Source organism: Triticum urartu, chromosome 5A, assembly GCF_056163025.1.
Source record: "Triticum urartu cultivar PI428250 chromosome 5A, HENAU_Tu73, whole genome shotgun sequence".
Taxonomy (NCBI): Eukaryota; Viridiplantae; Streptophyta; class Magnoliopsida; order Poales; family Poaceae; genus Triticum; species Triticum urartu.
This window is the reverse complement of record NC_141877.1, coordinates 98,457,148-98,529,236: the sequence shown is the minus strand read 5'-3', so window position 1 is coordinate 98,529,236 and position 72,089 is coordinate 98,457,148.

Below are 72,089 nucleotides of genomic sequence, written 5' to 3'. Positions count from 1 at the left end.
AAGACCATTGGCATGTTCGACTTGGCCGTTTGTTTGCGGGTGATAGACAGAGGCGTAATCGAGCTTAATGCCCAAATTAGCACACCAAGTTTTCACCTCATCGGCTGTGAAGTTGGAGCCGTTATCGGTGATGATGCTGTGTGGAACAACATAACGATGCACTACGCCAGATACGAATTCTATCACTGGCCCCGCCTCGGCCGTTTTAACTGGTTTGGCCTCTATACACTTAGTGAATTTATCCACCATGACCAGCAGATACTTCCTCTTATGGCTTCCTCCTTTAAGGTGTCTGACCATATCGAGCCCCCAGACCATGAAAGGCCAAGTGATGGGGATCGTTTGTAGAGCGGTGGGGGGCATATGGCTTTGGATGGCGAGGAGCTGGCATCCGATGCAACGTTGGACCAGGTCCTGTGCATCTGCTCGGGTCGTCGGCCAGTAAAAACCTGTACGGAACGCCTTGCTAACAAGGTCCTGGGCTGCGGCGTGGTGCCCGTCGAGACCGGCATGAATTTCAGCCAAGAGCTGCCGCCACTCTTCCTCAGAGATACATCTTTGAAGAACTCCAGTAGCACTTTTCTTGTAGAGCTCTCTGTCGTGGACCTTGTAGGCCTTCGAGCGCCGAACAATGCGGCAAGCCTGATTCTGATCCTCCGGGAGTTCTCTCCTATTAAGGTAGGACAAGAAGGGTTTGGTCCATGCGGCAATGCCTGCCATGATGAGATGGGCTGACGGTGTTATTTCGGTGGCTGAGCCGCCGATGATATCGTTGTGTTTGGAGTCTGGGGTTGTGTTCGGATCGGGACAGGTGTTGCCGCTCTCCCGTTGCCACACCACGGACGTCTTAAAAAGTCTTTCCAGAAAGATGTTAGGTGGGCCAGGGTCACGCTTAGCGCCGATGCGGGCAAGGACGTCCGCCGCTTGAATACTTTCTCGAGCCACGTGATGAAACTCGAGCCCCTCGAACCGAGCTGACTTTTTTAGGATGGTGTTGCGATAAGCCGCCATCTTCGGATCTTTGGCATCAAAATCTCCATTTATTTGAGATATGGCGAGGTTTGAGTCCCCGCGCACTTCCAGGTGTTGTATGCCCATGGAGACAGCCATCCAGAGACCATGCAATAAGGCATCGTATTCGGCTGCGTTATTGAAGTCTGTGTATAATATTTGGAGCATGTACTGGACTACGTCTCCAGTGGGGGCGTTAAAACGACGCCCGCTCCTAATCCTGCCAGCATTTTGGAACCATCAAAATACATAACCCAGTTGTAATATGTGCCGTACTCTTTAGGGAGTTCGGCCTCTGTCCATTCGGCGACGAAGTCCGCCAGTACTTGGGATTTGATGGCTCGACGCGGTTTGTATGTTATGTCAAATGGAAGAAGCTCAATGGCCCATTTGGCTATCCGGCCCGTAGCATCGTGGTTGTTTATTATATCATTGAGTGGTACTTCGGAAGCCACCGTGATAGAACATTCTTGGAAGTAGTGTCGTAGCTTTCGGGATGCCATGAAGACCGCGTATGCTATCTTTTGATAATGAGGGTACCGGGATTTGCATGGTGTGAGGACGGTGGATACGTAATATACCGGCTTTTGAAGTGGGAATTTGTGTCCGTCCTGCTCTCGCTCCATGACGAGCATGGTGCTCACCACATGGTGTGTTACCATATGTATAATAACATGGGTTCGCCGACGTTCAGTGCGGCCAGGATTGGGTTGCTCGCAAGAAGGGTTTTTACTTCTTCCAATCCGGCTGTTGCCGCATCCGTCCACTCGAAGTGATCGGTGCACCGGAGGAGGCGATACAATGTCAATGCCTTTTCTCCCAATATGGAGATAAAGCGCCTTAAAGCTGCCACGCATCCTACGATCTTTTGGACCTGTTTAAGGTCCGTTGGCATAGCCAATTGTGACAAGGCTCGGATTTTGGCTGGATTTGCTTCAATTCCTCTATTGGAAATGATGAAGCCCAGCAGCTTTCCGGCAGGGATGCCGAAAACACACTTTTCCGGATTGAGCTTGATGTCATATGCATGGAGGTTGTCGAATGTGAGACGTAAATTGTCTATTAGTGAGTCGACGTGCCTAGTTTTAATGATGACGTCGTCCATGTATGCTTCAACTGTCTTGCCGATCTGTTTCAGGCATGTTTGAATCATGCATTGGTAGGTGGCCCCGGTGTTTTTGAGCCTAAAGGGCATGGTGTTGAAGCAGAATGGCCCGTATGGGGTAATAAATGCCGTTGCGGCTTGATCGGACTCCTTCATTTTGATTTGATGGTATCCGGAATATGCGTCGAGGAAGCACAGTGAGTCGTGTCCTGCGGTGGCATCGATAATGTGGTCGATTCGGGGGAGGGGGAAGGGATCCTTAGGGCAGGCCTTATTGAGGTCTTTGAAATCGACGCACAGGTGCCAGGATTTATCCTTCTTTGGCACAATCACCAAGTTTGCTAGCCAGTCCGGATGTTTTATTTCTCTAATGAATCCAGCCTCGATTAGCTTGGCTAGCTCCTCCCCCATAGCCTGACGTTTGGGTTCGGAAAAGCGCCGCAGTTTTTGTTTGACCGGTTTATGTGCCTTCAATATGGTGAGGCTGTGTTCAGCCAATCTGCGCGGGATTCCTGGCATATTAGAAGGGTGCCAGGCGAATATATCGCAGTTCTCGCGCAGAAACTCTCGTAGCGCGGTGTCGGCCGTTGGGTCTAGTTGTGCCCCGATAGATGCTGTCTTCTTAGGGTCCGTTGGATGGACTTGGAATTTGATTATTTCTTCTGCTGGTTTGAAGGAGGTGGATTTGGGTCGTTTGTCCAGGATTACATCGTCCCTATCCACTGTGGAGTGTAATGCGGTTAATTCTTCGGCCACGAGGGCTTCAGATAATGCCTCAAGGGCCAGGGATGTGGTTTTATTTTCGGCGCGGAGTGCTATGTCCGTATCACTAGAGAGTGTGATTATGCCAGTGGGCCCAGGCATCTTGAGTTTCATATACCCATAGTGAGGTATAGCCTGGAAGCGTGTAAATGCATCTCTCCCCAATAGGGCGTGATATCCACTGTTGAAAGGGGCCACTTGGAAGGTTAGTTCTTCGGTCCGATATTTCTCCGGTGTGCCTAATATCACGTCGGGCGTGATTTTTCCTGCGCATCGCGCCTCCCGACTAGGAATAATTCCCCAGAAGGTCGTGCTACTTTGCTTGATGCGGCTCCTATCTATTTCCATTTACCGAGTGTATCCTCGTAAATGAGGTTTAGTCCGCTGCCGCCATCCATGAGAACCTTGGTGAGCCGAAAGCCTTCCATGATCGGACTGAGGACCAAGGCGGTTGGTGCCCGGATTGTCCTGAATTTTGGTTCATCATCGGCATTGAAAGTTATGGCCGTGTCGTTCCAAGGGTTTGTTGTTGCGATTTGGCAGACTTTGGTGAGGTCGCGGAGTGCCCTTTTATGCTTATTGTTTGAAGCGAAAGTCTCGAAGACCGTCAGTACTCGGAGGTCGTCGTCTTCTGGGGGATATTGCTCTGGGTTATTTTTCGTAAGGATATCCTTGCCTCACTTGGCCACCTGCCGGAGTATCCAACATGCTCTAAGGTTGTGGGTTGATATAGTATCCAGTGTTGTGTGTAACTTGCATGGTCCATCGAGCCATCCCTCCATAACGGTTCCGCGTCCCGTAATGGGCTTATATTTCTTTATCATTGTGCCGGGCGTGCCACGAGGGTGCGTCCTTTTCACCTGAACGAGGGATTTGGTGGAAACCGGTGGTTCCCAGCAAGCTGCCTAAGTTTTCCAGGCGCTTTCTGTTGCGCAGTACTTGTATACTATGGTTGCCATGTCTGCAAAGCGTGATATGCAACGACGGTTGATGGTGTTGAGGATTCCTTCATCCGTGCAATTGCTGCGGAACGCTGAGATCGCGTCTTCGTCGTGGAAATCTTCAATCTTATCTTTGACAAGGAGGAATCTGGCCCAGAAGTGGTGGACCGTTTCCTGATACTGCGGTCGTATGCCCATGAGAGCGCTTATATCTAGGTGGGTGGGTGGTTTGAAATCCGAACCCTGACCCAATTTAGGATCCGGAGTTTGAAGAACTTCCGGACTTAGTAGTTCGGGCTCTAGGATGTCAACTGATTTTTTGGGCTTGTCGTTCGATTCTATGTTCGGAGGACAAGACATGTCTTTCTGCAGGTAGGTGTCCGGCTCTTCAAGGTCATAGATCCGAACGTAGTTCGTCCTCAATATAGAGGAAGAGTTCTCATCTTGCTCTTCTACTACTGCTATTTGATGGGTGCTTGGCGGAGTTTTAATTTCTCTCTGTTCGGGTTTAAGCCCAATCCAATCATAGTCTGTGGCGACCCCCAGGGCGGCGATGCGATCTAGGAGCTCGTTTAAAGATGACAGCTCCACCGGATCCATCTGCTTGGAGTACTTGGAGTCAACATGGAGGGGATTTTTGATGACCCAAGAAGTCATCGTCGGCATAACGACCGAACGGGTGGTCACGATGAAGCTGCCCAGCCGGAGGGTTTGGCCTGGGCCCAGCTCGGCCGATGCGTACATTCGAGCTGCTCGGGATGGGCTTGCCAGAGCCACAGACCAGCATCTGAAAGATATGCGGGTAAGCATAGATTTAATAATCATACACCAGTAGCCCCCGAGACTTAAAGCAGTTGATATAACTGATTTAAGGATCATTGTATAACAAGGTGCTTACGGAGAAGAACAGCCTGTTGATGACCCACAGGTGTAGGGGATCTATCATAGCCTTTTCGATAAGTAAGAGTGTCGAACCCAACAAGGAGCACAAGGAAATGATAAGCGGTTTTCAGCAAGGTATTCTCTGCAAGCACTAAAATTATCGGTAACAGATAGTTTTGTGGTAAGGTAATTTGTAACGGGTAGCAAGTAATAAAGGTTAATACGGTGTAGCAAGATGGCCCAAACCTTTTTGTAGCTAAGGACAAGCCTGGACAAACTCTTATATGAAGGAAACCGCTCCCGAGGACACATGGGAGTTATCGTCAAGCTAGTTTTCATCATGTTCATATGATTCGCGTTCGGTACTTTGATAATTTGATATGTGGGTGGACCGGTGCTTGGGTACTGCCCTTACCTGGACAAGCATCCCACTTATGATTAACCCCTATTGCAAGCATCCTCATCTACAACAGAAGTATTAAGGTAAACCTAACCATAGCATGAAACACATGGATCCAAATCAGCCCCTTACGAAGCAACGCATAAACTAGGATTTAAGCTTCTGTCACTCTAGCAACCCATCATTTACTTATTGCTTCCCAATGCCTCCCTCTAGGCCCAAACAATGGTGAAGTGTCATGTAGTCGACGTTCACATGACACCACTAGAGGGATGACAACATACATCTTATCAAAATACCGAACGAATACCAAATTCACACGACTACTTATAGCAAGACTTCTCCCATGTCCTCAGGAACAAACGTAACTACTTAGAAAGCATATTCATGTTCATAATCAGAGGGGTATTAATATGCATAATGGATCTGAACATATGATCTTCCACCAAGTAAACCAACTAGCATCAACTACAAGGAGTAATCAACAGTACTAGCAACCCACAAGTACCAATCTGAGGTTTGGGTACAAAGATTGGATACAGGAGATGAACTAGGGTTTGAGATGAGATGGTGTTGGTGAAGATGTTGATGGAGATTTACCCCCTCCCAATGGTAGGATCGTTGGTGATGACGATGGTGATGATTTCCCCCTCCCAGAGAGAAGTTTCCCCGGCAGAACAGCTCCGCCGGAGCCCTAGATTGGTTCCGCCAAGGTTCCGCCTCGTGGCGGCGGAGTTTCGTCCCGTGAGATAGCTTATGATCGTTTCCTCAACAAAATACTCCATATAGCCAAATATGGGCATCAGAGGGCCACCAGGGGGCCCACGAGGCTGGGGGCATGCCTAGGGGGGTAGGGCGCGGCCCCCACCCTCGTGGACGGTGGGTGGGCCCCTCTGGTTGTTATTTCACCCAATATTTTTTATATATTCTGAAACATGCTCCCGTGAAGTTTCAGGACTTCTGGAGATGTGCATAATAGGTCTCTAATATTTTCTCCTTTTCCAGATCAGAATTCCAGCTGCCCGCATTCCCCTTCTTCTTGTAAACATTGTAAAATAAGAGAGAATAGGCATAAGTATTGTGACATAATGTGTAATAACAACCCATAATGCAATAAATATCGATATAAAAGCATGATGCAAAATGGACGTATCAACTCCCCCAAGCTTAGACCTCGCTTGTCCTCAAGTGAAAGCCGAAATCAAGAAACATGTCCACATGTTTAGAGATAGAGGTGTCGATAAAATAAAATACGGACATGAAGGCATCATGATCATTCTTAGAAAAGCGACATATATATATTGTCATATGATCTCCCATGCTAAAGTTACAATTCATTCACATACTCAAGTGTGAGTCAGAAACTTCATTGAAAACTAACAAACTATAATCTCAGTCAATGAAGCAATTGCAATTTATCATAATATAGGAAAGAGTCAATATAAGAGCTTCTCAGCAAGTCCACATACTCAACCATCTTTTAGTCTTTCACAATTGCTAACACTCACGCGATATTTATGGTTATGAAGTTTTAATCGGACACAGAGAAAGACAGGGGCTTATAGTTTTGCCTCCCAACTTTTTACCTCAAGGGTAATGTCAACAATAATAGTTCATGAAAACCCACATCCAATTAGCCATATATATCAGGATCTTTCCAACACATTGTGTTTTCCAAAGGATAATATATGAAAAGGAAAGGTGAAGATCACCGTGACTCTTGCATGAAGTATAAGACAAGAATAAAAGATAGGCCCTTCGCAAACAGAAGCAGAGGTTGTCATGTGCTTTTATGGGTGGATGCACAAAATCATAATGCAAAAGAATGTCACTTTATATTGTCACTTTACATATTTAGAGAGCAATTCTTATTGCTTGCAACGATGACAACTTACTTGATGAATCTTACTCAATCCATAGGTAGATATGGTGGACTCTCATGGCAGAACTGAGTTTAGGGATATTTGGAAGCACAAGTAGTTTCTCTACTTGGTGCAAAGAAATTGGCTAGCAAGAGAGGGAAAGGAAAGGTCAACATGTTGGATGATCCATGACAATATAATTTATCTCATATGTAAGAAAACATAACCCATTACGTTGTCTTCCTTGCCCAATGTCAACTCTTTAGCATATCATACTTTAATGAGTGCTCACAATTATAAAATATGTCCAAGATAGTATATTTATATGTGAAAACCTATCTTTCTTTATCACTTCCTATTAATTTCAACGATGACCGAAAATATGTTTGTCAACTCTCAACAACTATTATTCATTATACTCTCTATATGTGAAGTCATTACTCTCCATAAGATCCATATGATCTCTTTATTTCTTTATTTCTTTTCTTTTATTATATTCCCTCAAGATCATAGCAAAATAATCTAGCCCTTGACTCAACGCTAATCTTTATTATATATAGCTCACGGACTCGATTACATAGAAGGATCATAAAGCAAAACTCGCAACTAGATCATACTAAAACTTTATTATACTAGATCAAGATATTACCAAAAGGATCGAACTAAGAAAAATGGTAAAGATAAAAGTGATGGTGATACGATACCGGGGCACTCCCCCAAGCTTGGAAGTTGCCAAGGGGAGTGCCCATACCCATGTGTTTATGTCTCCTTCTTCGGGGGTGGTGATGTGATATTTTTGGCGATGATGCCCCTCAGGATACGATTCTCTTCTTCGAGCTTATTGACTTTCTGCTTGAGGTCCATTACGACACGGGTAGAGTCTTCGGTCTTTGTATCTTCATGGCCCATCAGTCTGGCCCATGTCCAATAGGTCGGACGCCTGAGGACCCCTTAGTACAGGACTCCCTCGGTAGCCCCCGCCCCCCGAACCAGACTTCAATGACGAGTCGTCCGGCGCGCAGATAGTCTTTGCAATTGCAAGGCGGGTTCCTCCTTCAATGATTTTGAAGTAATGTATTGAGCCTTCCATTTAATGTCGTGCCCTTCGGCTTCCACGCCTTCTGACTTCAGCTTCCACGTGGCGAGCGAATACGAGAGGTCGGGGTATTTTTGCACATACCACCCTAATCGTACAAGAGGGGTGCCTATTTAAAGAGAAAAGATCTCAGATCCATTCCACACCCCACGGAAAAACCCTCAGGGCTTGCTAGGTAGAACCACCCCAACATGGCTAACTCTCTCAGCTCTTCCTCTCGTCCCCACTGTTCCGCAAAGGGTGATTGGGAGAGATGCTCCGTACAATGTTTTTGCTGCCGAAGCTGCAAAAACAGGGCTTTCTTCCCCCCGTGGATCTAGTCCCTGTACGAGCAGGGCTGACATCCTTCAATGGCGGGGTTCAGGCGGAGGACATTCCCAATCCGTCCAAGGGGGAACGAGTATGCTTTGTACCCTTCTTGCTAAGAGGCATCAGATTTTCAATCCATCCCTTCCTCCAACTGCATAGTTTCACTCTTGCCTCCATCCTGCACATTGCGGGTAATGTTGCTCTATGCGAGCTATTCCTAGCCTGCAAGGCCCATTTTGATTTATGGATAAAACTGTTCTGCCTCGTCCCTCGTAATCAAGGGGGGTCAATATTCGAAGTGGGAGGAGCCGAAGTGTGGCGCATTGCCGGGACCGGATACCTGTCCGGCACGCCGAAGAAGGCAGTGGCCTTCCGAGTGGTTCTATATTGACGACGTCGCTCTTCCTGACCCAGTCCGAATGGGCCTCCCAGAGTTTTCAAGCGCCCCATTGAAGAAACGCCATAGCTAGCATCCTCGAAGCCTTGAGGAGGACGATAGCGCCAAAGTCAGTCTGTTGATGGGCAAGATTAAGATGCTCACCTAGTTCGGACTGTCAATAGTCGAGGTAATGGCGATCTCCATAGTGCGGGGGGTCCAACCACTCCAATACAGAGGGCTTCCCATGTGGCACTATAATGGGGAAGATGACGCCTCACGCTATGATCGGAAGGGCCCGAAGACCCCCGCCGCTTTGGTCAAAATATTAGCTGAACTATACAAAGGGGAGAAGGAGGAGTTCACTCGTCTCCAATGTCGAGATGGATTTTCTATGTATAACCCTCCTAGCTGGGTAAGCTCCAATCCCACCATTTTACTCCTCTCCCTGAATTATTTCCGATGGACAGTAACCTATCCACTCGCTACAGGAATGGCGAAAGGATATCGAGGGGATCCCTAACCCCGCTCCCCAGCCAGAGGGTGATGTCTACTACACAACCTTCTTCCTGTAGACGTTGTTGGGCCTCCAAGTGCAGAGGTTTGTAGGATAGTAGCAAGTTTCCCTCAAGTGGATGACCTAAGGTTTATCAATCCGTAGGAGGCGTAGGATGAAGATGGTCTCTCTCAAGCAACCCTGCATCCAAATAACAAAGAGTCTCTTGTGTCCCCAACACACCCAATACAATGGTAAATTGTATAGGTGCACTAGTTCGGCGAAGAGATGGTGATACAAGTGGTATATGGATAGTAGATAATGGTTTTTGTAATCTGAAAATATAAAAACAGCAAGGTAACAAGTGGTAAAAGTGAGTGCGAATGGTATTGCAATGCGTTGAAACAAGGACTAGGGTTCATACTTTCACTAGTGCAAGTTCTCTCAACAATAATAACATAATTGGATCACATAACTATCCCTCAACATGCAACAAAGAGTCACTCCAAAGTCACTAATAGCGGAGAACAAACGAAGAGATTATGGTAGGGTACGAAACCACCTCAAAGTTATTCTTTCTACTCAATCCGTTGGGCTATTCCTATAAGTGTCACAAACAACCCTAGAGTTCGTACAAGAATAACACCTTAAGGCACAAATCAACCAAAACCCTAATGTCACCTAGATACTCCAATGTCACTTCAAGTATCCGTGGAAATAATTATACGATATGCATCACACAATCTCAGATTCATCTATTCAAACCAACACAAAGAACTTCAAAGAGTGCCCCAAAGTTTCTACCGGAGAGTCAAGATGAAAACGTGTGCCAAACCCTATGCATAGGTTCATGGGCGGAACGCGCAAGTTCATCACCAAAACATACATCAAGTGGATCAATAGAATACCCCGTTGTCACCACGGGTATCCCACGCAAGACATAGATCAAGTGTTCTCAAATCCTTACAGACTCAATCCGATAAGATAACTTCAAAGGGAAAAGTCAATCCATTACAAGAGAGTAGAGGGGGGAGAAACATCATAAGATCCAACTATAATAGCAAAGCTCCCGATACATCAAGATCATACCACCTCAAGAACACGAGAGAGAGAGAGAGATCAAACACATAGCTACTGGTACATACCCTCAGCCTCGAGGGAGAACTACTCCCTCCTCATCATGGAGAGCACCGGGATGATGAAGATGGCCACCGGAGAAGGATTCCCCCTCTGGCAGGGTGCCGGAACGGGTCTAGATTGGCTTTCGGTGGCTACGGAGGCTTCTGGTGGCGGAACTCCCGATCTATTGTGCTCCTGATTGTTTTAGGGTATATGGATATATATAGGCGGAAGAAATACATCAGGGGAGCCACGAGGGGCCCACGAGGGTGGAGGGCGCGCATAGGGGGGGTGGGCACACCCCCCTGCCTCGTGCTCTCCTCCTTGATCCCCTGACGTGCACTCCAAGTCTACTGTATTGCTTTCTTTCCAAAAATAAGTTCCGTGAAGTTTCAGGTCAATTGGACTCCGTTTGATTTTCCATTCATGCGATACTCTAAAACAAGGAAAAAACAGAAACTGGCACTGGGCTCTAGGTTAATAGGTTAGTCCCAAAAATCATATAAAATAGCATATAAATGCATATAAAACATCAAGGTTTATAATATAATAGCATGGAACAATCAAAAATTATAGATACGCTGGAGACGTATCAGCATCCCCAAGCTTAATTCCTGCTCGTCCTCGAGTAGGTAAATGATAAAAACATAATTTTTGATGTGGAATGCTACCTAACATATTTATCCATGTAGTTCTCTTTATTGTGGCAAGAATATTCAGATCCATAAGATTCAAGACAAAAAGTTCAATATTGACATAAAAATAATAATACTTCAAGCATACTAACCAAGTAATCATGTCTTCTCAAAATAACATTGCCAAAGAAAGATATCCCTACAAAATCATATAGTCTGGCTATGCTCTATCTTCACCACACAAAATACTTAAATCATGCACAAACCCGATGAGAAGCCAAGCAATTGTTTCATACTTTTGATGTTCTCAAACTTTTTCAATCTTCACGCAATACATGAGCGTGAGCCATGGACATAGCACTATAGGTGGAATAGAATGGTGGTTGTGGAGAAGAAAAAAAGGGAGAAGATAGTCTCACACCAACTAGGAGTATCAACGGGCTATGGAGATGCCCATCAATAGATATCAATGTGAGTGAGTAGGGATTGCCATGCAACGGATGCACTAGAGCTATAAATGTATGAAAGCTCAAAAAGAAACTAAGTGGGTGTGCATCCAACTTGCTTGCTCTTGAAGACCTAGGGCATTTTGAGGAAGCCCATCATTGGAATATACAAGCCAAGTTCTATAATGAAAAATTCCCACTAGTATATGAAAGTGACAAAACAAGAGACTCTATATCATAAAGATCATGGTGCTACTTTGAAGCACAAGTGTAGAAAAATAGGATAGTAGCATTGTCCCTTTTATTTATTTTTTTGGGCCTTTCTTTTTTTGGTTCCGCCATCACGAGGCCCGCCCGCCCAAGCCGCGACCGGCCCGAGCCCCCGAGCCACCCCGCCGCCTTCTCCTCGCGCCTCCGCCGCTGATGAGCCACCGCGTCACCGCCGCCTTCGCCTCACCACCCGGCGCCGCCATGCCTTCGCCGTGCCGCCGCTTCCTCCGCCGCTCGTCGCGCCACCCGGATCCGGCATCTCCGGCTCCGCCCCGTCCTACTCCGGCCACCGCGAGGACGAAATCTAGCGAGATCCGGCCCTGCCTCGACTTCCGCCGCCGCTTCTCTCTTTTTCTCTCATTTTTTATATATTTTTATTTTTTTGTTTGGGCCTTCTCTCTTTTTTATGGCCTCTTTTTTTATTTGGGCTTCTTTGGCCTCTTTTTTTTTCTCGTCCGGAGTCTCATCCCGACTTGTGGGGGAATCATAGTCTCCATCATCCTTTCCTCACTGGGACAATGCTCTAATAATGATGATCATCACACTTTTATTTTCTTACAACTCAAGAATTACATCTCGATACTCAGGACAAGATATGACTCTATATGAATGCCTCCGGTAGTGTACCGGGATGTGCAATGACTCATGAGTGACACATATGGAAGAATTATGAACGGTGGCTTTGCCACAAATACGATGTCAACTACATGATCATGCAAAGCAATATGACAATGATGGAGCGTGTCATAATAAACGGAACGGTGGAAAGTTGCATGGCAATATATCTCGTAATGGCTATGGAAATGCCATAATAGGTAGATATGGTGGCTATTTTGAGGAAGGTATATGGTGGGTTTATGATACCGGCGAAAGGTGCGCGGTATTAGAGAGGCTAGCAATGGTGGAAGGGTGAGAGTGCGTATAATCGATGGACTCAACATTAGTCATAAAGAACTCACATACTTATTGCAAAAGTTTATTAGTTATCGAAACAAAGTATTACACGCATGGTCCTAGGGGGATAGATTGGTAGGAAAAGACCATCGCTCGTCCCCGACCGCCACTCATAAGGAAGACAATCAATAAATAAATCATGCTCCGACTTCATCACATAACGGTTCACCATACGTGCATGCCACGGGAATAAAAAACGTCAACACAAGTATTTCTCAAATTGACAACTACTCAACTAGCATGACTCTAATATTACCATCCTCATTTCTCAAAACAATCATCAAGTATCAAACTTCTCATAGTATTCAATGCACTCTATATGAGAGTTTTTATTATATCCCTCTTGGATGCCCATCATATTAGGACTAGTTTCATAACCAAAGCAAACTACCATGCTGTTCTAAAGACTCTCAAAATAATATAAGTTTAGCACGAGAGTTCATCTAATTCTTCAAAATAAAACCACCATCGTGCTCTAAAAAGAGATAAGTGAAGCACTAGAGCAAACGACAAACTACTCCGATAGATATAAGTGAAGATCAATGAGTAGTCGAATAATCATGCAACTACATGAAGACTCTCTAACATTTATAAATTTCAGATCTTGGTATTTTATTCAAACAGAAATCAAAACAAAAGTAAATAAAATGACGCTCCAAGGAAAACACATATCATGCGGCGAATAAAAATATAGCTCCAAGTAAAGTTACCAATGAACGAAGACGAAAGAGGGGATGCCTTCCGGGGAATACCCAAGCTTAGGCTTTTGGTTGTCCTTGAATATTACCTTGGGGTGCCTTGGGAATCCCCAAGCTTAGGCTCTTGCCACTCTTTATTCCATAGTCCATCGAATCTTCACCCAAAACTTGAAAACTTCACAACACAAAACTTAACAGAAAACTCGTAAGCTCCGTTAGTATAAGAAAATAAATCACCACTTAGGTACAGTTGTGAACTCATTCTAAATTCATATTGGTGCAATATATACTGTATTCCAACTTCTCTATGGTTCATACCCTCCGATACTACTCATAGATTCATCAAAATAAGCAAACAACACATAGAAAACAGAATCTTTCAAAAACAGAACAGTCTGTAGTAATCTGTATCAAACGTATACTTCTGGAACTCATAAAATTCTCAAATAAATTGGTGGACCTTAGTAATTTGTGTATTAATCATCTGAAAAAATAATTAACTAAATAGCACTCTCCAATAAAAAATGGCAGCAATTCTCGTGAGCGCTAAAGTTTCTGTTTTTTACAGCAATATCGCTAAAACTTCCCCCAAGTCTTCCGAAAGGTTCTACTTGGCACAAACACTAATTAAAAGCATAAAACCACATCTAAACAGAGGCTAGATGAATTATTATTACTAAACAGGAGCAAAAAGCAAGGAACAAAAGTAAAGTTGGGTTGCCTCCCAACAAGCGCTATCGTTTAACGCCCCTAGTTAGGCATGATGATTTCAATGATGCTCACATAAAGGATAAGAATTGAAACAAAAAGAGAGCGTCATGAAGAATATGACTAGCACATTTAAGTATAACCCACTTCCTATGCATAGGGATTTTGTGAGCAAACAACTTTTGGGAACAATAATCAACTAGCATAGGAAGGTAAAACAAGCATAACTTCAAAACTTTAAGCACATAGAGAGGAAACTTGATATTATTGCAATTCCTACAAGTATGTGTTCCTCCCTCATAATAATTTTCAGTAGCATCATGAATGAATTCAACAATATAACCATCACATAGAGCATTCTTTTCATGATCTACAAGCATAGAAATTTTATTACTCTCCACACAAGCAAAATTCTTCTCATGAATAATAGTGGGAGCTAACTCAACATAATAATTACCATGTGAGGCATAATACAATTGAAAACTAAAATCGTGATGATAAGTTTCATGTTTATCATTATTCTTAATAGCATACAATTCATCACAATAATCATCATAGATAGCAACTTTGTTCCCATAATCAATTGGAACCTCTTTTGAAATAGTGGATTCATCACTAAATATAGTCATGACCTCTCCAAATCTACTTTCATCAATATAATAATCATAAATAGGAGGCATGCTTTCATCATAATAAATTTCCTCATCAAAACTTGGGGGACAAAAAATATCATCTTCATCAAATATAGCTTCCCCAAGATTGTGGCTTTGCATATCATTAGCATGATGGATATTCAAGGAATTCATACTAACAACATTGCAATCATGCTCATCATTCAAATATTTAGTGCCAAACATTTTAATGCATTCTTCTTCTAACACTTTGGCACAATTTTCCTTTCCATCATAATCATGAAAGATATTAAAAAGATGAAGCGTATGAGGCAAACTCAATTCCATATTTTTTGTAGTTTTCTTTTACAAACTAAACTAGTGCTAAAATAAGAAACAAAAAGATTCGGTTGCAAGATCTAAAGATATACCTTGAAGCGCTAAACTCCCCGGAAACGGCGCCAGAAAAGAGCTTGATGTCTACTACACAACCTTCTTCTTGTAGACGTTGTTGGGCCTCCAAGTGCAGAGGTTTGTAGGACAGTAGAAAATTTCCCTCAAGTGGATGACCTAAGGTTTATCAATCCGTAGGAGGCGTAGGTTGAAGATGGTCTCTCTCAAGCAACCCTGCATCCAAATAACAAAGAGTCTCTTGTGTCCCCAACACACCCAATACAATGGTAAATTGTATAGGTGCACTAGTTCGGCAAAGAGATGGTGATACAAGTGGTATATGGATAGTAGATAATGGTTTTTGTAATCTGAAAATATAAAAACAGCAACGTAACAAGTGGTAAAAGTGAGCGTAAACGGTGTTGCAATGCGTTGAAACAAGGCCTAGGGTTGATAGTTTCACTAGTGCAAGTTCTCTCTACAATAATAACATAACTGGATCACATAACTATCCCTCAACATGCAACAAAGAGTAACTCCAAAGTCACTAATAGCGGAGAACAAATGAAGAGATTATGGTAGGGTACAAAACCACCTCAAAGTTATTCTTTCCAATCAACCCGTTGGGATATTCCTATAAGTGTCACAAACACCCTAGAGTTCGTACTAGAATAACACCTTAAGACACAAATCAACCAAAACCCTAATGTCACCTAGATACTCCAATGTCACCTCAAGTATCCATGGGTATGATTATATGATATGCATCACACAACATCAGATTCATCTATTCAAACCAATACAAAGAACTTCAAAGAGTGCCCCAAAGTTTCTACCGGAGAGTCAAGACGAAAATGTGTGCCAATCCCTATGCATAGGTTCATGGGCGGAACCCGCAAGTTGATCACCAAAACATACATCAAGTGGATCAATAGAATACCCCATTGTCACCACGGGTATCCCACGCAAGACATATATCAAGTGTTCTCAAATCTTTACAGACTCAATTCGATAAGATAACTTCAGAGGGAAAACTCAATCCATTACAAGAGAGTAGAGGGGGAGAAACATCATAAGATCCAACTATAATAGCAAAGCTCGCGATACATCAAGATCGTACCACCTCAAGAACACGAGAGAAAGATCAAACACATAGCTACTTGTACATACCCTCAGCCCCAAGGGAGAACTACTCCCTCCTCGTCATGGAGAGCACCGGGATAATGAAGATGGCCACTGGAGAAGGATTCCCCCTTCGACAAGGTGCCGAAACGGGTCTAGATTGCCTTTCGGTGGCTACGGAGGCTTCTGGCGGCGGAACTCCCGATCTATTGTGCTCCTGATGGTTTTAGGGTATATGGATATATATGGGCGGAAGAAATACAGCAGGGGAGCCATGAGGGTGGAGGGCGCGCCCCCCTACCTCGTGCTCTCCTCGTTGATCCCCTGACGTGCACTCCAAGTCTCCTATATTGCTTTCTTTCCAAAAATAAGTTCCATGAAGTTTCGCGTCAATTGTACTCCGTTTGATTTTCCTTTTCTGTGATACTCTAAAACAAGGAAAAAACAGAAACTGGCACTGGCACTGGGCTCTAGGCTAATAGGTTAGTCCCAAAAATCGTATAAAATAGCATATAAATGCATATAAAACATCCAAGGATGATAATATAATAGCATGGAACAATAGAAAATTATAGATACGTTGGAGACATATCAGAGGGTCACAACCGGGACCTTGACCCTGGATTCGAAGAAGGTCTGGACATGTTTGTCGAGCTCGAGGATGGAGTATTCTATCAGACGAGTAACGATGGCACCGAAGTACCCATCATTGCCGATTACCCCGGTCTCCTTCCTGCTTCCCATGTGAGTAATTTAAAAGACACCTTCTTTGAAAGAGTTTCCTTACTATTCCTCACCCACCGCACTATTTCGTGTTCCAAAGGGGAGGCGCTCGACGACACCACGTGCACCAGAAGTGTCTCCGAGGAGAATGGCACCCGCGTCGAGCACATCTTCGAAGAGGAAGGCAAATGATAACACTGCAGAGCCCTTGTCAAAGAGGTAAGGCTTTTCTTTTCAAGAATACACCTTCTGATCGCCACATCAAATTGTGATGCCATTCGCTGCATTCTATCAGGAAAAGTATCCGCCGGACTGTGTCTGCGGATCTGGCCAGACGTGCCTCCACTAGTCAGGTTCCGGACCCTGCCCTAAGGACGGGGGCTGACACAGGAGTGGCGCCGAACTGTCCTTACACAGAGGATTCAAATGATATGTCCGTCACGAACTCTGAAGTGGAGAGCGCTATGAATCATCATCGGAGGGTCGTTCTTCATGACCCCGGCTTTTCAAAGGAGGCATTTGATGCCTTCAGCTCGGCCGATGCATACATTCGAGCTGCTCGGGACGGGCATGCCAGAGCCACAGACCAACATCTGAAAGATATGCGGGTAAGCGTAGATTTAATAATCATACACCAGTAGCCCCCGAGACTTAAAGCAGTTGATATAACTGATTTAAGGATCATTGTATAACCGGGTGCTTATGGAGAGGAACAGCTAGTTGATGACCCACAAGTGTAGAGGATCTATCGTAGCCTTTTCAATAAGTAAGAGTGTCGAACCCAACGAGGAGCACAAGGAAATGATAAGCGGTTTTCAGCAAGGTATTCCCTGCAAGCACTGAAATTATCGGTAACTGATAGTTTTGTGATAAGGTAATTTGTAACGGGTAGCAAGTAATAAAGGTAAATAAGGTGTAGCAAGATGGCCCAATCCTTTTTGTAGCTAAGGACAAGCCTGGACAAACTCTTTATGAAGGAAAGCGCTCCCGAGGACACATGGGAATTATCGTCAAGCTAGTTTTCATCACGTTCATATGATTCGCGTTCGGTACTTTGATAATTTGATATGTGGGTAGACCGGTGCTTGGGTACTGCCCTTACTTGGACAAGCATCCCACTTATGATTAACCCCTATTGCAAGCATCCGCAACTACAATGGAAGTATTAAGGTAAACCTAACCATAGCATGAAACATATGGATCCAAATCAGCCCCTTACGAAGCAACGCATAAACTAGGGTTTAAGCTTCTGTCACTCTAGCAACCCATCATCTACTTATTGCTTCCCAATGCCTCCCTCTAGGCCCAAACAATGGTGAAGTGTCATGTAGTCGACGTTCACATGACACCACTAGAGGGATGACAACATACATCTCATCAAAATATCGAACGAATACCAAATTCACACGACTACTTATAGCAAGACTTCTCCCATGTCCTCAGGAACAAACGTAACTACTCAGAAAGCATATTCATGTTCACAATCAGAGGGGTATTAATATACATAATGGATCTGAACATACGATCTTCCACCAAGTAAACCAACTAGCATCAACTACAAGGAGTAATCAACACTACTAGCAACCCACAGGTACCAATCTGAGGTTTGGATACAAAGATTGGATAAAAGAGATGAACTAGGGTTTGAGATGAGATGGTGCTGGTGAAGATGTTGATGGAGATTTACCCCCTCCCAATGATAGGATCGTTGGTGATGACAATGGTGATGATTTCCCCCTCCCGGAGAGAAGTTTCCCCGACAGAACAGCTCTGTCAGAACCCTAGATTGGTTCCGCCAAGGTTCCGCCTCGTGGCAGCGCAGTTTCATCCCGTGAGCTAGCTTATGATTGTTTCCTCGACGAAATACTCCATATAGCCAAAGATGGGCATCATAGGGCCACCAGGGGGCCCACAAGGCTGGGGGCGCGCCCAGGGGGGTAGGGTGCGGTCCCCACCCTCATGGACGGTGGGTGGCCCCCTCTAGTACTTCTTTCACCCAATATTTTTTATATATTCTGAAACATGCTCCCGTGAAGTTTCAGGACTTCTGGAGATGTGCAGAATAGGTCTCTAATATTTTCTCCTTTTCCATCCCAGAATTCCAGCTGCCCGCATTCCCCCTCTTCTTGTAAACGTTGTAAAATAAGAGAGAATAGGCATAAGTATTGTGACATAATGTGTAATAACAGCCCATAATGCAATAAATATCGATATAAAAGCATGATGCAAAATGGACGTATCACCTGTTATCTCAGGAACTAGAAAAGTATCAGACCCAGCTAACTGCTGCCAATGCCGAACTGGACAAATCCAAGAAGGTGTCTCCTGGTAATGTTTCCCTTCATCGAGAAAACATAATGGTATACCAATAATGCTAACATGGTTGCTCACCTCTTAATAGGATCATTAGATCAACTGCAAGAGCAACTGAAAGCCGCTCAAAGCGGAGAATGAGAAGCCAAAAAACTGCTAGCCGTGGGCGAGCGTGTGCTAACAAAAGTCGTGATGGAGAAAAACAAGCTCCAGGATTCGAATACCCAACTGGGCGAGGAACTGAAAGATGTACGGGCCTAGCTGGCGGACTCCATAAAGGAGAATAAAAGGCTGTGGGGCGGCATATTCAGTACGTGGTCGAACTTACCTTTGAATAATTCAGAGATAGAAGGGACTGATAGAGTTATGTCTGCAGGTATGCTGACCGGTCGTCCCGAAGAGGAGATGTTTGGATCTTCGAGCGATCTGCTACAAGAGCTATCGCAGGTGCATGAGAAAGCTCGACAGGCGATGCGAAGTGTTGCCAAGGCCCTATGGCCATCCACCTCCCTTCCGGGAAAGATGGAGAAGCTTATACAGCTATTCAGGGGAGTGCGGTGGTGCTTTCGACTGTGGAAGATATCGGCCTGTCGGGAGGGTGCGCGAGAAACCTGGGCCATGGTGAAAACACGGTATACCAAGCTTGATCCGAATCATATGGCTCGGGTCGGACCTCTAGGGTGAGATGGAAAAGAAGTTCCCGTTAATTTGGTATATGACCAAGTAGAAGTAGCCGGCAAGTATTCCCAGTAGGATTGTAAGTTAGACTGCCTGCTGGACGGCATAGAGGAGGAAATTTTTGGGTCCTAGTGACCATGTAATTTCCTTGACATATGTAATTCTAGCTGAATTGTAAAAACGATTGTCATGGCAGACCTTTTTGCTTCAACCTCTGGACCCGAAGGTGCGGAGTGTTTCCGAATACCTGAGCGGTAAAATAGACCGGGGTATGCGTAGAAACCAGGCGTAGGGGTCATAGTTGCTTGAACAGACAATTTGTATCTGGCTAGTTATGTTATAGTACATCATGATTGTAAGAAACATCTTTCAGAGGGAATAGTTCCATTAAGGGTTCCGTTCCCTGGGTGTGCATGCATTAAAATGCATGTCCGAACTGTGATTGGTAACATCGCAGTATAGGTAATCATCTGGGGGTTCATAATGGAAGGAATATAAAATATCTTTAGTCCGCCGACCGAATATCCCCAGTCTAAGGTACACATCCGGTTGACCCGTCAGTAACAATCGCAGAGGTGCTCCCTTTATGCCCTAGCCGAACTAACGGGAACGTAGGGCACAAGCACAGGAGCCAGGCAACCCAGCTTGGCCAAAACTTCAGTCATATCGATGCATATAATGGCAAAGAAAAGGTACATATGGGACAAACGCATACGTGATATGCTTGATGCTCGGAAAATAAGAATAAGCTTCTGTCCGGGAAGCCCCCAAGTATAATGGGAGTACATGCTGAAGGATGTGTCGATCACATGTGCATGGTTTAGCCGTGCGAAACCTTTAAGGCTTAGAGAAAAAAAGAAGAACGAAAAGAAAAGAGAGGAAAAAATAAAGGAAACAATAGGGAGAAGGAGACGAACGAATAGTTTGGCACTAGTCATAGAATCTTCGGAGTGTGGCCGCGTTCCAGGGGTTCGGCTCTAGGCGATTGTCTGATGCAGCACGTAGGCGGTATGCTCCTCCAGTGAGAACTTCATTAATTATGAAGGGACCTTCCCACTTGGGCTTGAGTTTGTCATTTTTCTTCTCCAGCAAGCATAGAACGAATTCGCCAACATTATAAGTCTTGGCCCGTACTTCTCTGCTTTGATATCTGCGAGCCTGTTGTTGGTAAAATGCAGAACGGGCTTTTGCAACATCGCGCTCCTCCTCTAGGGCGCTAGGCTGTCTTGCCGATCAAGCTCGGCCTCTCTCTCTCTCTCTTTGTACATGTGCACTCGAGGTGAATCATGAATAATATCGCAGGGCAACACAGCCTCCGCGTCGTACACCATGAAGAAAGGTGTATATCCAGTAGTGCGGTTAGGCATGGTCCGCAACCCCCAGAGCACGGAGTTGAGCTCCTCAACCCAGTGCTTGTCTGATTCTCTCAAAGACCGCACTAGTCTGGGTTTGATGCCGCTCATAATAAGACCATTGGCCCATTCGACTTGGACGTTTGTTTGCGGGTGATAGATAGAGGCGTAATCGAGCTTAATGCCCAAACTAGCACACCAAGTTTTCACCTCATCGGTTGTGAAGTTGGAGCCGTTATTGGTGATGATGCTGTGTGGAACACCATAACGGTGCACCATGCCAGATATGTATTCTATCACTGGCCCCGCCTTGGCCGTTTTAACTGGTTTGGCCTCTATCCACTTAGTGAATTTATCCACCATGACGAGCAGATACTTCCTCTTATGGCTTCCTCCTTTAAGGGGTCCGACCATATCGAGCCCATAGACAGCGGAAGGCCAAGTGTTGGTGATCGTTTCTAGAGCGGTGGGGGCATACGGCTTTGGATGGCGAAGAGCTGGCATCGGACGGAATGTTGGACCAGGCCCTATGCATCTGCTTGGGCTGTAGGCCAGTAAAAACCTGTACGGAAGGCCTTGCTAACAAGGGCCTGGGCTGTGGCATGGTGCCCGCCGAGACCGGCATGAATTTCAGCCCAGAGCTTTGAAGAACTCTGGTAGCGCTTTCCTTGTAGAGCTCTCCGTCATGGACCTTGTAGGCCTTCGAGCGCCGGACAATGCGGCGAGCCTCATTCTGATCCTCTGGGAGTTCTCTCCTATTAAGGTAGGCCAAGAAGGGTTCGGTCCATGGGGCAATGACTGCCATGATGAGATGGGCCGACGGTGTTATTTCGGTGGCTAAGCCGCTGATTGATGAAGCTATGTACCTAGGGTAGGGTCATAGGCCTGACCTAGACACCCTCCCCTAGGACATCACCCTAAAGTCAGAAGCATTCCAGGGATACCATCATCCACTCCACTAGAAACGTTCCACTCGGAAGACCCTATGTCACTCGACCATAGCAATGATCACTCGACAGACAAAAGATCAAAAGTCACTCTGAAAAGCAACGGTTGAGCGTCTACTCTGTAAACTTAATGGTCATTTATGTCTCTTTATTAATAGCGTTACCAGAAACGCCCCATCTTTATGTACCTTAAACCCTTTGTAACTGAGGGCGGGAGGGGTCTGGCGAACTCTATATAAGCCACCCTCCCCCTCAGGGACAAGGGTTCACACCCCCTGTAACACCACACACATATAATCTAGTCAACCGCCTCCGGGCACCGAGACGTAGGGTTGTTACTTCCACCATGAAGGGCTTGAACTCGTAAATCTTGTGTGTACAACTTCAGCATAGCTGGGATCTTGCCTCTTCATACCTACCCCCATTCTACTGTCAGCCTTAGAACCACGACAGTTGGCGCCCACCGTGGGGCAGGTGTCTTAGTGACTTTTTGGTGAAGTTGCGATTTTTCCGATTTCCATCATCATGGTTTCCGGCGGTGGATTGGCTGAGGGCCGTGAGATCCGTCTCGGCGCGCTCGTCTTCATTGCCGACGACTCCACCTGGCTTCAGGAAGCTCCCCTTGACATCGAGGCGCTCCCCGTCCGCGAGGCGATGCATTTTCGCACATGCGCTCGCGACGTCCTTCTCGGTCAGCCGTCGACCCAGTATCGGTCAGCTCCCCTGGTGTCCTCGCTCCCCGCTGTTCGCCGACGCAAGCGATCTGGTCGGCCGTGGCTTCAGCGGTGGGTGAAACACACAGTGGCTCGCCAGTCGGCCACCCCACAAGTCACGGCAATCGAGCCCGACAAAACTCTCTACGGCCTGTTCGACCTGTCGACTGGCTCCGTCGAGACCTCATCCGAATGCGACAGCAGCGATCCTGTGGTTGAAGTCTTGATGGTCGACGGACCACATAGTCCCCCTGGCTTCCGCCGCGACGACGGCGGTGATGGCATCGGCGATCCGTCAGCGCTCACGAGGAATACCGCCCCGAGCCTCTTTCTTTGCAACAGAGAGAAGAGCTTCACCGCCGCAACATGGATGCCCTTCACACGCCCATTGTTGGGGAAACCTCCGAAGCCCGGGCCTTGGAGGAGGCACGCCTGGCCAACTTGGCTGAGCACACTCGACTGGAGAACCTTCAGCGTGCACTTGACAGGCGTGCTCAGCAGCAGGCTCCTGAGTCCAGTCGACGATAGCTTTTTCCACATCAACCTCATGTATACCTCACTCAGATTCAAAATTTCACAGTTGCAGCCCGTATAGCAGAGTCAATTCAGCCTTCCTAGTCGGAGGCTGGCAGAGGGTTGATGCAGATCCGAGCCTTACTCCGGGCGGCAGGAGAGCAGAACACAGTAGTGTCTCAGTCACGGAATAGGATTCATAGCAGATCTGTGATGGCAGATACAGTTCAGTCGGCCCACAGCCCAAGATCGCCCCCGCGGCGTGAGGGATGTGGGCATCGGCAGGAGCAATACAGAAACCATGAGCAGTATGATCATCGACTCGGTCGTGATGACCGTCGTCGAGTTCCCACACCTCCTCCGAGGAGTGGATCATATGCGCCTCGGCAATATGATGACAAACACCCTCGCAGTGGCGAGCGAAGAGTACCAGCCGACCCAATGGAGCCAGTCTTTGATGCGAGATCTATTCTCGTTCAAGGTCTAGTTGACAGGAACAGAGCGCACAGGGAGGGCCTTGACAGAGATCACCCGACTAGCAGCAGAGTTCATGTTTCAGGTCTAGAGTGTTTCAGCAGAGCCATCAGAGCCGCAGTGATTCCTCCCGAATTCAGGTGGGCGACTGTAGTCAGCAAGTTCACTGGTGAGTCCAGGCCTGACACTTGGCTTGAGGATTACCGAGTGGTTGTACAGATCGGTGGCGGCAATGATGAAGTGTCCATGAAGCATCTTCCTCTGATGTTGGAAGGATCAGCCAGAGCATGGTTGACTCAGTTAGCGCCAGGCAGTATATTCAGTTGGGAAGAACTTTCTCAAGTGTTTGTTAAAACTTTTGAGGGTACTTGCAAGCGGCCAGCGGGGTTAATGGAATTGCAGCATTGTGTGCAAAAACCGAATGAAACTCTGAGAGATTACATTCAGAGGTGGACCACTTTGCATCACACAGTGGAAAATGTTTCCCACCATCAAGCAGTTTGTGCCTTCAAGGAAGGCGTTAAAAATCGAGAGCTGGTCCTGAAATTCGGTCGAACAGGAGATATGTCTCTGACTCGGATGATGGAAATAGCCATTCGGTATGCTAACGGCGAAGAAGAGGATCGACTCCGCAGTGGAAAGAGCAAACCAGTCTGTCATGACACCGGTGGAGGAAATTCCAATCGGAAACAAAAGCGTAAAGCTGAGCCTACAGGACCTGGTGAAACTGCGGCGGTGATTCAAGGAAAGTTTAAAGGGAAACCTAAGGGGCCCTGGACCCCCAGGAAAGTAAAATATGCAACTAGTAACAATGTGATGGATCTGCCATGTCACATTCACACCGAGAAAGATGAAGAAGGCAATCTGATTTATCCTAAGAATACCACTCGATAGTGTTGGGTTCTGATCGAGCAATTCCGAGAGAAACAACCTAATGAGAAGGAAAAAAGAATCTGACAAGGATGAGGACAAAGGGGAAGATGATGGTTTTCCCAATGTCAATTCCACCCTAATGATTTTTGCGGATGTTGAGAGCAAAAGTCGACTGAAAGTGATCAACAGAGAAGTGAATATGGTTACTCCGACAATGATAACATACCTGAAATGGTCATAAACAGCTATCACGTTCGACCGATCTGACCACCTTGCTCGCATAACCACTCCAGGGAGGCAAGCGTTGGTGGTTGACCCGGTTGTTGGGGGTACTCGATTGACAAAAGTGTTGATGGATGGTGGTAGTGGTTTGAATATTATTTACGCTGAAACCTTGAAAGGGATGGTCATTCCGATGTCCAAACTTAGTGAGAGCAACATGAGCTTTCACGACGTCATCCGTAGCAAGAAAGCTAAATCACTCGGCCAGATAACCTTGGACGTGGTTTTCGGTGATTCAAAGAATTACCGTAAGGAAAAGTTGACATTTGAAGTGGTGGATTTCCATAGTGCTTATCATGCTATTCTGGGGAGACCTGCATACGCGCATTTTATGGCTCGACCATGTTACATGTATCTCAAGTTGAAAATGCCTGGCCCCAGAGGAGTGATCAGGGTCACTGGCAATCAGCAGAAGGCAGAGGAATGCTTCCAGAAGGGTTCTAAAATTGCTAATGCACAAAATGGCAGCTATTGAAATGCAGGAGTATCAAAACAATGTAGATCCGAGTGATTTGCTACGAGCCAAGAAGCCTGCCACAGATTCTGCATTTCAGTCATCCGGAGAAACAAAATCGATTCATATTCACCCGACCGATCCTAATGCTGCCCCTACTCATATCTCAACATCACTCGACAGCAAATAGGAAGAAGCGCTCATCCAGTTCCTCCGTGAGAACTGGGACATCTTTGCATGGAAACCTTCTGACATGCCAGGTGTGCCCAGGGGACTGGCTGAACACCGTTTGCAAGTTTACCCGAAAGTGAAGCCAGTCAAGGAACATCTTAGACGGTCTGCCGTACAGAAGATAAAAGCAATTGGCGAGGAAGTGGCTCGGCTCCTAGCAGCTAAGTTCATCCGAGAGATTTACCACTCCGAGTGGCTCGCCAATGTTGTCATGGTCCCCAAGAAGGACGATTCACTTCGTATGTGCATTGACTTCAAGCATATCAATCGGGTCTGCCCAAAAGATCATTTTCCTCTCCCTCGTATCGACCAAATCGTCGACTCGACTGTGGGGTGTGAGCGTTTGTCTTTTCTAGATGCCTATTCCGGGTATCATCAGATCTGAGTGTATGGACCCGATGAGATAAAAATAGCTTTCATCACTCCATTCAGGTGCTTTTTTATGTCATCATGCCATTCGGTCTCAAGAAGGCTGGTGCCACATTTATGAGGATGATTCAGAAGTGCCTGCTCACTCAAATCAGTCAGAATGTGGAAGCATATATGGATGACATTGTGGTCAAGTCGCGTAAAGGTTCCGACCTTCTGACTGACCTCGCTGAAACCTTTGCCAACTTAAGAAGGTATGATATCAAGCTTAATCCATCGAAATGCACATTTGGAGTTCCAAGAGGAAAGTTACTCGGTTTCCTCGTTTTTGAACGAGGGATCGACGCCAACCCAGAGAAAGTTGGAGCCATACTCCGGATGAAACTTCCTATGCATGTGCATTACGTTCAGAAGCTTACTGGTTGTTTGGCCGCCTTGAGTCGATTCATCTCTCTCCTCGGTGAAAAGGCATTGCCTCTTTACCGACTGATGAAGAAATCTGATAAGTTCGAGTGGACTCTTGAAGCTGACGCAGCGTTTGCAGAACTCAAAACCCTGCTTTCCACCAAGCCGGTGCTTGCTACCCCAATCAGCAAAGAGTCTTTACTGCTTTATATTGCAGCCACTGGACAAGTTGTCAGTACAGTACTTACGGTCGAGCGGCAAGAAGTAAAAACCTATAAAGTTCAGCGCCCGGTGTACTATATTTCTGAATTCTTGACTCCATCCAAGCAAAGATATCCTCATTTTCAGAAGCTTGTTTATGGGATTTACATGACCACAAAGAAGGTTGCACATTATTTCTCTGATCACTCCGTTACAATCGTCAGCGACGCACCATTGTCAGCAATTCTGAAGAACTGAGATGCAACTAGTCGAGTGGAAAAGTGGGCGATTGAACTCCTTCCCTTGGATATCAAGTTTGAGGCAAAGAAAGCTATCAAGTCCCAGGCAATAGCAGATTTCCTCACCGAGTGGGTCGGGCAGCAACAACCGACTCAGATTCACTCGGAGCATTGGACCATGTTCTTTGATGGATCCAAGATGCTGAACGGTTCTGGTGCTGGGGTGGTATTAGTATCCCCTCGAGGAGGTAGACTCGGCTATGTTCTTCAGATCCATTTTGATTCCTCCAAGAACGAAGCTGAATATGAAGCACTTCTATATGGGTTGCGTATGGCCATTTCACTCGGCGTCTGTCACCTAATGGTCTACGTTGACTCAGATTTGGTGGTTAATCAAGTAATGAAGGAGTGGGATGTCAGAAGCCCGGCTATGACTGGTTATTGTAATGCAGTGAGAAAGTTAGAGAAGAAGTTTGAGGGGTTAGAGCTCCATCATATACCCCGACTGAAAAATCATGCAGCTAATGATTTGGCAAAGATAGGCTCCAAGCATGAGCCTATTCCCAGTAATGTGTTCTTGGAGCATCTTCACACGCCGTCCGTCCAAGAGGATCCCTTCACGGAGGAGCCCCCACAACCTAAGAGTCCTACTGATCCGACTGAAGTTGAAGTCCCAGTCGTGGTCGACTTGGTCATGGAAGTTTTGGTCGTCATACCCGATTGGAAAGTGCCTTACATCGCGTATATTCTCAGGAAAGAGCTTCCAGAGGATGAAGAAGAGGCCCGTCAGATTGTCCGTCGATCTAAAGCTTTCACAGTAGTGGGTGGACAGCTTTATAGAGAAAGTGTTACCGGAGTTGCTCGGAAGTGCATAACACCAGAAGAAGGTCGAGTGATCCTCAACGACATCCACTCGGGGACCTGTGGTCACCATGCGTCCTCTCGGACCATTGTGGCCAAAGCATACCGAGCGGGATTTTATTGGCCACGAGCGAATGAAATGGCAAAAGACATAGTCGACAGATGTGAACGTTGCCAGTTCTAGTCCAACATGTCTCACAAGCCTGCATCAGCCCTGAAGACCATTCCACTCATCTGGCCCTTTGTTGTTTGGGGATTAGATATGGTTGGGCCTCTGAGGAAGAGCAGAAGTGGCTTCACCCATGTGCTCATAGTAGTCGACAAGTTCACCAAATGGATTGAAGCCAAGCCTCTCAAAAACCTCGAAGCAAGTACTACTGTCAGCTTCATCAGAGAGTTAACATTCAGATATGGTGTCCCGCATAGCATCATCACAGATAATGGGTCGAACTTCGATTCTAATGAGTTAAGAGCCTTTTGCACTTCCCAAGGCACTCGGGTCGACTATGCTTCAGTCACCCATCCCCAATCGAATGGACAAGCTGAAAGAGCAAACTGATTGGTTCTCAAAGGACTAAAACCCCGATAGATGCGTGACCACAAGCATGCAGTGGGTGCCTGGGTCGATGAACTTCCATGTACTTTGGGGATTGAGGACAACTCCCAATCGGTCGACTGGACAAACTCCATTCTTCTTAGTCTATGGGGCTGAAGCTGTGCTTCCGGGTGACTTACTTCATAATGCCCCGCGAGTGGAACTCTTCTCAGAAGCCGAAGCAGAACAAGCCCGTCAGGATGCTGTTGACCTTCTGGAAGAAGAAAGAGAGATGGCGCTGATCTGGTCGACCATCTATCAGCAAGACCTGTGTCGATTCCACGACAGAAACATGAGAGGTCGAGCATTTCAAGAGGGAGACTTGGCTCTTCGAGTGGATCAACAGAAACCACACAAGCTCACTCCTGCTTGGGAAGGCCCCTTCATCATCACCAAAGTACTTCACAACGGGGCTTATCGCCTCTACAATGTCGAGCACAATAAAGACGAGCCACGCGCTTGGAATGCGGAGCTGCTCCGCCCCTTTTATACTTAAGCATTCATATTGTTGTGATGTAATAAGAAATACATTCTAGTTCGATTATCAAAGACACAATTTCACAGATGATTGATTGTTCCTTTTTAAGTGTTCTAAATCCCCCAGTGGGTGCCTTAGCTGCGAATTTGCTTCGCCTAAGTTTCAAAAAATCAAATCCTACCAAGTGATGAGCAAGTCTCTCACTCGGGGGCTTAGCTGCGAACCCACTTCGCCTAAGTTAAAAAAATCCTACCGAGTGATGAGCAAGTCTCTCACTCGGGGGCTGAGCTGCCGTCTAGTACTCCCGTAAGTTTAAAAATATCCTACCGAGTGGTGAGCAACCCTCCCACTCGGGGGCTTAGCTGCAGTCCAGTACTCGCCTAAGTTTAAAAAATACTACCGAGTGGTGAGAAACCCTCCCAGTCGGGGCCTTAGCTGCAGTCCAGTACTCGCCTAAGTTTAAAAAAAATCCTACCGAGTGGAGAGCAACCCTCTCACTCGGGGGCTTAGTTGCAGTCCAGTACTCGCCTAAGTTTAAAGAAATCCTACCGAGTGGAGAACAACCCTCCCACTCGGGGGCTTAGCTGCAGTCCAGTACTCGCCTAAGTTTAAAAAATCCTACCGAGTGGTGAGCAACCCTCCCACTCGGGGGCTTAGCTGCAGTCCAGTACTCACCTAAGTTTAAAAACTCCTACCGAGTGGTGAGCAACCCTCCCACTCAGGGGCTTAGCTGTAGTCCAGTACTCGCCTAAGTTCAAAAAATCCTACCGAGTGGTGAGCAACCCTCCCACTCGGGGGCTTAGCTGCAGTCCAGTACTCGCCTAAGTTTAAAAAATCCTACCGAGTGGTGAGAAACCCTCCCACTCGGGGGCTTAGCTGTAGTCCAGTACTCGCCTAAGTTTTAAGACTCGCTCCATCCTTACCCGTAAAGGTGGCGAGGTGCAGGTCGACCACGATCTGTCCTCGGAGCTTCGACACAAATACAACGTCCGCTCCATCCTTACCCGTAAGGGAGACGAGGTGCAGGTCGACCACGATCTGTCCTCGGAGCTTCGATACAAATACAACGTCCGCTCCATCCTTATCCGTAAGGGTGGCCGGGTGCAGGTCGACCATGATCTGCCCGTGATTCACTTGACTGAGCTGCATCACAAAGTCAATAGCAACTCAAACTGCAAGAAACAAGTCCTACGCAAAGAGTCAAAAGATTCAAAAGCAACCAAAGTTCAGATAAAATCCTAAGGTTCCAGAACACAGATTAAAGTACTCGGGCATCAGGCCCGAAGGAGTTTAACGGTTACAAAGTCACTCGGCATTCCGAGGCAAATTTAAGGCAAGGCATAAAGTTTGTTCACTCCAAGGGAGGAGGGCTTGCGGGTCGACGAACTCGTCCAGATCATTTCCGTCAGCAATCCGAGTGGCAGCAGCAATGAAGGTTTCCATGAAGGATCGGAAGTCATGCCTTTTGGTATTGGCAACCTTGATCGCTGCCAGCTTCTCTTCTCGGTTTTCCTTGCAGCGGACACGAACCAGCGACAGAGCCGCGTCAGCACCGCATCGGGCAGAAGACTTATTCCATTCCTGCACTCGACCAGGGACCTCATTGAGTCGAGTCATCAGGACTCGAGGTCATTTTGAAGCGTCGCCCTTGGCCAGAGTGTTGTATCGATGCGCGACACCGCCACCTTCAGGAGAGCAAGATAGCTCGTAACACTGGCAACACGGGATTCCAATCGGAGCACGTTCATAGCAGCATCACCACCAACAGGGGAAAGGACGGGGTCCAGACCTGTCTCGACCCGTCTAGTCTCTTCTTCATAGTTTTGACAGAATTCTAAAAGCACAAAGAAATAATGAGTCGACAAATGCCTAGTGAATCGACAATAGCTAAACAGTCAGACAAAGGAAAATACCTTCGAGCATAAGGAAGAGCTTCTTGGCGGGTGCTTCCAGATAAGCTTCCAGGTCATTTCTCTTACGAGTAATGCTTTCAATCTTCTCGTTCAAAGCCACCTTGTCTTTCTTCAGACGAGTCACTTCTTGGTTGGACTCGCTAATGGACATCTTCAACTTGGCGTTCTCTTCCTCCAGTGCACCGACTGAAGCCAGCTTCTTGTCAGCAAGCGTATTCTTCTCCTGAGCCTCCTTTCGTCCAGTAGTAAGATCGAGGTCCTTTTTTGCCAAAGCCTGCTTCATTTTCTCTGAAAGATATGTACTTGGGTCATACAGAAGAACAGGGAGATGACTTGTGGGTCGGCCAAGATAAACAATCGACCAGTCGATTACCTTCCGTACCAGCTATTTCATCCTTGGCCTTCCGCAAGTTCTGCTTAGCCAGCTCCAAGTCGAGATTGAGTTGTCTCTGTTTCTCCTCGAATTCGGAAAATTTGGAGATGAGCTCACAGGATTTCTGAAGTCAGCAAAAAGGTACATTAGTAAACAAGATCAAAGATCAGTCACTTCCGAGTGAATAGAGCTCTAAGACTACCGCAGAATCAAAACATTCTACAGTAGTCTCGGGGACTACACCCAGTGGGTGCACTTAGTGTGCCCCCACTGGTTCGGGTTCCACTCAATATGGTCCGACCAGACTGAGTGGAAGAGTAAAAAAACAGAGAGAAGAAGACCGAGGTTATTTTTTGATGTCAACAAAAGACATTCTCAGACCCCAACCGACTGCTCATAGTCGACTGTGGTCTCGGGGACTACACCTAGTGGGTGCACTTAGCATGCCCCCACTGGCTCGGATTCCACTCGACATGGTCCGCCCAGACCGAGTGGAAGAGTGAAACAATAAAGAAATTTTTATCATGACCTCCACCGAATCACACATTCGGCGGTGGCCTTGGGGACTACACCCGGTGGGTGCACTATGTGTGCCTCCACTAACCCAGAACTACAACCGACACAACCTAGTCGACTCAACTGGGAAAGTTACTCGACATAAATTCAAACACCCAGTGGGTGCGCAGATGCGAAGTGCAGAATAACAGGAGGATGCACAAAGAAAAGTTTTCAGGTAGCATATCCTAACAGAACAAGCAACAAGATAAGAGTTCAGTCGGAAGCCAACTTACCTGGACATTGGCTCCGAGGCCCCGCTGGCGTCATAAGCAGCGTGACTGTTTTCATGCACCACCTTCACCCGCTCCATCATTATGCAAGCTTGGCGTATGGCTTCTGCAGCAGCGCCTGCCTGGTCTTCTGGAACGTGATGAGTAGTGAAGAACGGGGTTGACGGTTCAGTCACGGCAACTTGAAGTTCCGGGGCATGAGGCTAGATAGTTGAAGCAAACACTGGTGCAGTCGACGATGTGGGGTGTTCACTTGATACTGGAACAGCGAAACTAACAGAAGCCCGAGTCACATCTTCAGGCTGTTGCATCACTGGCTCTGCCCACCGGCACCGATTGGGACGTCTTGCCAGTTGATGCCTTCTTACTCCTCCTGGGCCTCAGCGGCACGTCCTTGTCCTCATCCGGAAGATCAATGACATGGATAGGAGCTACAAAAAAGAATTAGTCGTCAGAATTCAGTCGGTCAACAAAATGGCTGAAAAAGCAAAGGCAAGTCTGCAAAGGTCATACCCGGGTTAGTAGTGACCGTGTCTTCTACGTCCTCATCATCATCCCTGTAAGTAGAAGTCCCAGAAGTAGCAGCTCTACAAGTTTCAAGATTCACTCGGACGAATGAGAAAGAAAGTCAACAGCACAAATCCTCGATCGAAAAGTGGGGACAAGACACTTACGCAGAAGCGACGGGGACGTCGATCTTGGGCAGGGCCTTCCAAGGCTTTGGTTCTGCAACTTTTTGCTGCTTTGAGGCCTTTTAAGTCGGCACAGGGGAAGAGGTCCGAGTGCGCTTGGAAGTCTGCTCGGTCGACCTAGCTACCTCTCCACGGACACGCACTGGGTCCTGCTTATGTTTGGAATGCTTTTCGGTGTGAGGCGGTGACTCGACTTCTTCACCACTACTCGAGTCCTCGCTTTCCTCCTCCTCCTCTCCTCCATCAGATTGCAAATCCATGCTTTTGCCTCCTCTTTCCTCTCCATCCTGGTGCTGCTCTTGCTCCCTGTTCGGCACTGCGTACGTCTCCGTATATACTTGCAAAATAGAAGAGATGGCCAGAGGATAGTCGACTCAGTAAGCAACTGCAAGTCAGAATGAAAAACACTCAGTGATAAGAGACAGACCTTGTCTGGTTGGTTGTTGGTGTCGAATGGTAAAACTCTTTCGGACCCCCTGGGGTTGTCTTTGTTCCCTGTCATGCTTTGCACCCACAGTGCCACCGTCTTCTCATCAATGTCTACGGATGGATCCGAGTGGAATCTTCAATCCCCGAGTACATCCACGTGGGTCGACGAACTCGTCCAGATCATTTCCGTCAGCAATCCGAGTGGCAGCAGCAATGAAGGTTTCCATGAAGGATCGGAAGTCATGCCTTTTGGTATTGGCAACCTTGATCGCTGCCAGCTTCTCTTCTCGGTTTTCCTTGCAGCGGACACGAACCAGCGACAGAGCCGCGTCAGCACCGCATCGGGCAGAAGACTTATTCCATTCCTGCACTCGACCAGGGACCTCATTGAGTCGAGTCATCAGGACTCGAGGTCATTTTGAAGCGTCGCCCTTGGCCAGAGTGCTGTATCGATGCGCGACACCGCCACCTTCAGGAGAGCAAGATAGCTCGTAACACTGGCAACACGGGATTCCAATCGGAGCACGTTCATAGCAGCATCACCACCAACAGGGGAAAGGACGGGGTCCAGACCTGTCTCGACCCGTCTAGTCTCTTCTTCATAGTTTTGACAGAATTCTAAAAGCACAAAGAAATAATGAGTCGACAAATGCCTGGTGAATCGACAATAGCTAAACAGTCAGACAAAGGAAAATACCTTCGAGCATAAGGAAGAGCTTCTTGGCGGGTGCTTCCAGATAAGCTTCCAGGTCATTTCTCTTACGAGTAATGCTTTCAATCTTCTCGTTCAAAGCCACCTTGTCTTTCTTCAGACGAGTCACTTCTTGGTTGGACTCGCTAATGGACATCTTCAACTTGGCGTTCTCTTCCTCCAGTGCACCGACTGAAGCCAGCTTCTTGTCAGCAAGCGTATTCTTCTCCTGAGCCTCCTTTCGTCCAGTAGTAAGATCGAGGTCCTTTTTTGCCAAAGCCTGCTTCATTTTCTCTGAAAGATATGTACTTGGGTCATACAGAAGAACAGGGAGATGACTTGTGGGTCGGCCAAGATAAACAATCGACCAGTCGATTACCTTCCGTACCAGCTATTTCATCCTTGGCCTTCCGCAAGTTCTGCTTAGCCAGCTCCAAGTCGAGATTGAGTTGTCTCTGTTTCTCCTCGAATTCGGAAAATTTGGAGATGAGCTCACAGGATTTCTGAAGTCAGCAAAAAGGTACATTAGTAAACAAGATCAAAGATCAGTCACTTCCGAGTGAATAGAGCTCTAAGACTACCGCAGAATCAAAACATTCTACAGTAGTCTCGGGGACTACACCCAGTGGGTGCACTTAGTGTGCCCCCACTGGTTCGGGTTCCACTCAATATGGTCCGACCAGACTGAGTGGAAGAGTAAAAAAACAGAGAGAAGAAGACCGAGGTTATTTTTTGATGTCAACAAAAGACATTCTCAGACCCCAACCGACTGCTCATAGTCGACTGTGGTCTCGGGGACTACACCTAGTGGGTGCACTTAGCATGCCCCCACTGGCTCGGATTCCACTCGACATGGTCCGCCCAGACCGAGTGGAAGAGTGAAACAATAAAGACATTTTTATCATGACCTCCACCGAATCACACATTCGGCGGTGGCCTTGGGGACTACACCCGGTGGGTGCACTATGTGTGCCTCCACTAACCCAGAACTACAACCGACACAACCTAGTCGACTCAACTGGGAAAGTTACTCGACATAAATTCAAACACCCAGTGGGTGCGCAGATGCGAAGTGCAGAATAACAGGAGGATGCACAAAGAAAAGTTTTCAGGTAGCATATCCTAACAGAACAAGCAACAAGATAAGAGTTCAGTCGGAAGCCAACTTACCTGGACATTGGCTCCGAGGCCCCGCTGGCGTCATAAGCAGCGTGACTGTTTTCATGCACCACCTTCACCCGCTCCATCATTATGCAAGCTTGGCGTATGGCTTCTGCAGCAGCGCCTGCCTGGTCTTCTGGAACGTGATGAGTAGTGAAGAACGGGGTTGACGGTTCAGTCACGGCAACTTGAAGTTCCGGGGCATGAGGCTAGATAGTTGAAGCAAACACTGGTGCAGTCGACGATGTGGGGTGTTCACTTGATACTGGAACAGCGAAACTAACAGAAGCCCGAGTCACATCTTCAGGCTGTTGCATCACTGGCTCTGCCCACCGGCACCGATTGGGACGTCTTGCCAGTTGATGCCTTCTTACTCCTCCTGGGCCTCAGCGGCACGTCCTTGTCCTCATCCGGAAGATCAATGACATGGATAGGAGCTACAAAAAAGAATTAGTCGTCAGAATTCAGTCGGTCAACAAAATGGCTGAAAAAGCAAAGGCAAGTCTGCAAAGGTCATACCCGGGTTAGTAGTGACCGTGTCTTCTACGTCCTCATCATCATCCCTGTAAGTAGAAGTCCCAGAAGTAGCAGCTCTACAAGTTTCAAGATTCACTCGGACGAATGAGAAAGAAAGTCAACAGCACAAATCCTCGATCGAAAAGTGGGGACAAGACACTTACGCAGAAGCGACGGGGACGTCGATCTTGGGCAGGGCCTTCCAAGGCTTTGGTTCTGCAACTTTTTGCTGCTTTGAGGCCTTTTAAGTCGGCACAGGGGAAGAGGTCCGAGTGCGCTTGGAAGTCTGCTCGGTCGACCTAGCTACCTCTCCACGGACACGCACTGGGTCCTGCTTATGTTTGGAATGCTTTTCGGTGTGAGGCGGTGACTCGACTTCTTCACCACTACTCGAGTCCTCGCTTTCCTCCTCCTCCTCTCCTCCATCAGATTGCAAATCCATGCTTTTGCCTCCTCTTTCCTCTCCATCCTGGTGCTGCTCTTGCTCCCTGTTCGGCACTGCGTACGTCTCCGTATATACTTGCAAAATAGAAGAGATGGCCAGAGGATAGTCGACTCAGTAAGCAACTGCAAGTCAGAATGAAAAACACTCAGTGATAAGAGACAGACCTTGTCTGGTTGGTTGTTGGTGTCGAATGGTAAAACTCTTTCGGACCCCCTGGGGTTGTCTTTGTTCCCTGTCATGCTTTGCACCCACAGTGCCACCGTCTTCTCATCAATGTCTACGGATGGATCCGAGTGGAATCTTCAATCCCCGAGTACATCCACGTGGGTCGACGAACTCGTCCAGATCATTTCCGTCAGCAATCCGAGTGGCAGCAGCAATGAAGGTTTCCATGAAGGATCGGAAGTCATGCCTTTTGGTATTGGCAACCTTGATCGCTGCCAGCTTCTCTTCTCGGTTTTCCTTGCAGCGGACACGAACCAGCGACAGAGCCGCGTCAGCACCGCATCGGGCAGAAGACTTATTCCATTCCTGCACTCGACCAGGGACCTCATTGAGTCGAGTCATCAGGACTCGAGGTCATTTTGAAGCGTCGCCCTTGGCCAGAGTGCTGTATCGATGCGCGACACCGCCACCTTCAGGAGAGCAAGATAGCTCGTAACACTGGCAACACGGGATTCCAATCGGAGCACGTTCATAGCAGCATCACCACCAACAGGGGAAAGGACGGGGTCCAGACCTGTCTCGACCCGTCTAGTCTCTTCTTCATAGTTTTGACAGAATTCTAAAAGCACAAAGAAATAATGAGTCGACAAATGCCTGGTGAATCGACAATAGCTAAACAGTCAGACAAAGGAAAATACCTTCGAGCATAAGGAAGAGCTTCTTGGCGGGTGCTTCCAGATAAGCTTCCAGGTCATTTCTCTTACGAGTAATGCTTTCAATCTTCTCGTTCAAAGCCACCTTGTCTTTCTTCAGACGAGTCACTTCTTGGTTGGACTCGCTAATGGACATCTTCAACTTGGCGTTCTCTTCCTCCAGTGCACCGACTGAAGCCAGCTTCTTGTCAGCAAGCGTATTCTTCTCCTGAGCCTCCTTTCGTCCAGTAGTAAGATCGAGGTCCTTTTTTGCCAAAGCCTGCTTCATTTTCTCTGAAAGATATGTACTTGGGTCATACAGAAGAACAGGGAGATGACTTGTGGGTCGGCCAAGATAAACAATCGACCAGTCGATTACCTTCCGTACCAGCTATTTCATCCTTGGCCTTCCGCAAGTTCTGCTTAGCCAGCTCCAAGTCGAGATTGAGTTGTCTCTGTTTCTCCTCGAATTCGGAAAATTTGGAGATGAGCTCACAGGATTTCTGAAGTCAGCAAAAAGGTACATTAGTAAACAAGATCAAAGATCAGTCACTTCCGAGTGAATAGAGCTCTAAGACTACCGCAGAATCAAAACATTCTACAGTAGTCTCGGGGACTACACCCAGTGGGTGCACTTAGTGTGCCCCCACTGGTTCGGGTTCCACTCAATATGGTCCGACCAGACTGAGTGGAAGAGTAAAAAAACAGAGAGAAGAAGACCGAGGTTATTTTTTGATGTCAACAAAAGACATTCTCAGACCCCAACCGACTGCTCATAGTCGACTGTGGTCTCGGGGACTACACCTAGTGGGTGCACTTAGCATGCCCCCACTGGCTCGGATTCCACTCGACATGGTCCGCCCAGACCGAGTGGAAGAGTGAAACAATAAAGACATTTTTATCATGACCTCCACCGAATCACACATTCGGCGGTGGCCTTGGGGACTACACCCGGTGGGTGCACTATGTGTGCCTCCACTAACCCAGAACTACAACCGACACAACCTAGTCGACTCAACTGGGAAAGTTACTCGACATAAATTCAAACACCCAGTGGGTGCGCAGATGCGAAGTGCAGAATAACAGGAGGATGCACAAAGAAAAGTTTTCAGGTAGCATATCCTAACAGAACAAGCAACAAGATAAGAGTTCAGTCGGAAGCCAACTTACCTGGACATTGGCTCCGAGGCCCCGCTGGCGTCATAAGCAGCGTGACTGTTTTCATGCACCACCTTCACCCGCTCCATCATTATGCAAGCTTGGCGTATGGCTTCTGCAGCAGCGCCTGCCTGGTCTTCTGGAACGTGATGAGTAGTGAAGAACGGGGTTGACGGTTCAGTCACGGCAACTTGAAGTTCCGGGGCATGAGGCTAGATAGTTGAAGCAAACACTGGTGCAGTCGACGATGTGGGGTGTTCACTTGATACTGGAACAGCGAAACTAACAGAAGCCCGAGTCACATCTTCAGGCTGTTGCATCACTGGCTCTGCCCACCGGCACCGATTGGGACGTCTTGCCAGTTGATGCCTTCTTACTCCTCCTGGGCCTCAGCGGCACGTCCTTGTCCTCATCCGGAAGATCAATGACATGGATAGGAGCTACAAAAAAGAATTAGTCGTCAGAATTCAGTCGGTCAACAAAATGGCTGAAAAAGCAAAGGCAAGTCTGCAAAGGTCATACCCGGGTTAGTAGTGACCGTGTCTTCTACGTCCTCATCATCATCCCTGTAAGTAGAAGTCCCAGAAGTAGCAGCTCTACAAGTTTCAAGATTCACTCGGACGAATGAGAAAGAAAGTCAACAGCACAAATCCTCGATCGAAAAGTGGGGACAAGACACTTACGCAGAAGCCACGGGGACGTCGATCTTGGGCAGGGCCTTCCAAGGCTTTGGTTCTGCAACTTTTTGCTGCTTTGAGGCCTTTTAAGTCGGCACAGGGGAAGAGGTCCGAGTGCGCTTGGAAGTCTGCTCGGTCGACCTAGCTACCTCTCCACGGACACGCACTGGGTCGTGCTTATGTTTGGAATGCTTTTCGGTGTGAGGCGGTGACTCGACTTCTTCACCACTACTCGAGTCCTCGCTTTCCTCCTCCTCCTCTCCTCCATCAGATTGCAAATCCATGCTTTTGCCTCCTCTTTCCTCTCCATCCTGGTGCTGCTCTTGCTCCCTGTTCGGCACTGCGTACGTCTCCGTATATACTTGCAAAATAGAAGAGATGGCCAGAGGATAGTCGACTCAGTAAGCAACTGCAAGTCAGAATGAAAAACACTCAGTGATAAGAGACAGACCTTGTCTGGTTGGTTGTTGGTGTCGAATGGTAAAACTCTTTCGGACCCCCTGGGGTTGTCTTTGTTCCCTGTCATGCTTTGCACCCACAGTGCCACCGTCTTCTCATCAATGTCTATGGATGGATCCGAGTGGAATCTTCAATCCCCGAGTACATCCACGTGGGTCGACGAACTCGTCCAGATCATTTCCGTCAGCAATCCGAGTGGCAGCAGCAATGAAGGTTTCCATGAAGGATCGGAAGTCATGCCTTTTGGTATTGGTAACCTTGATCGCTGCCAGCTTCTCTTCTCGGTTTTCCTTGCAGCGGACACGAACCAGCGACAGAGCCGCGTCAGCACCGCATCGGGCAGAAGACTTATTCCATTCCTGCACTCGACCAGGGACCTCATTGAGTCGAGTCATCAGGACTCGAGGTCATTTTGAAGCGTCGCCCTTGGCCAGAGTGCTGTATCGATGCGCGACACCGCCACCTTCAGGAGAGCAAGATAGCTCGTAACACTGGCAACACGGGATTCCAATCGGAGCACGTTCATAGCAGCATCACCACCAACAGGGGAAAGGACGGGGTCCAGACCTGTCTCGACCCGTCTAGTCTCTTCTTCATAGTTTTGACAGAATTCTAAAAGCACAAAGAAATAATGAGTCGACAAATGCCTGGTGAATCGACAATAGCTAAACAGTCAGACAAAGGAAAATACCTTCGAGCATAAGGAAGAGCTTCTTGGCGGGTGCTTCCAGATAAGCTTCCAGGTCATTTCTCTTACGAGTAATGCTTTCAATCTTCTCGTTCAAAGCCACCTTGTCTTTCTTCAGACGAGTCACTTCTTGGTTGGACTCGCTAATGGACATCTTCAACTTGGCGTTCTCTTCCTCCAGTGCACCGACTGAAGCCAGCTTCTTGTCAGCAAGCGTATTCTTCTCCTGAGCCTCCTTTCGTCCAGTAGTAAGATCGAGGTCCTTTTTTGCCAAAGCCTGCTTCATTTTCTCTGAAAGATATGTACTTGGGTCATACAGAAGAACAGGGAGATGACTTGTGGGTCGGCCAAGATAAACAATCGACCAGTCGATTACCTTCCGTACCAGCTATTTCATCCTTGGCCTTCCGCAAGTTCTGCTTAGCCAGCTCCAAGTCGAGATTGAGTTGTCTCTGTTTCTCCTCGAATTCGGAAAATTTGGAGATGAGCTCACAGGATTTCTGAAGTCAGCAAAAAGGTACATTAGTAAACAAGATCAAAGATCAGTCACTTCCGAGTGAATAGAGCTCTAAGACTACCGCAGAATCAAAACATTCTACAGTAGTCTCGGGGACTACACCCAGTGGGTGCACTTAGTGTGCCCCCACTGGTTCGGGTTCCACTCAATATGGTCCGACCAGACTGAGTGGAAGAGTAAAAAAACAGAGAGAAGAAGACCGAGGTTATTTTTTGATGTCAACAAAAGACATTCTCAGACCCCAACCGACTGCTCATAGTCGACTGTGGTCTCGGGGACTACACCTAGTGGGTGCACTTAGCATGCCCCCACTGGCTCGGATTCCACTCGACATGGTCCGCCCAGACCGAGTGGAAGAGTGAAACAATAAAGACATTTTTATCATGACCTCCACCGAATCACACATTCGGCGGTGGCCTTGGGGACTACACCCGGTGGGTGCACTATGTGTGCCTCCACTAACCCAGAACTACAACCGACACAACCTAGTCGACTCAACTGGGAAAGTTACTCGACATAAATTCAAACACCCAGTGGGTGCGCAGATGCGAAGTGCAGAATAACAGGAGGATGCACAAAGAAAAGTTTTCAGGTAGCATATCCTAACAGAACAAGCAACAAGATAAGAGTTCAGTCGGAAGCCAACTTACCTGGACATTGGCTCCGAGGCCCCGCTGGCGTCATAAGCAGCGTGACTGTTTTCATGCACCACCTTCACCCGCTCCATCATTATGCAAGCTTGGCGTATGGCTTCTGCAGCAGCGCCTGCCTGGTCTTCTGGAACGTGATGAGTAGTGAAGAACGGGGTTGACGGTTCAGTCACGGCAACTTGAAGTTCCGGGGCATGAGGCTAGATAGTTGAAGCAAACACTGGTGCAGTCGACGATGTGGGGTGTTCACTTGATACTGGAACAGCGAAACTAACAGAAGCCCGAGTCACATCTTCAGGCTGTTGCATCACTGGCTCTGCCCACCGGCACCGATTGGGACGTCTTGCCAGTTGATGCCTTCTTACTCCTCCTGGGCCTCAGCGGCACGTCCTTGTCCTCATCCGGAAGATCAATGACATGGATAGGAGCTACAAAAAAGAATTAGTCGTCAGAATTCAGTCGGTCAACAAAATGGCTGAAAAAGCAAAGGCAAGTCTGCAAAGGTCATACCCGGGTTAGTAGTGACCGTGTCTTCTACGTCCTCATCATCATCCCTGTAAGTAGAAGTCCCAGAAGTAGCAGCTCTACAAGTTTCAAGATTCACTCGGACGAATGAGAAAGAAAGTCAACAGCACAAATCCTCGATCGAAAAGTGGGGACAAGACACTTACGCAGAAGCGACGGGGACGTCGATCTTGGGCAGGGCCTTCCAAGGCTTTGGTTCTGCAACTTTTTGCTGCTTTGAGGCCTTTTAAGTCGGCACAGGGGAAGAGGTCCGAGTGCGCTTGGAAGTCTGCTCGGTCGACCTAGCTACCTCTCCACGGACACGCACTGGGTCGTGCTTATGTTTGGAATGCTTTTCGGTGTGAGGCGGTGACTCGACTTCTTCACCACTACTCGAGTCCTTGCTTTCCTCCTCCTCCTCTCCTCCATCAGATTGCAAATCCATGCTTTTGCCTCCTCTTTCCTCTCCATCCTGGTGCTGCTCTTGCTCCCTGTTCGGCACTGCGTACGTCTCCGTATATACTTGCAAAATAGAAGAGATGGCCAGAGGATAGTCGACTCAGTAAGCAACTGCAAGTCAGAATGAAAAACACTCAGTGATAAGAGACAGACCTTGTCTGGTTGGTTGTTGGTGTCGAATGGTAAAACTCTTTCGGACCCCCTGGGGTTGTCTTTGTTCCCTGTCATGCTTTGCACCCACAGTGCCACCGTCTTCTCATCAATGTCTACGGATGGATCCGAGTGGAATCTTCAATCCCCGAGTACATCCACGTGGAGTGATCACGAGCATGGAGGGGTTGAATACGTCGACTGAGGAATACCTCGAGCAGATCCATGCCAGTCACTACCTCGAGAATCAGCTGCACTACTCGCTCCATCAACATGGACACCTCCACCTACTTTGATGGAGCCACTCTCAAAGAAGTGGGTTTCTGTACTCATGCCAAGGAAAAGGGGGGAAGACCTGTCGAGTGACGTGGGGTCGGCTTGTCTTTGCAATAAAACCAAGTCGACTGCCACCCTCTAACCGAGTCGGGAAGAGTCATCGTAGGAAAAGCACTCTTCCCCCTCATCTGGATACCTAAGCCCACACACATATGGATCACCTGGGTTTTCTCATCACTCAGATTGGCCTTTTTCATAGTTTTCGAGCGGCATGTGAAGATGTGCTTAAATAGGCCCCAGTGCGGCCGACAGCCCAAGAAATTCTCACACAAGGAGACATAAGCCGCAAGGTACGTGATCGTGTTGGGGGAGAAATGGTGGAGTTGAGCTCCAAAGAAGTTCAAGAATGCTCGGAAAAAGGGGTGTGGAGGTGATAACCCACAAGTATAGGGGATCGCAATAGTTTTTGGGGGTAGAGTATTCAACCCAAATTTATTGATTCGACACAAGGGGAGCCAAAGAATATTCTCAACTATTAGCAGCTGAGTTGTCAATTCATCCACACCTGGAAACTAAATATCTGCAACAAAGTATTTAGTAGCAAAGTAATATGATAGTAGTGATAATGATAGCAAAAGCTAACAGTAGTAAAAGGAATGTTTTTGGTATTTTGTAGTGATGATAGCAATAGCAACAGAAAAGTAAATAAGCAAAGAACAATATATGGAAAGCTCGAAGGAAATGGATCGGTGATGGAGAATTATGCCGGATGCGGTTCATCATGTAACAGTCATAACCTAGGGTGACACAGAACTAGCTCCAGTTCATTGATATAATGTAGGCATGTATTCCGAATATAGTCATACGTGCTTATGGAAAAGAACTTGCATGACATCTTTTGTCCTACCCTCCCGTGGCAGCGGGGTCCTTATAGAAACTAAGGGATATTAAGGCCTCCTTTTAATAGAGAACCGGAACAAAGCATTAACACATAGTGAATACATGAACTCCTCAAACTATGGTCATCACCGGTAAGTATCCCGATTATTGTCACTTTGGGGTTAACGGATCATAACACATAATAAGTGACTATAGACTTGCAAGATAGGATCAAGAACACTCATATATTGGTGAAAACATAATAGGTTCAGATCTGAAATCATGGCACTCGGGCCCTAGTGACAAGCATTAAGCATAGCAAAGTCATAGCAACATCAATCTCAGAACATAGTGGAAACTAGGGATCAAACCATAACAAAACTAACTCGATTACATGATAGATCCCATCCAACCCATCACCGTCCAGCAAGCCTACGATGGAATTACTCATGCACGGCGGTGAGCATCATGAAATTGGTGATGGAGGATGGTTGATGATGACGATGGCGATGGATTCCCCTCTCCGGAGCCCCGAACAGACTCCAGATCAACCCTCCCGAGAGGTTTCAGGGCTTGGTGGCGGCTCCGTATCGTAAAACGCGATGATTTCTTCTCCCTGATTTTTTTGTCATCGAAACTCAATATATGGAGGTGGAGTTGGATAGGCAACAGGGGGCCCACGATGTAGGGGGCACGCCCTAGGGGGGCAGGCGCGCCCCCACCCTCGTGGCAAGACGGTGGACCCCCTGGCTTTCATCTTTGGCAGGTATGTTTATTATTTTCTGAAAAGTGTCTCCGTGAAGTTTCAGGCCATTCCAAGAACATTTGCTCCTGCACATAAATAACACCATGGTAATTCTTCTGAAAACAACGTCAGTCCGGGTTAGTTCCATTCAAATCATGCAAGTTAGAGTCCAAAACAAGGGCAAAAGTGTTCGGAAAAGTAGATACGTTGGTGACGTATCAACTCCCCCAAGCTTAAACCTTTGCTTGTCCTCAAGCAATTCAGTTGACAAACTGAAAGTGATAAAGAAAAACTTTTACAAACACTGTTTGCTCTTGTTGTTGTAAATATGTAAAGCCGGCATTCAAGTTTTCAGCAAAGATTATAACTAACCACATTCGCAATAACGCATAGGTCTCAATTTTACTCATATCAATAGCATAATCAACTAGCGAGCCATAATAATAAAACTCAGATGACAACACTTTCTCAAAACAATCATAATATGATAACAGGATGGTATCTCGCTAGCCCTTTCTGAGACCGCAAAACATAAATGCAGAGCACCTTTAAAGACCAAGGACTGACTAGACATTGTAATTCATGGTAAAAGAGATCCATTCAAGTCATACTCAATGTAAACTAGCACTAATGAATGCAAATGACAGCAGTGCTCTCCAACTGGTGCTTTTTAATAAGAGGATGACGACTTAGCATAAAAGTAAATAGGTAGGCCCTTCGCAGAGGGAAGCAGGGATTTGTAGAGGTGCCAGAGCTCGGTTTTGAAATAGAGGTGAATAATATGTTGAGCGGTATACTTTCATTGTCAACATAACGATCAAGAGATGGCGATATCTTCCATGCTACACACATTATAGGCGGTTCCCAAATAGAATGGTAAAGTTTATACTCCCCCTTCCACCACAAGCATCAATCCATGGCTTGCTCGAAACAACGAGTGCCTCCGACTAACAAGAGACCAAGGGGGAGTTTTGTTTGCAATTATTTTTATTTAGTTTGCATAAAGCATGGGACTGGGCATCCCGGTGACCAGCCATTTATCTCGTGAGTGAGGAGCGGAGTCCACTCGTCTTGAGAATAACCTGCCTAACATGGAAGATACAGACAACCCTAGTTGATACATGAGCTATTCGAGCATACAAAACAGGATATTTATTTGAAGGTTTAGAGTTTGGCACATACAAATTTACTTGGAACGGTAGGTAGATACCGTATATAGGTAGGTATAGTGGACTCATGTGGAATAACTTTGGGGTTTAAGGAGTTTGGATGCACAAGCAGTATTCCCGCTTAGTACAGGTGAAGGCTAGCAAAAGACTGGGAAGCGACCAGCTAGAGAGCGACAACAGTCATGAACATGCATTAAAATTAATCAACACCAAATGCTAGCATGAGTAGGATATACTCCACCAGGAACATAAATATCGTGAATGCTATGTTGATTTTGTTTCAACTACATGCGTGAACATGTGCCAAGTCAAGTCACTTAAATCATTCAGAGGAGGATACCACCCTATCATACCACATCATAACCATCTCAATAGCATGTTGGCACGCAAGGTAAACCATTATAACTCATAGCTAATCAAGTATGGCACAAGAAACTTTGATCTCTCGTTTTCATTGCAAACATGTTTATTCATAATAGGCCGAATCAAGAACGATGAACTAATCATATTTACAAAAACAAAAGAGGTCGAGTTCATACCAGCTTTTCTCATCTCAGCCATTCCATCATATATCATCATAATTGCCTTTCACTTGCACGACCAAACGATGTGAATAATAATAATAATAGTGCACGTGCATTGGACTACGCTGGAACTTGCAGGCATTCAATAAACAGGAGAAGACAAGGCAATATGGGCTCTTTTGTCAGATCAACAATAATGCATATAAGAGCTACTTCAACAATTTAATTATGGTCTTCTCCTATCGACCCCCAAAGAAAAGAAAAGAAATAAAACTATTTACACGGGAAAGCTCCCAACAAGCAAAAGAAGAACAGGAAATATTTTTGGGTTTTCTTTTTAATTACTACTACAAGCATGGAAAGTAAACTAATTAAAAGCTACAACTAATTTTTTTGGTTTTTCTTAAGGTTTATTAAACACACAAGAAGAAAGCATAAAAAGGAAATTAAACTAGCATGGATGATACAATGAAAAAGTATGAGCACTGACATCTAGCAATGAGTGTGTGAACATAAATGTAATGTCGGTGAGAAATACGTACTCCCCCAAGCTTAGGCTTTTGGCCTAAGTTGGTCTATGGCCACGGCTGGCCTGGCTGATATCCATAATAGTAGCTGGGGTCGTACTGTAATGCAGCGGCTATCGCTTACTGAGCCGCAGCGTGGCGACGAGCGGCCTCCTCTCTCCTCTCATACTCATCTTCCTCCACTCTGGTAATAGTATATCCTCCTCTTGCCTAATAAGCAAAGAAAGCAGGAGCAGGGAGCGTAATACGGACAGCACAATGTCTGTCAAAGATTAGTCGATACTGGAGAGGTGATTCGTTCCTCTCGATAAACTGGTGGTGAACCATAGCATTAAAATCTAGATAGGCAGGAGGTAATTCAATATCATCTTCGTGCACATCTATACCAAGAAAATTAGCTACGCGGGTTGCATAAATTCCACCAAAGAAATCTCCATTACGTCTAATAAGATGCAACCTACGTGCAACAATGACTCCCAAATTATATGATTTGCCTCCTAACACAGCACTCCTAAGAATACTAAGATCGGGGGCACACATGTGACATGCCTCATCTTTACCATTTATGCATCTACCTATGAAGAGAGCAAAATAATGTATAGCAGGAAAGTGAATGCTCCCTATGGTAGCTTGTGTAATATCTCTAGATTCTCCCATAGTTATATTAGCAAGAAAATCTCTAAATTCAGATTTGCGAGGATCCCTCATACTATCCCATTGTGGAAGTTTGCATGCCGTGGTAAAATCCTCTAAGTCCATGGTATAAGATTTATAATAAAGATCAAACAGGACAGTTGGAGAATTACGTGAAGTTGAAAATTCAAACCTCCTCACAAAGGAGCTAGTGAGCTCATGATACTGACTGCACTTCTCTTCCTCGAAGCTCACGAGATCAGCGTTACGCAAATATGCGTTGAATTCTTCTCTTATTCCTGCTTGATTCATAAAATTTTCAGAAGGCCACTCACAAGGACGCACTGGAGCGTCTCTTGGTGGCTCTTCGTCAGCATCACGCATTGCAAGCCTGGGTCCTTGCTTCTTTGAAGAACCACCTTGGAACATTTTCCTAAGCATTTTTCTTCCTCCGAAATTTTTTGAAACTTTTTAGTAACTTCAAAATAAAAGTAAACCAAACTCAATAATATTGACAGTAACTACTCCTACAAGTGCCTAGGGCCTATATCATGCATCAAAACTACTTCTGACCATATAAATTTGACATGCAAGCTCAAGAACATGGTCACCTAAGCAACATAAATTTGCAATGAATAAAGCACTAGAACAAAAACTAATTGGACCAATGGAGGAGTCACATACCAAGGAACAATCTCCCTAAGCAGTTTTGTGAGAGGTGCTTTGAGCAAGGAGATCGAAAATGGCAGCAAGACGAGCTTGGACTCGGGTTTGAGCTGGTTTTTCGTGTTTGGGGGGGGGGGGAAGAAGGAGTGTGTGGCTGAAAGAATAAGTGAAGGAGGGCCACCGTGGGCCCACGAGGCAGGGGCGCGCCCTCCACCCTCGTGGCAAGGTGGTTGGCCCCCCTCGTGTGTTCTCAGTTCCATAAATCCTCAAATATTCTAGAAAAAATCATATTTAATTTTCAAGGCATTTGGAGAACTTTTATTTTCGAGGTATTTTTATATTGCACGGATAATCAGATAACAGACAAAAAAATATTTATTTTTATTTTATTTAATATAAATAACAGAAAGTAAAAGTGGGGTACAGAAGGTTGTGCCTTCTAGTTTCATCCATCTCATGATCATCAAAAGGAATCCACTAACAAGGTTGATCAAGTCTTGTTAACGAACTCATTCCGAATAACATGGAACCAAAGAAATTTCGAATAACACTATGTTACCTCAACGGGGATATGCACATCCCCAATAATAAGAATATCATATTTCTTCTTGACAGTAGGAAGAGGAAATTCATAACCTCCAAATATAATCGATGGAATTTTTCCAATAGAGTTGTTACTATGAACTTGAGGTTGTTTCCTCGGAAAGTGTACCGTGTGCTCATTACCATTAACACGAAAAGTGACATTGCCTTTAGTGCAATCAATAACAGCCCCTGCAGTATTCAAAAAGGGTCTTCCAAGAATAATAGACATACCATCATCCTTGGGAGTATCAAGAATAACAAACTCCGTTAAAATAGTAACGTTTGCAACTACAATAGGCACATTCTCACAAATACCGACAGGTATAGCAGTTGATTTATCAGCCGATTTGTCAAAGGGATTGGATTGGTGACTTACCCATTCAGTGACTTTGGCACTGGACATTCCAAAAACGGGTACCATTTGCAAAGATATTTTAGTAGGTGTAAACTTATTCAAATCAAGTCTACGATATAAAGAGAGAGGCACAACACTAACACCGGCTCCAAGATCACATAAAGCAGTTTTAACATAGTTTCTTTTAATGGAGCATGGTATAGTGGGTACTCCTGGATCTCCAAGTTTCTTTGGTATTCCACCCTTAAAAGTATAATTAGCAAGTATGGTGGAAATTTCAGCTTCCGGTATCTTTCTCTTATTTGTAATAATATCTTTCATATACTTAGCATAAGGATTTGTTTTGAGCATATCAGTTAATCGCATACGCAAAAAGATAGGTCTAATCATTTCAGCAAAGCGCTCAAAATCCTCATCATCCTTTTTCTTGGATGGTTTGGGAGGAAAAGGCATGGGTTTCTGAACCCATGGTTCTCTTTCTTTACCATGTTTCCTAGCAACAAAGTCTTTCTTATCATAACGTTGATTCTTTGATTGTGGGTTATCAAGATCAACAGCGGGTTCAATTTATATATCATTATCATTACTAGGTTGAGCAACATCATGAACATTATCATTAGTTTCAGGTTCATTACCAGATTGTGTTTCAGAATGAGAAATAGAAATATCATTTGGATTCTCTGGTGTTTCAACAATAGGATCACTAGAAGCATGCAAAGTCCTATCATTTTTCTTTTTCTTCTTTTTAGAAGGACTAGGTGCATATATATTATTTCTCTGAGAATCTTGCTCAATTCTCTTAGGATGGCCTTCAGGATACAAAGGTTCCTGAGTCATTCTACCACCTCTAGTCATAAATCTAACAGCATTATCATTATTCTTACTGTTCAATTCATTGAGCAAATCATTCTGAGCTTTAAGTACTTGTTCTACTTGAGTGGTAACCATAGAAGCATGTTTACTAATAAGTTTAAGTTCACCTTTAACATTAGCCATATAATCACCCAAGTGTCCAAGCATATTTGAATTGTATTTCAATTGTCTACCAAAATAAGCATTAAAATCTTCTTGCTTAGCCATAAATTTATCAAACTCATCTAAGCATGGGCTAGAAATTTTAGTAAATGGGATTACAGCTTTATCATATCTATAGAATGAATTTACCTTTACTACCTGTGTCGGGTTATCAAGACCGTGAGTTTCTTCAATAGGTAAAGGATTAAGATTATATGTTTCTTCAACAGGCGGTAAATTAAGACCGTGTATTTCTTCAATAGGAGGTAAATTCTTAACATCTTCAGCTTTAATACCTTTTTCTTTCATAGATTTCTTTGCCTCTTGCATATCTTCAGGACTGAGGAATAGAATACCCCTCTTCTTCGGAGTTGGTTTAGGAATAGGCTCAGGAATTGGCTTCAGAGGTGTCCAATTATTTTCATTTGTCAACATATTATTCAATAGAATTTCAGCTTCATCCGTTGTTCTTTCCCTGAAAACAGAACCAGCACAACTATTCAGGTAATCTCTGGAGGCATCCGTTAGTCCATTATAAAAGATATCAAGTATTTCATTTTTCTTAAGAGGATGATCAGGCAAAGCATTAAGTAATTGGAGAAGCCTCCCCCAAGCTTGTGGGAGACTCTCTTCTTCAATTTGCACAAAATTATATATATCCCTTAAAGCAGCTTGTTTCTTATGAGCAGGGAAATATTTAGCAAAGAAGTAATAAATCATATCCTGGGGACTACGCACACAACCAGGATCAAGAGAATTAAACCATATCTTAGCATCACCTTTTAATGAGAACAGAAATATTTTAAGAATGTAAAAGTAACGAGTTCTCTCATCTTTAGTGAATAGGGTAGCTATATCATGCAATTTAGTAAGATGTGCCACAACAGTTTCAGATTCATAACAATGAAAAGGATCAGATTCAACCAAAGTAATTATATCAGGATCAACACAGAATTCATAATCCTTATCAGTAACAAAGATAGGTGAAGTAGCAAAAGCAGGGTCAGGTTTCATTCTATCATTTAGGGATTGCTTACTCCATTTAGCTACTAATTTTTTAAGTTCAGTTCTATTTCTGCAAGCTAATATGGCTAAAGAAGCATCTTGATCAAATACATAACCCCTAGGAATAGCAAGTGGTTCTTCATCATCACTTTCATCAGTATCATCAGATTCAATATTTTCAATTTCTCTAGCCCTAGCAAGTTGTTCATCAAGAAAAGCACTAAGTGGCATAGTAGTATCAGGCATAGAGGTAGTTTCATCGTAAGTATCATGCATAGCAGAAGTGGCATCATCAATAACATGCGACATATCAGAATGAATAGCAGAAGCAAGTGTAGGTGTCGCAAGCTTACTCAAAACAGAAGGTGAATCAAGTGTAGAGCTAGATGGCAGTTCCTTACCTCCCCCCATAGTTGAGGGATAGATTTTGGTTTTTGGATCTCTCAAATTCTTCATAATGATAAGCAGATATATATCCCAAGTGACTCAAAGAATAGAGCTATGCTCCCCGGCAACGGCGCCAGAAAATGTTCTTGATAACCCACAAGTATAGGGGATCACAACAATTTTCGAGGGTAGAGTATTCAACCCAAATTTATTGATTCGACACAAGGGAAGCCAAAGAATATTCTCAATTATTAGCAGCTGAGTTGTCAATTTAACCACACCTGGAAACTTAATATCTGCAGCAAAGTATTTAGTAGCAAAGTAATATGATAGTAGTGATAACGATAGCAAAAGGTAACAGTAGTAAAAGCAATGTTTTTGGTATTTTGTAGTGATGATAGCAATAGCAACGGAAAAGTAAATAAGCGAAGAACAATATATGGAAAGCTCGTAGGCAATGGATCGGTGATGGAGAATTATGCCGGATGTGGTTCATCATGTAACAGTCATAACCTAGGGTGACACAGAACTAGCTCCAGTTCATTGATATAATGTAGGCATGTATTCCGAATATAGTCATACATGCTTATGGAAAAGAACTTGCATGACATCCTTTGTCCTACCCTCCCGTGGCAGCGGGGTCCTTACGGATATTAAGGGATATTAAGGCCTCCTTTTAATAGAGAGCCGGAACAAAGCATTAACACATAGTGAATACATAAACTCCTCAAACTACGGTCATCACCGGTAAGTATCCCGATTATTGTCACTTCGGGGTTAACGGATCATAACACATAATAGGTGACCATAGACTTGCAAGATAGGATCAAGAACACTCATATATTGATGAAAACATAATAGGTTCAGATCTGAAATCATGGCACTCGGGCCCTAGTGACAAGCATTAAGCATAGCAAAGCCATAGCAACATCAATCTCAGAACATAGAGGACACTAGGGATCAAACCCTAACAAAACTAACTCGATTACATGATAGATCCCATCCAACCCATCACCGTCCAGCAAGCCTACGATGGAATTACTGACGAACGGCGGTGAGCATCATGAAATTGGTGATGGAGGATGGTTGAAGATGATGATGGCGACCGATTCCCCTCTCCGGAGCCCCGAACGGACTCCAGATCAGCCCTCCCGAGAGGTTTTAGGGCTTGGCGGCGGCTCCTTGTCGTAAAACGCGATGATTTCTTCTCCCTGATTTTTTTCTCATCGAAACTCAATATATGCAGGTGGAGTTGGAGAGGCAACAGGGGGCCCACGAGGTAGGGGGCGGCCCTAGGGGGGCAGGCGCGCCCCCCCACCCTCGTGGCAAGATGGTGGGCCCCCTGGCCTTCACCTTTGGCAGGTATTTTTCTTATTTTCTGAAAAGTGTCTCCGTGAATTTTCAGGTCATTCCGAGAATGTTTGCTCCTTCACATAAATAACACCATGGTATTTCTGCTGAAAACAACGTTAGTCCGGGTTAGTTCCATTTAAATCATGCAAGTTAGAGTCCAAAACAAGGGCAAAAGTGTTTGGAAAAGTAGATACATTGGAGACGTATCAGGAGGCAAAGAAAAATCGCGGTCGACGTGAGTGGCGAGCAAGATGCACTCACCCTCCTGAGGTTGCGGCTCATATTCATCCCCAGAAGCCTCCAGGAATCGTGCTCGATCAGCCCACTCCCGGCCAAGTCTTGCAGATCATCCAGCACGAGCGTGGATTGGATCCAGTCGTCCTGGACCCAGCCGTGCGGCAGGGCAGATCTTGACGACGACCCGCCCCGACTCGTCTTCTTCCCTTTCGCTTTCGCCGTTGCTTTCTTCACACTCTCCAGGGCGGCGGTCATCTCCTTCCCCATCACGGCGGAATGGACTCAAGGTGGGCGGCGGCGCCGAGAGTGGAGACGGGAGCAATGGAGAAATAGAGGAGAAAGAAGGAGAAACATAGGCGCACTGTGCAAATTCCCCAGCCCGATGTATTATATGGAGTCATTTCCAAGTGACTGACGATTGGTCCTGAGCAATCGTGTCAAATCCCGCAACTGTCGCCCGCTCAGTACGTGGCGAAAAAGGCAGCACGGTGATCGAGGCGCCCCTACCTAATCCATCCCGATTACGGCGGCCTCCTCCATCCCGCGCGCTTCCCAATATTTTGAATCTCGTAAGATCCAGGAACTGTAGAGCAACCTGTCAGACTAAAGATTTCTTCCATATATATCAACACTCGGAACTTACCAGCAAAAGTTCATTCGACAAACTAAGAATGGATCAAGGCGACTGAAAAAGAATTTGAAGCCATCATGTCATTCATTGATCCTAACAAGATGCTTCCGAAGCGTAAAAATTGAGTCAGAAGTATTTTCAATTCCTTCTCCACTCGAACCTTAAACCATTTAGGGGCTAATGATGAAGCTATGTACCTAGGGTAGGGTCATAGGCCTGACCTAGACACCCTCCCCTAGGACATCACCCTAAAGTCAGAAGCATTCAAGGGATACCATCATCCACTCGACCAGAAATGTTCCACTCGGAAGACCCTATGTCACTCGACCATAGCAATGATCACTCGATCGACAGAAGATCAAAAGTCACTCTGAAAAGCAACGGCCGGGCGTTTACTCTGTAAACTTAATGGTCATTTATGTCACTTTATTACTAGCGTTACCAGAAATGCCCCATCTTTATGTACCTTAATCCCTTTGTAACTGAGGGCGGGAGGGGTCTGGCGAACTCTATATAAGCCACCCCCCTCCTCAGGGACAAGGGTTCGCACCCCCTGTAACACCACACACATATAATCCAGTCGACCGCCTCTAGGCACCGAGACGTAGGGCTATTACTTCCACTGTGAAGGGCCTGAACTCGTAAATCTTGTGTGTACAACTTCACCATAGCTGGGATCCTGCCTCTTCATACCTACCCCCCATTCTACTGTCAGTCTTAGAACCATCACACCGATGATATCGTTATGTTCAGAATCTGGGGTTGTGTTCGGATTCGGATTGGTGTTGCCGCTCTCCCCTTGCCACACCACGGACGGCTTAAAAAGCCTTTCCATAAAGATGTTAGGTGGGACGGGGTCGTTCTTAGCACCGATGCAGGCAAGGGCGTCCGCCGCTTGATTACTTTCTCTAGCCACGTGATGAAACTCGAGCCCCTCGAACTGAGCCAACATTTTTAGGACGGCGTTGCGATAAGCCACCATCTTCGGTTCTTTGGCATCAAAATCTCCATTTATTTGAGATATGGCGAGGTTTGAGTCTCCGCTCACTTCCAGGCGTTGTATGCCCATGGAGACAGCCATCCGAAGACCATGCAATAAGGCCTTGTATTCGACTGCGTTATTGGAATCTGTGTATAATATTTGTAGCACGTACTGGACTACATCTCCAGTGGGGGACGTTAAAACGACGCCCGCTCCTAATCCTGCCAGCATTTTGGAACCATCAAAATACATAACCCAGTTGGAATATGTGCCATACTCTTTAGGGAGTTCGGCCTCTGTCCATTCGGCGACGAAGTCCGCCAGTAATTGGGATTTGATGGCTCGATGCAGTTTGTATGTTATGTCGAATGGAAGGAGCTCAATGGCCCATTTGGCTATCCGGCCCGTAGCATCACGGTTGTTTATTATATCATTGAGTGGTACTTCGGAAGCCACTATGATAGAACATTCTTGGAAGTAGTGTCGTAGCTTCCGGGATGCCATGAAGACCGCGTATGCTATCTTTTGATAATGAGGGTACCGGGATTTGCATGGTGTGAGGACGGTGGATACGTAATATACCGGCTTCTGAAGTGGGAATTTGTGTCCGTCCTGCTCTCGCTCCACAATGAGCACGGCGCTCACCACCTAGTGTGTTGCCGATATGTATAATAACATGGGTTCACCGACGTTTAGTGTGGCCGAGATTTGGTTGCTAGAAAGAAGGGTTTTTATTTCTTCAATTTGGCTGTTGCCGCATCCATCCACTCGAAGTGATCGGTGCGCTAGAGGAGGCGATACAGTGGGAATGCCTTTTCTTCCAATCTGGAGATAAAGCGGCTTAAAGCTGCCACGCATCCTGCGAGCTTTTGGACCTATTTAAGGTCCTTTGGCGTAGCCAATTGTGACAAGGCTCGGATTTTGGCTGTATTTGCTTCAATTCCTCTATTGGAAATGATGAAGCCCAGCAGCTTTCCGGCAGGGACGTCGAAAACACACTTTTCCGGATTGAGCTTGATGTCATATGCACGGAGGTTGTCGAATGTCAGATGTAAATCGTCTATTAGTGAGTCGACGTGCCTAGTTTTAATGACGACGTTGTCCACGTATGCTTCAATTGTCTTGCCGATCTGTTTCTCCAGGCATGTTTGAATCATGCTTTGGTAGGTGGCCCCGGCATTTTTGAGCCCGAAGGGCATGGTGTTGAAGCAGAATGGCTCGTATGGGGTAATAAATGCCGTTGTGGCTTGATCGGACTCCTTCATTTTGATTTGATGGTATCTAGAATATGCGTCGAGGAAGAACAGTGAGTCATGTCCTGCGGTGGCATCGATAATCTGGTCGATGCGGGGGAGGGGGAAGGGATCCTTAGGGCATGCATTATTGAGGTCTTTGAAATCGATGCACAGGCACCAGGATTTATCATTCTTTGGCACCATCACCAAGTTTGCTAGCCAGTCCGGGTGTTTTATTTCTCTAATGAATCCGGCCTCGATTAGCTTGGCTAGTCCTCCCCCATAGCCTAACGTTTGGGTTTGGAAAAGCACTGCAGTGTTTGTTTGACCGGTTTATATCCCTTCAATATGTTGAGGCTATGTTCGGCCAATCTGCATGGGATTCCTAACATATCAGAAGGGTGCTAGGCGAATATATCCCAGTTCTCGCGCAGAAACTCTCGTAGCGTGGTGTCGACCGTTGGGTCTAGTTGTGCCCCGATAGATGCTGTCTTCTTAGGGTCCGTTGGATGGACTTGGAATTTGACTATTTCTTCTGCTGGTCTGAAGGAGGTGGATTTGGGTCGTTTGTCCAGGATTACATCGTCCCTATCCACCATGGAGCATAATGCAGTTAATTCTTTGGCCGTGAGGGCTTCAGATAATGCCTCAAGGGCCAGGGATGCGGTTTTATTTTCAGCGCGGAGTGCTATGTCTGTATCACTAGCGAGAGTGATTTTTTCGTTGGGCCCAGGCATCTTGAGCTTCATATACCCATAGTGAGGTATAGCCTGGAAGCGTGCAAATGGATCTCGCCCCAATAGGGCGTGACATCCAGTATTGAAAGGGGCCACTTGGAAGGTTAGTTCTTCGGTCCGATAGTTCTCCGATGTGCCGAATACCACGTCGAGCGTGATTTTTCCTGCGCGTCGCGCCTCCCGACTAGGAATAATTCCCCGGAAGGCCGTGCTACTTTGCTTGATGCGGCTCATGTCTATTTCCATTTTACCGAGTGTATCCTCGTAAATGAGGTTTAGTTCGCTGCCGCCGTCCATGAGAACCTTGGTGAGCCGAAAGTCGTCCACGATCGAACTAAGGACCAAGGCGGCTGGTGCCCGGATTGTCCTGAATTTTCGTTCGTCATCAGCATTGAAAGTTATGGCCGTGTTGTTCCAAGGGTTTGTTGCTGCGATTTGGCAGACTTCGGTGAGGTCGCGGAGTGCCCTTTTACGCTTATTGTTTGAAGCGAAAGTATTGAAGACCGTCAGTACTCTGAGGTCGTCGTCTTCTGGGGATATTGCTCTGGGTTATTTTTGGTGAGGATATCCTCGCCGCTCTTGGCCACCTGCCGGAGTATCCAACATGCTCTAAGGCTGTGAGTTGATATAGTATCCAGTGTTGTGTGTAACTTGCATGGTCCATCGAGCCATCCCTCCAGAATGGTTCCGCGTCCTGTAATGGGCTTATATTTCTTTATCATTGGGTCGGGCGTGCCACGAGAGTGCGTCCTTTTCACCTGAACGAGGGATTGGGTGGAAACTGGTGGTTCCCAGCAAGCTGCCTGAGTTTTCCAGCTGCTTTCCATTGTGCAGTACTTGTATACTATGGTTGCCAGGTCTGCGAAGCGTGATATGCGACGACGGTTGATGGCGTTGAGGATTCCTTCATCCGTGCAATTGCTGCGGAACGCTGAGATCGCGTCTTCGTCGTGGCAATCTTAAATCTTATCTTTTACAAGGAGGAATCTGGCCCAGAAGTGGTGGACCGTTTCCTTATACTACTGTCATATGCCCATGAGAGCGCTTATATCTGGGTGGGTGGGTGGTTTGGTGGTTTGAAATCCGAACCCTGACCCAATTTAGGATCCGGAGTTTGAAGAACTTCCGGACTTAGTAGTTCGGGCTCCGGGATGTCAACTGATTTTTTGGGCTTGTCGTCCAATTCTATGTTCGGAGGACAAGACTTGTCTTTCTGCAGGTAGGTGTCTGGCTCTTCAAGCTTGGAGATCCGAACGTAGTTCGTCCTGAATACAGAGGAAGAGTTGTCGTCTTGCTCTTCTACTACCGCTATTTGATGGGTGATCGGCGGAGTTGTAATTTCTCTCTGGTCGGGATTAAGACCAATCCGATCATAGTCTGTGGCGACCCCCAGGGCGGCGATGCAATCTAGGAGCTCGTTTAAAGATGACAGCTCCGTCGGATCCATCTTCTTGGAGTACTTGGAGTCAACATGGAGGGGATTTTCGATGACCCGAGAAGTCATCGTCGTAACGGCCGAATGGGCAGTCACGATGAAGCCGCCCAGCCGGAGGGTTTGGCCGGGGCCAGTGTTCCTCCGGAGGTGACGTTGTCCTTGAGAACAAGGCAAGCCATCGATCCTATCTTTCGATGTCACAGCGGAACTCTCAATGAAAGCACGAATGTCGGTGTCAAAACCGGCGGATCTCGGGTAGGGGTTCCCGAACTGTGCGTCTAAGGTCGATGGTAACAGGAGACAGGGGACACAATGTTTACCCAGGTTTGGGCCCTCTCTATGGAGGTAATACCCTACTTCGTGCTTGATAGATCTTGATGAATATGAGTATTACAAGATTTGATGTACCACGAGATCGTAATGGCTAAACCCTAAAAGTCTAGCCTGTCTGACTATGATTATGAGGATATACAGACCTAGCCCTCCGGTTTATATAGACACCGGAATGATCTAGGGTTACATAAGGTCGGTTGCATAGAAAGAATCTTCATATTTGGTTGCCAAGCTTGCCTTCCACACCAAGGAGAGTCCCATCCGGACACTGGTAGAGTCATTGGTCTTTGTATCTTCACGGCCCATCAGTCCGGCCCATGTCCAAAGGTCGGACGCCCGAGGACCCCTTAGTCCAGGACTCCCTCAATGGGCGCAGCACACCGTCCGTTTCCTCCAAACAGGGGAACTCCCTGAGGAACAGGAAGAAGCAGAAAGAGTAGCCCGTCGGTCCAACATGTACCAGTTTGTGGATAATACCATGTACAGAAGGAGGGAAAATGGCGTGTAGCTAAACTGCATTCCTCAAGAGGACAGACTGGAGAAGTTGGCAGAGATACATGGAGGCGTATGTGTCTCCCACATAGGGCCAAGAGCCCTTGCCAGCAAGGCATTCCGGCAATGTTTATTCTGGTCCACAGCCCTCCAAGATGTCGCTGCACTAGTAACCAAGTGTGAAGCATGCCATTTCCATTCAAAGAAGCTTCATCAACCAGCTCAAGCCCTTCAAACAATCCCTCTCTCCTGGCCATATTCGGTCTAGGGGCTCGACATACAGGGCCCCATCACCCGCGCTATCAGGGGCTTTGAGTACTTGTATGTTGCAATCGACAAGTTCACAAAGTGGCCCGAAGTGGCAGCAGTGAGGAAGGTGATAGCACAGTCATCCGTCACGTTCTTCAAGGGGCTACTTTCCCGTTTTGGTGTGCCAAACAGGGTCCTCACCGACAACAGCACACAGTTCACAAGCCGCACCTTCATGCAATACATCCAGGACCTCGGCAGCAAGGTCTGTTTTGCTTCAGTGGCGCACCCACGGAGCAACAGCAAGTCGGAGAGGGCAAATGCTAAAGTACTGCGAGGCGCAAGGACAAAGACTTTTGATAGGCTGCACAAGTGTGGAAGGCACTGGATTGCTGAGTTGCCGGCGGTTCTTTGGTCGATCAGAATGATGCCAAATCGAGCCACCGACCAGACAACCTTTGCCCTGGTATACAGGGCAGAAGCAATTCTCCCCGTGGAACTCACATACGGGTCACCTCGAGTGTTCGCTTATGATGAGCTCGAGCAAGAGTAGTTGTGGCAAGATGACGCGACGCTCCTTGAGGAAGATTGTCTTCGGGCGGCTGTGCAAGCTGCACGCTACCAGCAAGCCTTAGGTCGCTATCATAGCCGCAAGGTTCATGCCCAAAGTTTTGAGGAAGGCGACCTTGTTCTTCCGCGCGTTCAGTCGGCCAAGAATTCCAACAAGTTGACACCAAAGTGGGAAGGCCCTTATCGGGTAACGCGAGTCACCAGTCCTGGCGTAGTCCGCCTGGAGACCAAAGATGGTATTCCAATGAGCAAATCCTGGAACATCGAACATCTTCATAAGTTTTACCCATGAGGCATGGTTGTCGGGCCTCCCGGCAAACCACCTTTTGTACAAGCCTTGCCGACAAGGCATGTAACCCTTTGTACAGAGCCAGGGGCAGACCCTGAGCATAAATGAAGAAGTGCTGGCGCCCTAAGTCTTAGCATGCATGCTACGTTGAGTCTCTCTTTTTGTTAGGGTTGATAGTGCTCAGCGGCAACTAACCCCTAGCATAGAGGTCGAGTGTGTGTCCTTCTATCCTTTCTAGCCTTTCTTTGGTTCACAGGCTGCACAGGCATTTCTGCCGAACCATCTAAGAGCAGGGAGACAGACTGACATCCTTGACCCCGGCAAGCCATTGCCGGGGGCTGCTGATTCAAGTATCTAACCACGGGAAGCCAAGGTTTCCGGGGGCTGCAGATTCAGATAAGTCTTTTATCTCCTGTTATGCATTTCCGTATGGGACTTGGATGTATGAGACTTCGTTTGTTCCCGGGCCACCATGATCCCCCTTTCCTATGCCCAAGAACTCTTCTTTGGGCCAGAACTTGGTTGTAGTTGCGGTGAAAAGGAAACAAACGAAGGGCCTAATCCTACTCCGCCCCTGCCTCCGCCAAGAGCGTGAGTATGGTCGAGCTATGAAGTGGGAGGACGGCAAGGTCTGCTGCCGGGCAACTAAGATAGCAAGGACTCGTCCCTTGGTGTGAGCCTTGCTCACGCACAAAAGAACCCAGCAAGCCCCCTTTTTCATTAATACATTGCGAACAAGTACAACTCATATGGAATGTAAACATGAGCAAGGGGATTACAAGTTTTAAATCTAACAAATGCCTGCAGGTTTAAAAAAGAGATAAGTGCCCCATAATCCCCGTTCTTGCCCCTTTCCTCCCAGGTGCGGTAGGTGAAGGCAAAACGGAAGTGGCGGGGAACGCGCCGATGGAGAGCTTGACGAGGAAGACCCTCGGCAGGGCATGTGGCCGAGGGAGGAGGGTGGCGCGGTCAGTCGGAGTCAGCGTCCTCCTGCCTGACGCCCTCGTCGCCGCTGTCGCTGTCCTCGTCGTCACTCCCGCTCGAGGAGGAGGTTTCGTCGTCAGTGGAGCTCTCCACGCAGCACCTTAGGCGAGTTCCCAAGTGCCCAAAAACCTTGACGGAGAGCAGGCCGTTCTCCATCAATTTGAAGGGGAGGACGAGCCCCTCTGACAGGCTATGGGCACGGGCGAAGGCTTTCCACCCGCGGCGGAGATACATGACATGAGGGGCGGGGAACTCGACATCGACCCGCATGCCGCCATTCCTGCAGCCCCTCATATGCAGCCTCAACTCTTGTGGCGGGTCGACCTCCATCTCCCGAGCAAAAGGAGTGGGGAGACGAAGGCGACCGCACACTGGCTTGTGCAGCCTGATGAAGAATTCGCGGGGCTAGTCTCCGACATGGCCCTCCATTGGTGGAAGAGCCGCTGGCGGAGGCGTGGCCGGTGTGCCGCCCCGTCCTCCTCTCCCCCGAGCGCCACGGCGGCCTCGGCCTCTCCCCCTCCCTCTTCCTCTCGCTCCCGGCTCCGCCGCCATGAGCTCTTGGGGAGGGGGCACGCTGTCGAGTTGAGACTCTCGTCGCTGCCATTGGAGCACCGGCGCGCCCTATCGCCATAGCGAAGGGATGGAAGGAGATGGATGTTGGAGGATTGAAGGATGCCATCCCCCTCCCCTCCTTATAAAGGGGCGGGGTTGGGGCTCGGCCGCCCCACTTAACCAATCCGACCGCTAGAGGTGTAGGGAATCGGGACCGACCTGCCGCTCCTATCAGCGGCGACCCGGTTTCCCCCCTCGCCATTAAGGCCCATGCCCTTCGCGTCCGCGGTCTACCCTCCTTGGGGCATGGGGGACACGTGGCGAGCAGGCCAGAATCAAGAAGACAAGTGAAGCGACTATTTTCCACCCCGTGATCGTGGGGCGCGGGCACCTTGAAGGCCACGACCCGAGTCCAGGGCCACGCCCCTGTGTTTTCCTCTTTTTATGGGGAAGCAACGGGCCGCCTATTTACCATTTACCACGATGTGAAGCAGGCGTGCAGCAACCGCCCCACGCACGACCCCCACATCACACCTTTAACACGGGTCCTGGGGAAGCACAACTAGCGAGGGAGTTACTACGGTAAAACTCCGCCGCACGCGCACCCGCGCACCGTTCTTGGCCTGACCCAATAACGCTCTGCGCTTATATGTGGCCCAGGCCCGGGGGCTCCTGTCAGTGTACAAAAGTAGGGGTCCTTTTTGTACCCCTTTACTTGTGCGCGAGTAGTCGCAGCCACATGCCTGCAGCCACGCTTTGCGAGACAGAAGAGGAAGCGAAGACCCAAGACTACCAGAGCAGCGCCAAGCTGAGGGCACGAGAAGCAGAGGGACAAGGTGGGCTTTCTCTGGCAAGAGCCTTGCCGAGGGAGCTTGTGTAGCCCCGGCAAGAGTCTTGCCAGGGAAACTTGCACAACACCAGCAGAGCCACCACCCTTGAGCCTAAGAGTTCCGACACCGTCAACCACATCGGAACCAAGGCTCGGGAGGCACCTCCATGGTGGCATGCAGATATTCATGAAGACAAAGTGGATGCGAGGCCTAGATAGGAACCAAGAAACAAGACAACAGCAAGGCTCCTTGTCGAGGATGCCCACGAGGCCCCGGCAAGGCTCCTGCCAAAGATACCCACGAGGCCCCGGTAAGACTCTTGCCGAGGGCGCCCACAAGGCCCCGGCAAGACCCTTGCCGGGAAGATCAGCAAGACCGCGGCAAGGCCTTGCGGCCCCATCGCCACCCCAGCTCAGAGGCTAACCCACCAACTAAATAGGTACCCACGTGGCAGTACGTGGCTCCTAAGACAACTAGTCAAGCACCTACATGGTGGCATGCAGATCTTCGTGAAGACCCTGCCACCATGCCAGCTCAGCATCCTGCCAGCCTACATGGCGTTGCATGCCTCGTTGACCTGGACGCGTGTCGGAGCAAGGCAAAGCGACGACGGACCGGACGGGCTTCGTTGCCGTCCCCGATAAAGCAAGAGGACACCTAAGTAGCGCATTTAATGCGTTTTGTCCCGTGATGTTAGGCGATAAACTCGACTAATGTACAACTATCCACCTCCTATGTGCCACTGTGGCGGCCCCTTTGACTATAAAAGGAGGCCCGCGGCATACTGTGAGAGGATTTGAACTTTCTAGACCCTGCACGCTTTGTAGCTAGTCCAAGAACACTAGATAAACACAAACCAGCAAGAGTAGGGTATTACGCATCACTTGCGGCCTGAACCTGGATAAACTCCCCCGTGTTGATCTTCTAAACCCGCTCTTTCCACAGCCCCGCGTTCGCCAACCGTAGAAGGGATTCCCCGTGATCCCATAGGTGTCGTTCTCACCGACACTTGTCCTCAAGCGAAAACAGAAATCGGAAAATATGTCCAAATGCTTTGAGAGAGGGGTGTCAATAAAAACGAAATACATGCATAGAAGCATGATGTTGATTATTATAGCAGCAACAAAATTAAACATAAGACTTTTATCATAGAACTTTTATCATATACTTCTCATGAATAAGTAACAATTCATCACACAATCGAAGTATAATGAAAAAACTCTATTAAAAAACCAACAAACTATGATCTCAGTCAACTTTGCAACTACAATTCATCATCTTTTCAGGAAGGGTCACGTATCGGAGCCTTTAGGCAACTCCACATACTCAACCATCATATAGTCTTCTATGATTGCTAACACTCACCGCGTACACATGAGCAAAACGTTTCAACCGGACACATAGGAAGATAGGGGCTTATAGTTTCGTCTCCCAACGTACTCACCTCAAGGGTGATGTCAACAATAATAACTCATGCTATCTATATTCTAGGTCAAAATGACTTATATATCAGAAGATGGGCACCGGAGGTGGGTCGGGCTGAGCACAACCCACCAGGGCACGCCTGGGGGGCAGGCGCTCCTTGGTGTCTTGTGCTCACCAGGTGCCCCTCCTCCGGTGATTATTTTCTCCAGTATTTCTTATTTATTCCATAAAAAATCCTCATGAAGTTTCAGCTTGTTTGGAGTTGTGCAGAATAGGTGACCTGACGTAGCTTTTCCAGGTCCAGATTTCCAGCTACCAGAATTCTCCCTCTTTGTGTGTACCTTGCATATTATGAGAGAAAAGGCATTAGAATTACTCCAAAAAGTATTATTATGCATAAAAACATTATAAATAATAGTAGGTAAACATGATGCAAAATGGACGTATCAAATCCCCCAAGCTTAGACCTCGCTTGTCCTCAAACGAAAACCGAAATCGAAAAACATGTCCACATGCTTACAGAGAGAGGAGTCGATAAAAACAAAATACAGACATAGAAGCATCATGTAGATTATTATAACAGCAACAAATTTAACATAAAAATTTTATCATAGGACTTTTATCATAGACTTCTCATGAATAAGTATCAATTCATCACACTATCGAAGTATAAAGCATAAACTTTATTGGAAACCAACAAACTATGTTCTCAATCAACTTTACAACTACAATTCATCATGTTTTCAGGAAGGGTCACGTATCGGAGCCTTTAGGCAAGTCCACATACTCAACCATCATATAGTCTTCTATGATTACTAACACTCACCACATACACACGAGCAAAATGTTTCAACCGGACACATAGAAAGATCGGGGCTTATAGTTTCGCCTCCCAACGTATTCACCTCAAGGGTGATGTCAACAATAATAACTCATGCTACCCATATTCAACTGGACATATGTGCCTAGATCTTTCCTCACCACATGACGCTTGCCAAAGGATAAAAATAAAAAAAGGAATAGAAGGAAAACTTTGACTCTTTGCATAAAAGTAAATACATAAAAGTAAAAGATAGGCCCTTCGCAGAGGGAAGCAGAGGTTGCCATGCACTTATTTGTTTGTATGCTCAACCCCTTAGTGCAAAAGAACATCACGTTACATTGCCCCTTGTGCTAGCGATCTTTATTATGCAGTCTGTCGCTTTTATTCTTCACCATCACAAGTTCGTGCAACGCTCAATTTTCTCTTACACTAAATGATATCACACATTTAGAAGCATTTTTTATTGCCTTTTTGCACCGATGACAACTTACTTGCGGGATCTTGCTCAATCCCTAGGTAGGTATGTGGACACATGAAAATAAGATTTGGGTTTAAGGGTTTTTGGATGCACAAGTAGTATCTCTACTTAGTGCGGAATTTTTGGCTAGCAAAGATAGGGGGCAAGCACCACATGTTAAAGGATCTATGACAATATGACTTCTATGTGAATATAAACAAACATAAACCATTAAGTTGTCTTCCTTGTCCAACATCAACAATTTTGGCATATAATATTTTGATGACGGCTCACAATCACAAAAGATTTCTAGGATAGTATATTTATATATGAATCTTCACTTCCCTTATTAATTCTTTCATGAGTTGCATCATTACTAATGCTATGTTTGTCAATCTCTAATAAACTTTTCTACTTATACTTTTCCTTATGTGGTGTCATCACCTAACATAGGATTAGTATATGATCTTTTCATTATTTCCTTCCTTTTATTTATTTCCTTTCTCTTTTTCTTTCTTATTTCTTTTATTTAATTGCAACATGAAAGTAAAGAAAGCAAAAACCCAAACTAAACTTTATTATATAACTTGCACACGATTACAAGGATAGATCACTAAGCAAACGCTCAAGGAAGAAAGGATTGAACTAACTTTTATTCATCTAAAGCAAAAAGATCAAACTAAAATAAGTAAAAGAAAAAATATAGTGGGATGATACGATACCGAGGCACCTCCCCCAAGCTTGGCGGAAGCCAAGGGGAGTGCACATACCCGATACTCAATTATCCTTTGGTGGTGGAGAAGATGATGTTGGTGATGAAGTGATCCTGTGCTTAAGGATCAAGAGATTCTCCAATTGATGGATGACGCTCCGGAGATGGATGATATCCTATTGATTTCGCGAGTGAGATACTTATTTTGTATGTGAACTATTTCAATGACGCGAAAAGCCTCAATCTCAGCAGGAGTAAGGTGAGTAAGGTAGGGCTTAAGGATATCTTCTTCCTCCTCCTCGTCCAACAGTGCTTGCTCTACCACTGGGGATGGATCTACGGTAGCCTCCTTGCCCTTGCCTCCCTTGATGGCGTCCGTAGGCTCCTCCCGCTTCATCTCGATCTTCATCAACCAAGCAACTTCGTCAATGTTGTTGGAGGAGCAGGAAGACATGATGCCTGGCTTGATAAATCTGATCGGAAACAACAAGGAAAGAGAACAGAGGATTTCTCTGAGATGCGGTGATCAACAGGTTCGGGAAGTATATATAGATTTTTTTATCTTGGAGAACAAGCATATGGAAGAAAAACGGAGTCCAGAAGGTGTACCACGTGGGCACAACCCACCTGGCCGCGCTTGCCTGGCGCGTCCTCGTGTCTTGTGCCCACCAGGGTACGCTTCCTAGAAGTTTCTTTATTTCCTAAAATTTTAAATATTCCAAAACCGATAAAAAATATTTTTGCGGATTTTTCGGAGTCTGTTTACTTACCATATCACGTACCTCCTTATTTTCACGATTCTGGAGTGTTCTGAAAGGACTCTTTTATGTGTACTTCTGGTGTCAAAGTTTGGATAATTTTACTTTCAACATTAATGGGCGTACCTGAGATATAATGTTTTATTCATTGACCATTGACAACCTTCGGGTTAGTACCTTTGGAATTATTTATTTTGATGGCTCCAGACCGATAAACCTCCTCAATGACATATGGGTGTTCCCAGTTTGAGAGGAGTTTTCCTGCAAAGAATCTGAAATGAGAGTTGGACAAAACAACATATTCTCCAACTTTAAACTCATGCTTTTGAATTCTTTTGTCATGCCATCTTTTAACTTTTTCTTTGAATAATTTTGCATTTTCATAAGCTTGGGTTCTCCATTCACGTAATGAGCTAATATCAAATAATCTCTTTTCACCAGCAAGTTGAAATCATAATTAAGTTCTTTGATTGCCCAATATGCTTTGTGTTCTAACTCAAGAGGCAAATGACAAGCTTTTCCATAAACCATTTTATAAGGAGATATACCCATAGGATTTTTATATGTTGTTCTATAAGCCCAAAGTGCATCGTCTAATTTCTTAGACCAATTCTTCCTGGACCTATTTTCAGTCTTTTGCAAAATTAATTTTATTTCTCTATTGCTAAGTTCAACTTGACCACTATGTTGGGGAAAGCAGTATTTCAAAAAAATTACCTACAATCACGCAAGATCTATCTAGGAGATGCATAGCAATGAGAGGGGAGAGTGTGTCTACGTACCCTTGTAGACCGAAAGCACAAGCACTTAGTAACGCGGTTGATGTAGTCGAACGTCTTCGCAATCCAACCAATTCAAGTACCAAACGCACGGCACCTCCGCGATCAGCACACGTTCAGATCGATGATGTCCCTCGAACTCTTGATCCAGTTGAGACCGAGGGAGAGTTTCGTCGGCACGACAGTGTGGTGACGCTGACGATGAAGTTACCGACGCAGGGCTTCGCCTAAGCACTACAACGATATGACTAAGGTGTGTGATACGTCTCCAACGTATCTATAATTTTTGATTGCTCCATGCTACTTTATCTACTGTTTTGGACTATATTGGGCTTTATTTTCCACTTTTATATTATTTTTGGGACTAACCTATTAACCGGAGGCCCAGCCCAGAATTGATGTTTTTTGCCTATTTTAGTATTTCGAGGAAACAGAATATCAAACAGAGTCCAAACGGAATGAAACCTTCGGGAACGTTATCTTCTCACCAAACGTGATCCAGGAGACTTGGACCCTACTCCAAGAAGTTTCCGGGGAGGTCATGAGGGTGGAGGGCGCCCCCCTGGGCGCGCCCCCTGCCTCGTGGGCCCCTCGAAGCTCCACCGACGTGCTCCTTCCTCCTATATATACCTACGTACCCCCATTAGGCCAAAGATGGAGCCAAAAACCTAATTCCACCGCCGCAACTTCCTGTATCCACGAGATCCCATCTTGGGGCCTGTTCCGGAGCTCCGCCGGAGAGGGCATCCATCACGGAGGGCTTCTACATCAACACCATAGCCCTTCCGATGAAGTGTGAGTAGTTTACTTCAGACCTTCGGGTCCATAGCTAGTAGCTAGATGGCTTCTTCTCTCTTTTTGGATCTCAATACAATGTTCTCCCCCTCTCTCGTGGAGATCTACTCGATGTAATCTTCTTTTTGCGGTGTGTTTGTTGAGACCGATGAATTGTGGGTTTATGATCCAACTTATCTATGAATAATATTTGAATCTTCTCTGAATTCTTTTATGTATGATTGAGTTATCTTTGCAAGTCTCTTCGAATTATCCGTTTGGTTTGGCCAACTAGATTGGTAGTTCTTGCAATGGGAGAAGTGCTTAGCTTTGGGTTCAATCTTGCGGTGTCCTTACTCAGTGACAGAAAGAGTTGCAAGGCACGTATTGTATTGTTGCCATCGAGGATAAAAATATGGGGTATTTATCATATTGCATGAATTTATTCCTCTACATCATGTCATCTTGCTTAAGGCGTTACTCTGTTTTTAACTTAATACTCTAGATGCATGCTGGATTGCGGTCGATGAGTGGAGTAATAGTAGTAGATGCAGGCAGGAGTCGGTCTACTTGTCACGGACGTGATGCCTATATACATGATCATACCTAGATAACCTCATAACTATGCTCAATTCTATCAATTGCTCAACAGTAATTTGTTCACCCACCGTAGAATATCTATGCTCTTGAGAGAAGCCACTAGTGAAACCTATGGCCCCCGGGTCTATTCTCATCATATCAATCTCCATTACTTTATTTTACTTGTTTTGCTTTCAGTTTTTACTTTGCATCTTTATACCAAAAATACCAAAAATATTATCTCTATCAGATCTCACTCTCGTAAGTGACCGTGAAGGGATTGACAACCCCTAAGCGTTGGTTGCGAGTTGCTACCATTTTGTGCAGGTACGAGGGAATTGCGCATGACCTCCTACTGGATTGATACCTTGGTTCTCAAAAACTGAGGGAAATACTTACGCTACTGTGCTACATCACCCCCTCCTCTTCGGGGGAAACCAACGCTAGCTCGAGACGTAGCAAGAAGGATTTCTAGCGCCGTTGCCGGGGAGGCCTACGCCAAGTCAAGTCAAGATTTACTCTCCCGTCAACGAGCCATTTCTAGCGCCGTTGCCGGGGAAGCCTACGCAAAAGTCAACATACCAAGTACCCATCACAATCTCTATCTCTCGCATTACATTATTTGCCATTTGCCTCTCGTTTTCCTCTCCCCCACTTCACCCTTGCCTTTTTATTCGCCCTCTCTTTCCCTTTGCCTTTTGTTTGCTCGTGTGTTAGTTTGCTTGCTTGTCGTGATGGCCCAAGATGCTACCAAATTGTGTGACTTCACCAATACCAATAACAATGATTTCCTTAGCACTCCCATTGCTTCTCTTGCCAATACTGAATCTTGTGAAATCAATACTGCTTTGTTGAATCTTGTTATGAAAGATCAATTCGCCGGCCTTCCTAGTGAAGATGCCGCTACTCATCTAAATGGCTTTGTTGATTTATGTGATATGCAAAAGAAAAAGGATGTCGATAATGATGTCGTTAAATTGAAGCTATTGCCTTTTTCTCTTAGAGATCGTGCTAAAGCGTGGTTTTCATCTTTGCCTAAAAATAGTATTGATTGTTGGAACAAGTGCAAAGATGCTTTTATCTCTAAGTATTTTCCTCCCGCTAAGATTATCTCTCTTAGGAATGATATTATGAATTTTAAGCAACTTGATCATGAACATGTTGCACAAGCTTGGGAGAGAATGAAATTAATGCTACGTAATTGTCCTACTCATGGTTTGAACTTATGGATGATCATACAAAAATTTTATGCTGGATTGAATTTTGCTTCTAGAAATCTTTTAGATTCGGCCGCGGGAGGCACTTTTATGGAAATCACTTTAGGAGATGCTACTAAACTCCTGGATAATATTATGGTCAATTATTCTCAATGGCATACTGAAAGATCTACTAATAAAAAAGTGCATTCTATAGAAGAAATCAATGTTTTGAGTGAAAAGATGGATGAACTTAGGAATTTATTTGTTAAGAGTGTTTCTTCTGATCCCAATAATATGCCTTTATCTACTTTGCTTGAGAATAATAATGAATCTATGGATGTGAATTTTGTTGGTAGGAATAGTTTTGGTAACAACGCGTATAGAGGAAATTTTAATTCTAGGCCTTATCCTAGTAATCCTTCTAATAATTATGGAAATTCCTACAACAACTCTTATGGAAATTTTAATAAGATGCCCTCTGAATTTGAGAGTAGTGTTAAAGAATTTATGAATTCGCAAAAGAATTTCAATGCTTTGCTTGAAGAGAAATTGCTTAAAGTTGATGATTTGGCTAGGAACGTTGATAGAATTTCTCTTGAGGTTGATTCTTTAAAGCTTAGATCTATTCCTCCTAAGCATGATATTAATGAATCTCTCAAAGCCATGAGAATTTCCATTGATGAGTGCAAAGAAAGAACCGCTAGGATGCGTGCTTACAAAGATGCCTTTATTAAAGCGTGTTCTTCTAAATCCTATGAAAATCAAGATGAAGATCTAAAAGTTATTGATGTGTCCCCTATTAAATCGTTGTTTTGCAATGTGAATCTTGATGAATCTGATTATGATCTTCCCTTACCTAGAAGGCGTTCTAAGAATTCTGAGTTTTTAGATCCTGATGATGAAATTGATAAAAAGGGATTGAAAGAAATAAAAATCTAGATATTTCTAAACCCACTATTTTGGATCTCAAGGAATTTAACTATGAAAATTGCTCTTTAATTGATTGTATTTCCTTGTTGCAATCCGTGTTAAATTCTCCTCATGCTTATAGTCGAAATAAGGCCTTTACTGGACACATTGTTGACGCCTTAATGCAATCTTATGAAGAAAAGCTTGAGTTGAAAGTTTCTATCCCTAGAAAACTCCATGATGAGTGGGAACCTACAATTAAGATTAAAATTAAAAATTACGAGTTTTATGCTTTGTGTGATTTGGGTGCTAGTGTCTCTACTATCCCCAAAGCTTTGTGTGATTTGCTAGATTTCCGTGACTTTGATGATTGCTCTCTAAACTTGCATCTTGCAGATTCCACTATTAAAAAGCCTATGGGAAGAATTAATGATGTTCTTATTGTTGCAAATAGGAATTATGTGCCCTTAGATTTTATCGTTCTTGATATAGATTGCAATCCTTCATGTCCTATTATTCTTGGTAGACCTTTCCTTAGAACGATTGGTGCAATTATTGATATGAAGGAAGGCAATATTAAATTCTAATTTCCCTTAAAGAAGGGCATGGAACACTTTCCTAGAAAGAAAATAAAATTACCATATGAATCTATCATGAGAGCCACTTATGGATTGCCTACCAAAGATGGCAATACCTAGATCTATCCTTGCTTTTATGCCTAGCTAGGGGCGTTAAACGATAGCGCTTGTTGGGAGGCAACCCAATTTTATTTTGTGTTTTTTGTTTTTGCTTTTTTTAGGAATAAATAATCCATCTAGATTCTTTTTAGATGTGGTTTTATCTTTTAATTAGTGTTTGTGCCAAGTTAAACCTATTAGATCTTCTTGGAAGATAGTTATTTGATCTTGCCGTAATTTCCAGAATCTTTGCACTCAGTGCCCGAATTGTCAAAAATCACCAGAACGTGATAAAATAGTGATTCGAATTGCTTCTGATCAACAAACAAATTTCCCAGGTCGTCTAATTTTGGTAGAATTTTTTGGGTTCCAGAAGTTTGCGTTCGTAACAGATTACTACAGACTGTTCTGTTTTTGACAGAATTTGTTTTGCGTGTGTTGTTTGCTTATTTTGATGAATCTATGGCTAGTAAAATAGTTTATAAACCATAGAGAAGTTGGAATACAGTAGGTTTAACACCAATACAAATAAAGAACAAGTTCACTACAGTACCTTAAAGTAGTCTTTTGTTTTCTTTCTCTAACGGAGCTCACGAGATTTCTATTGAGTTTTGTTTTGTGAAGTTTTCATGTTTTGGGTGATTTCTTTTGATGGATTATGGAACAAGGAGTGGCAAGATCCTAAGCTTGGGGATGCCCATGGCACCCCCAAGATAATCCAAGGACACCAAAAATTCAAAGCTTGGGGATGCCCCGGAAGGCATCCCCTCTTTCGTCCACTTCCATCGGTAATTTACTTGGAGCTATATTTTTATTCACCACATGATATGTGTTTTGCTTGGAGCGTCTTGTATTATTTGTGTCTTTGCTTGTTAGTCTACCACAATCATCCTTGCTTTACACACCTTTTGAGAGAGCCATGTATGAATTGAAATTTGTTAGAATACTCTATGTGCTTCACTTATATCTTTTGAGCTTGATAGTTTACTCTATGTGCTTCACTTATATCTTTTTGAGCGTGATAATTTTTGCTCTAGTGCTTCACTTAGATCTTTTAGAGAACGATGGTGATTTGTTTTAAAGAAACTTGATCTCTCATGCTTCACTTAGATTATTTTGAGAGTCATTAATAGCATGGTAATTTGCTTAATGTTAATATACTTGGTATTCAAGATATGTGAAACTTTCTTTTTAGTGGGTTGAATACTAAGATAAGTTTGATGCTTGATAATTGTTTTGAGATATGGAGGTGATAATATCATAGTCGTGCTAGTTGAGTAGTTGTGAATTTGAGAAATA